Consider the following 72089-nt stretch of genomic DNA (forward strand, 5'->3'; position numbering starts at 1 on the left):
TAGGGGAGTGTGTTGGAGGGAGTGTGTTGGGGGGAGTGTGTTGGGGGGAGTGTGTTGGAGGGAGTGTTTTGGAGGGAGTGTGTTGGGGGGAGTGTTTTGAAGGGAGTGTGTTGGGGGGAGTGTGTTGGGGGGAGTGTGTTGGAGAGAGTGTGTTGGAGGGAGTGTGTTGGAGGGAGTGTGTTGGAGGGAGTGTGTTGGGGGGAGTGTTTTGGAGGGAGTGTGTTGGGGGGAGTGTGTTGGAGGGAGTGTGTTGGAGGGAGTGTGTTGGGGGGAGTGTGTTGGGGGGAGTGTGTTAGAGGGAGTGTGTTGGAGGGAGTGTGTTTGGGGGAGTGTGTTGGGGGGATCGTGTTGGAGGGAGTGTGTTGGAGGGAGTGTGTTGGAGGGAGTGTGTTGGGGGGAGTGTGTTGGGGGGAGTGTGTTGGGGGGAGGGTGTTGGGGGGAGTGTGTTGGAGGGAGTGTGTTGGGGGAGTGTGTTTGGGGGAGTGTGTTGGAGGGAGTGTGTTGGGGGGAGTGTGTTGGGGGGAGTGTGTTGGAGGGAGTGTGTTGGAGGGAGTGTGTTGGTGGGAGTGTGTTGGAGGGAGTGTGTTGGGGGAGTGTGTTGGAGGAAATGTGTTGGGGGGAGTGTGTTGGAGGGAGTGTGTTGGAGGGAGTGTGTTGGAGGGAGTGTGTTGGGGGGAGCGTGTTGGAGGGAGTGTGTTGGGGGGAGTGTGTTGGAGGGAGTGTGTTGGAGGGAGTGTGTTGGAGGGAGTGTGCTGGAGGGAGTCTGTTGGGGGAGTGTGTTGGAGGGAATGTTTTGACCGGGAATGTGTTGGAGGAAGTGTGTTGGAGAAAGTGTGTTGGAGGGAGTGTGTTGGAGGGAGTGTGTTGGAGGGAGTGTGTTGGAGGGAGTGTGTTGGTGGGAGTGTGTTGGAGGGAGTGTGTTGGGGGAGTGTGTTGGAGGAAATGTGTTGGGGGGGAGTGTGTTGGAGGGAGTGTGTTGGAGGGAGTGTGTTGGAGGAGGTGTTGGGGAGCGTGTTGGAGGGAGTGTGTTGGGGGGAGTGTGTTGGAGGGAGTGTGTTGGAGGGAGTGTGTTGGAGGGAGTGTGCTGGAGGGAGTCTGTTGGGGGAGTGTGTTGGAGGGAATGTTTTGACCGGGAATGTGTTGGAGGAAGTGTGTTGGAGAAAGTGTGTTGGAGGGAGTGTGTTGGAGGGAGTGTGTTGGAGGGAGTGTGTTGGGGGGAGTGTGTTGGGGGGAGTGTGTTGGAGGGAGTGTTTTGGGGGGAGTGTGTTGGGGGGGTGTGTTGGAGGGAGTGTGTTGGAGGGAGTGTGTTGGAGGGAGTGTGTTGGAGGGAGTGTTTTGGGGGGAGTGTGTTGGGGGGAGTGTGTTGGGGGGAGTGTGTTGGAGGGAGTGTGTTGGAGGGAGTGCGTTGGGGGGAGTGTGTTGGGGGGAGTGTGTTGGAGGGAGTGTGTTGGAGGGAGTGTGTTGGGGGTGTGGGGGAGTGTGTTGGGGGGAGTGTGTTGGAGGGAGTGTGTTGGAGGGAGTGTGTTGGAGGGAGTGTGTTGGGGGGAGTGTGTTGGGGGGAGTGTGTTGGGGGGAGTGTGTTGGGGGGAGTGTGTTGGAGGGAGTGTGTTGGGGGGAGTGTGTTTGGGGGAGTGTGTTGGAGGGAGTGTGTTGGGGGGAGTGTGTTGGGGGGAGTGTGTTGGAGGGAGTGTTTTGGAGGGAGTGTGTTGGGGGGAGTGTTTTGAAGGGAGTGTGTTGGGGGGAGTGTGTTGGGGGGAGTGTGTTGGAGGGAGTGTGTTGGAGGGAGTGTGTTGGAGGGAGTGTGTTGGGGGGAGTGTGTTGGGGGGAGTGTTTTGGAGGGATTGTGTTGGGGGGAGTGTGTTGGAGGGAGTGTGTTGGAGGGAGTGTGTTGGGGGGAGTGTGTTGGGGGGAGTGTGTTAGAGGGAGTGTGTTGGAGGGAGTGTGTTTGGGGGAGTGTGTTGGGGGGATCGTGTTGGAGGGAGTGTGTTGGAGGGAGTGTGTTGGAGGGAGTGTGTTGGGGGGAGTGTGTTGGGGGGAGTGTGTTGGGGGGAGTGTGTTGGGGGGAGTGTGTTGGAGGGAGTGTGTTGGGGGAGTGTGTTTGGAGGAGTGTGTTGGAGGGAGTGTGTTGGGGGGAGTGTGTTGGGGGGAGTGTGTTGGAGGGAGTGTGTTGGAGGGAGTGTGTTGGTGGGAGTGTGTTGGAGGGAGTGTGTTGGGGGAGTGTGTTGGAGGAAATGTGTTGGGGGGAGTGTGTTGGAGGGAGTGTGTTGGAGGGAGTGTGTTGGAGGGAGTGTGTTGGGGGGAGCGTGTTGGAGGGAGTGTGTTGAGGGGAGTGTGTTGGAGGGAGTGTGTTGGAGGGAGTGTGTTGGAGGGAGTGTGCTGGAGGGAGTCTGTTGGGGGAGTGTGTTGGAGGGAATGTTTTGACCGGGAATGTGTTGGAGGAAGTGTGTTGGAGAAAGTGTGTTGGAGGGAGTGTGTTGGAGGGAGTGTGTTGGAGGGAGTGTGTTGGGGGGAGTGTGTTGGGGGGAGTGTGTTGGAGGGACTGTTTTGGGGGGAGTGTGTTGGGGGGGTGTGTTGGAGGGAGTTTGTTGGATGGAGTGTGTTGGATGGAGTGTGTTGGGGGGAGTGTGTTGGGGGAATGTGTTGGGGGGAGTGTGTTGGAGGGAGTGTGTTGGGGGGAGTGTGTTGGAGGGTGTGTGATGGAGGGAGTGTGTTGGGGGGAGTGTGTTGGAGGGAATGTGTTGGAGGGAGTGTGTTGGAGGGAGTGTGTTGGAGGGAGTGTGTTGGGGGGAGTATGTTGGAGGGAGTGTGTTGGAGGGAGTGTGTTGGGGGGAGTGTGTTGGGGGGAGTGTGTTGGAGGGACTGTTTTGGGGGGAGTGTGTTGGGGGGGTGTGTTGGAGGGAGTTTGTTGGATGGAGTGTGTTGGATTGAGTGTGTTGGGGGGAGTGTGTTGGGGGGAATGTGTTGGGGGGAGTGTGTTGGAGGGAGTGTGTTGGGGGGAGTGTGTTGGAGGGTGTGTGATGGAGGGAGTGTGTTGGGGGGAGTGTGTTGGAGGGAATGTGTTGGAGGGAGTGTGTTGGAGGGAGTGTGTTGGAGGGAGTGTGTTGGGGGGAGTATGTTGGAGGGAGTGTGTTGGATGGAGTGTGTTGGGGGGAGTGTGTTAGGGGGAGTGTGTTGGAGGGAGTGTGTTGGAGGGAGTGTGTTGGAGGGAGTGTGTTGGGGGGAGTGTGTTGGAGGGAGTGTGTTGGAGGGAATGTGTTGGATGGAGTGTGTTGGATGGAGTTTGCTCCGTGTTTATCCCCACGGTCGTTCTGCCCTCGTGCGCTTTGTTTCCGTTCGCTTGCGTACAGCGACATCCGTGCGTGAGTGAGAGAGTGACGGAGTCGTCTTCGGCTCGAGTTCTCGACTCTCCTCCTGCTTTTGGGCACCGCGCAACCTGAGCCGAGAGCCCCCCCCCTCTCCCCCGCCTCTCCCCCACTGCTCTCCGTGCCCAACGCCATTTTCGCGTCGTTACCACGCGCGATCCCCGGCAATGATCGGCCTCGCAGCCGCCGCCGCGCGTGCCGCAGAGAATGAACACTGCGCCTCGCCGGGACAATGCGCCGCCTCACCATCGCCTCTCCGCGCTCACCGCTTTCAGGATCCCTTCCGCGACGATAGAAACACCTCACCACCCTCCAACCCTCCCCTACCCCGTGCCCCCGTGGCCCCCGTGGCCTCGTGGCTCCCTGCCAGTGAGCCGTGTCCCGCGTGCGGCCGAGCGAGGCCCCCCCGGACGTGAACGCGACCCGCGACGCGCAATTAGGGCCCCCGGCCGAGTCGCTGAAAGCAGCACTTAGCGTGGCCCCCTCCCTCCCCTCGCCTCCCCCCCTCCCTTCCTCCCCGGTGCCGCGCTCCTTTTGTTCTCGGCACCGAACGCGCGGCGGGCGGGCGGGGCCGCGAGGGTAAACACCGCGCGCAACGCGGCGGCCGTGGCGGCCCGCGAGAGCGAGTGGACCTGCGGAGACACGGAGCGCTCGTCCGCGCCTATTGTGAGGCACGCGTGCTCAGGATGGAGGCCAGGTTTCCCGGAGTGGTAAATCAGAGGTCGGCGATCTGAATCGTGGTGGTGGTGATGGTGCCGATGAGACTCTCTCTCTGTGTAAGAGCGGTCCGTGGAGGGTCAGGGGGTCGCGACTGCGCACCGGCCGAGCGATTTAAAAGAAGAAAACGAAATGGAGGTTTTGGTGGTGTTAACGGCAGAGGTGGCCGTGGTGACCTCCCGACCTGCGATTCTGAAACAAAGTTGCGCGGGTTCGCTGTCGACGCCGCGCCCGATCGAGGAGACCCCCCACCTCACCACCCACCCCGCACAAACTCGCGGTGTCGCGGGCACGAAACGCGCTGCTGCTGGCGGTCCGCTGGGTTCCCCACGTGACCATGCGCGATGCTAAACGTCTCAAAATGCGATAACTTTTTGTTTGTCGGAGCCTGAGACCCCCCGACACCGGCGGAATCCACGCAGAGCGCGCGGGGTGCAGGCCTGACCGTGACTCCCAATTGCAAGAAGCCACGGACTGCTCTCAATGCAATGACTTTCACGTCTTTCGTCTTCTCGTGTCGTCTATGTGCCAGGGCACACAGCTCAACGACGCGCCTAGACGCTGAGGACCAGCCAGTCGTTGTTTGGGTTGCGTCTTCGTGAAACAATCGATATCTTTACACCCCTATTTGGGGGGGGGGCACTGATAGCCCACTGAGTCTCACGGGAGAGGAAGGCCGGACATACGGCGAGTGTGTTCGTGACCCCGTCTGTGCGGGCTTCCCAGTGATAGTCCCGCGGATGCGGGGGCTTTCTCCCGGCGCCCTGGTTCCCTCCCATGCGGAGTCCCGTTCACTCATAAATGGGGAATTGCCCTTAAACATCCCAAAGTCGGATCATCCTGAAAGAGTCTTGAGGCTCTGTGAGGATTTCCCATAGACAAATGCAGGGCTCCGTTATTGTTGTGATTCTAGACATAAGCATTTCAATATAGAAGAGAGACAGAAAAAAACCCGATGTAATTGAACTAAAAACACAAATGTCTCATGCAGCAGCAGCAGCAGCAGCGGCAGAATTACACACACACAGGGGTGCAAAGCTAGCGGCGAGTCTACGCGGCCAGATTCACATCTAGAAGCGGTGGAAAGACGTCGCGTTTCACCCAGAATTGTACGAGATGAAACCTTCTCCAGTATCGCGTGGATGTTGGCCAAAACTGTCCTCCTTGCTCGGTGCCCGCGATTCTGTTCCCGTCACACACCGCGCCAGTCGCTCATTTGAGGCAGAGTTGACCGAGAGGAGGTCCAGGAGCGGTCCAACATCATCGTCACGGATGACGGCTGCGAGATGGAATCGAAGCACTCGGATTTTTCGGGTTCGTAGCGCAGTGCGCTAACCACGGACCTCTCTCACACACGGATGCAAAGACAAAGATCCCCCGTAAGCGTGTAACAGACTGTAGGGGCAAGTGATGTTAGCGAACACCTATGAAGGCCGGCACAGCACACGACGGGCTGGGTGGCCAACACCACGCCCGGCCGCCTTTGTCTCTCTAGTGGCGATGTTTACACGCATACACGCAGCAGGTACAGACAGGCACACACACGCAGCAGACACACACACACGCAGCAGACACACAGACACACACCGTCACGTTGTCGACCGAGACCGCACACGAGGCGTCCTCTCACAGCACGGCCGATTGCACATCGCGTAAACACCGCTCGTTTGTTTACATCTGTCATCGGCGTCATCGTCATCGACATCATCATCATCATCACATTCGCGTCGTCATTCCAGTTCTCACAAGCGAATGCCTAAATAAATACACCTACAAATAATAATGACAACACGAGCAGACGTTAAACAGATAAACTTACACGCGCGTGTGTGTGTATATCTATATTTACACATTGCCAAGATCCAAACGCGCCCTAAACGGGATATTAAATATTAGACTCCTGCACAAGCACAAAGAAGATATATCGATTGACAGTGACCATCAAAATCGCGATACGCGTGAACGCTCAGCTCATCTCGCAGTCCACGCGGCCGCGTTTAGAGAACCGCGTGACCTGTGCGCGCAGAGTACACTACACATATGTGTGTGTGCGTGTGTTAGCACTTGCCCCAACAATCTGTTAGGGCTATGTAGGGTACCTTTATATGTGTTTGTGTTTATAAGCAGATGGGAGCGGTAGTGTAGTGGTTAGCGCGTTGCGCTACGAACCCGGCGACGCGTGTTCGATTCCCGCTCAAGACCAGTTGTTATTATTATTTTAACCGGTCCTGGGCCTCGACTCAGCCTTAAAATAATTACCCGATGGAGAGCGTAATGAACATCGACACAGGGAAACACCACAACCCCCTCGTGTGTCGCGCTGGTCTTCATAGGTGCTCGCAAACCAACAGTGCGATGAGGCTAAACCGTGGACCTTTGTCTTCTCATGAGCAGACACGCGCACATCGGTTCAATGTGAAGATGTACACTTTCAATTACAGAGACGCAACCCGGACGGATACCGGATTGCTGCTCGAATCTCGCCCGGGGTCAAATCGCGACAGTACCGCATATTGTTTAAAGTATACATACTATATATATACTCTATGTATACAGTGAACTGCTCGCGCGTGTGTTTCGTTTGTTCCTTGTGATTGTCGTGGCGCGGCACACATGGAGTGAACATCATTTGATGCAGTGGCGTAAATCTATTCTCGTAAACTCATTTAGCCACACTTCCCGTGGCAGGGCCCTCGCGAAATCCGTCGCAGTGTCGAGACTCAGTAAGCGGAGGAGGTGTTGCTATTATCGCGCTCACACATCCATCGCTTTCATTGATTTACGCAGCGGGCATTCTTCCTCTTCGTGTCACGGTCGCTGAGCGCAGGGCCCAAGCACGCCGAGCGGCCAGCTACAAAGAGCACCATTCAAGTTGCAATCGGTACGAGTTTAATACTCGTCTCATATTGAGCAGCGTTCTTGTTGTCAGAGCGGAGGGTAATAGAGACGCGGAAAGAGATGTAGGTGACCTGCAGTGTGATTATTAAGTGAGTGGGTGAGTGAGTATTGTTGTGAGCTTTTTCTAAATTTGAAGTTTTCGTGACTGCAATGATCCATACTCTTTGGTTCTTTCGGTAAAGTCACGTAAGTGAAAATAAAATAAAACATGAAAACAACTAAATTAACCCATCTCTTTGGCAAACTTCAATGATTGTTTTCGCTGTGGTGGTCCCCACCTGATGAAGGACGCTTGTGTTGCGCCAGAAACGTCGTGATTAAATTTAGTTGTTTTCATTGTTTTTATTGTTGTGACCTGCAGTGTGGTGAGTGAGAGGGTGAGTGAGTGTCGTTGTGACCTGAAGTGTTGTGAGTGGGTGGGTGAGTGAGTGTTCTTGTGATCTGCATGGTGGTGAGTTAGTGTTTTTGTGAGCTGCAGTGTGGTTAGTGGGTGAGTGAGTGAGTGTTGTTGTGACCTGCAGTGTGGTGAGTGAGACGGTGAGTGAGTGTGTTGTTGTGACCTGCAGTGTGGTGAGTGGGTGAGTGAGTGTTCTTGTGACCTGCAGTGTGGTGAGTAGATGCAGTGGACGAGTCGCGGTTAATGTCCTTGTTCATGTCATTTCAATTCTCTGTTCAATATGATTCATAACCAATTTGACAAGAGGGAAGTAATGTTGCAATTCGTTTACAAAACACATCAGGTATGTAACGACGTCTTGAGCCACTGCACCTGAATCGCGTTGTTTTGTAAGGAGCACTGCGCCGTGGCGCATCGCGGTCACTGTTCAGCGCAAAGCGCAAATCGCCATCAGACTGCAGAGTCCAACACACCCAGCTGCTGATGAAGTCCAACACTCCCGGCTCGTGATGGAGTCCAACACTCCCGGCTCCTGATGGAGTCCAACACTCCCGGCTCGTGATGGAGTCCACCAATCTCGGCTCCTGGTGGAGTCGAACACTCCCGGCTCGTGATGGAGTCCAACACTCCCGACCCCTGATGGAATCCAACACTCCCGGCTCGTGATGGAGTCCAACACTCCCGACCCCTGATGGAGTCCAACACTCCCGGCTCCTGGTGGAATCCAACACTCCCGACTCCTGATGGAGTCCAACACTCCCGACTCCTGATGGAGTCCAACACACCCAGCTGCTGATGGAGTCCAACACTATACTCTTTGGTTCTTTCGGTAAAGTCACGTAGGTATAAAAATAAAAAATCACCACGTTTCGATCGCAACACAAGCAATCATCATCAGGTGAGAAAATCACAGCAATATATTTTTTTTGCTGACGTGGGAGAGAGATACGGTGGTAAGAGGTTAAATAGGTAAGAGAAGGGGAGGAGCAAGGGAGGGGGGTAGGGGGAGGGAAGCGTTGCGTGGACGCTAGGAGAGGGAGACGTGAAGCTAGGACGGGGGTTATTGGGCGCGGCTGGGAGTGGGGTGCTGACAGTACCAATAAAGGCAACAACCCCCATGCAGCAGCAATGCCAAACGCTAGGGATGTAGTTAACTCGGCAAAATAGACTAGTGCCCAGTAAATATAGTGGAACAACCATAAAGTATTTAAGATTTTACCTGGTTAATATCATCCTTCCAATGCTTGCTTAATTTGTATCCATCTTCTCGGTTAAAGTTATGTCTATGTTTATATATCTGGATGGCTTCATGAACAAACCTTTGATAGTAGCCCGAAGGTTTGCAGAGCACCTTGGTCTCGGAAAAAGACAATATTATGAAATCCCACAGCGTTATAGCAATGGTCAGCCACGGCAGAGGTATTAGTTCTACCGTGTTTCAGATCTGCCTTGTGCTCGCGAACACAGTCCAAGATATGATGTTTCGTTTCCCCAATGTAACAATCACCACAAGTGCAACTTAGTTTGTAGACTCCCGGATATTGCATGTCAGGAATGACATCCTTCACAGATGGGATTAGATTGCGGATTTTGTCTACTGTATTGAATCGGACCTGGATCTTGTGTTTGTTTAAGATATTAGCAATCTTTTTGGTAACGCCTGCTATGTATGCTAACATGATAGTTTTGATCGGCGTCTCAGGGGGTTGTTTATCCATGGTTTGAGAAATTATTTTGCGGAAAATGCCTTCCGAATATCCATTCATCTTAAGGGGCCTGGTGTATGTGTTCCAGTTCACTGGCTAGGTGGTGTTGGTCATAAATGCAGTGGGCCCTATGGTATAGTGTTTTGATGAGGGCATTCTTCTGTGCCGGATGGTGGTGGGAATCAGGTTTCAGATAGGAATCTGTGTGGGTGGCTTTCCTGTAGACAGTGTCCCAAAGAGCCGTCAGGCTTCTTCTCAAACAAAACATCCAGGGAATGGTAGCTTACCATCCTTCTCCACTTCCATGGTGAATTTGATGGATGGGCGTATGGGATTAATGTGGTTGAGAAATTGGTTCAATGCTGGTAGACCATGTGGCCAAATGACGAATATGTCATTCACATATCTCCTCCACAAGGAAGGACGTAGGGTGGATGTCTGGATGGCATCTGTTTCAAATTTCTCCATGAAAAAAATCGCTATCACTGGTGATACGGAGGAACCCATGGGGGTACCTTCATTTTGTTTGTAGAAAATACCATTCCAGGTGAAGTAAGTGTTGGTAAGGCAGTGCCTAACCAGAGTAGGAACATCAGGGTTCAGTCCATGTTGGACTAAATTTTCAATTATTGCTAAGGTCTCAGGCACTGGAATCTTGGTGAACAGAGAAACCACATCAAAGCTGACGATAAGATCATCTGGGGACAGTGAAATGCCTTTGATTATAGAGACCAAGTGAGCTGAATTATGTACTGCTGAGGTGGTCTTGCCAGTGAATGGAAGCAAGGTATCAGACGGAAAACGGGTTAGCTTGTAGGTAGGTGAGTTGATAGTGGAAACGATGGGCCGAAGTGGAGTGCCTTCTTTGTGGATCTTAGGAAGACCATAGAATCTGGGTGGTCTAGATGCAGAAAGTTTTAGGGAGAGCCGTTTGACTAGTTCGATAAGAGAAGTCGAACTGGTAATGATAGTATTGTTTTTGTTGTCAGGCTGTTAGTAGAATCTTTGTTGATTTTGGTGTAGCTGCCATCATTAAAAAGGTCCTGGATCTTGTTGTATGTGGTTTTATCCATGATGACAGCGGCATTGCCCTTGTCAGCCGAGAGGATGACTATATCATCCTTCTTTTTCAATTTTGCGAGTTCAGAGAGCTCGTCGTTAGACTGTTCCGCCTCACGGCAGGTATTTTGCTCCACGGCAAGAGTGGTTGTGTGTGTAAATAGGAATTTCCTGTTTTGAGGTTGAGTCACATGACCAGGAAGTAACGATTTAAGATTCCCTCTCAACCGCGCGGGTGTCAGCCATTTCACAGTACAAAATGGAGGCATAAATAACGTCTCGGTGACCACAGGTGCATCTGTTCATTTGGGGACTTTAAGAAGCATTGTCTGTACGTTCGTTTATGTTCTTATAATACTGGAAATGCGGTTATAATGTTAGAATGACCGTTATAATGCTGTAAATGCGTTTATAATGCTGTTAAATTGTTATGATAAATATGAGGCCTAGTTAACAACGAAGCCTGCCACTTGCCTTATTGTAAATGTGACTTGTAATTAAATAAGCCGAGTCAGACTCGTACCCATGTAACCTTATTGCGATCTTCAGAGCAAGGATGATGAACTATCTCATCCACAATTCAGTATTATGTAGTGCTGTACATTTAGGCTGCAGCATGTTGATCACACGATGTGCCCTTACTTAACACAGTAGCTTATTCTCTTCTATAGCTATTCAGTACTAATGTAGGTGCCTGGTCCATCCAGGATATATTGTTGAGTTTCATGTTATATAAGACAATGTTATGATGCTGTAGTGTTCCTTCATTCTATTGATATTACCAAGTAATAACAGATGCTGTATTTGTGATGTGTTTTTCCATCAGTTTTACCTCGTTCAATTAATTAAATACGTTTGGAGTCGGATGTTCACTCTGGCTCGGAAGGTTTATTGAATGCGAGGTTATCTACTCGGATAGCGGTGCAATGCAGCATACAGCGAGGCCGAGACAGTAAAAAGACATTCTTCTAGAAGCTCTCAACCAGCCAGCTCCTCAAACTTTGAGCTCTCAAGCCACCAGCTATTCAGCTAGTCTACATTACATTTGTGTTGCAAGCATCGCAGCATGGAAAGCCACAGTTCAGCAGGGAGAGATGCTGAAGCAAGTGATTTAAGCAATCCAGTACCTCCCATCCTGCCTTGGAAAGCTATGATGCTGAGAAGCAAGACCTTGATGCCAGCATACAAATGGCATGGGACCAGGTTGAAGCAGACATATCTGAAGCTCAAAGCGCCTCAGACACAGTGGCCTCAAATCAGCGGGCCATCCAGCGAGTGAAGGTTAGCAGTTCAAGCTACAAGCTGCTGGCAAATAAATGCATCTCCCTCCTGATGAAGGTGAAAACAAATGAGGGCATCGAGGGAGTCTTTGAACTGCTCGATGATAATGTGAAGGCGGTGATACAAGACTCAATGGACCGTGTGGAGGGCTTAACAGAGACACGATCTCAGCACTCTGTCTCATTCAAGTCCACCACAAGATCTAAAGGTTCAGCACACTCAAAGACATCATCTACTAGTATGGCAGCAGCTCAGGCACGTGCAGCAGCAGAAGCAGCAAACACCCGTATCGCCTACATGGTTCAAGAGGAAGCCATGTTAATTGAAAAGGCCCGCATACAAGAAAAATCAAGCATAGCAATTGCTGCTGCACAGAGGAAAGCAGAGCTTGAAGAACAAGAGAGTACATTAGTGGCTACTGCCGCACGGAGGAAAGCAGAGCTTGAAGAGCAAGAGAGTATATTAGTGGTTACTGCCACACGGAAGAACACTGAGCTGGATGCTAAGCTAAGTACCCTACAGCTCAAAAAAGAAGCAGCTGATGCAAGGGCCCAAGCAGAGGTGCTCGATGCAGCAGCCAATCTGGATAAGGAAGATAATTGGAGTGAGTTTGGCACTCAGATGCCTGTCAAGGACCGTGATAAACTCACCAGAAAAATTATTTTGGACTGGTCTGGACAATGCACCAATGCTCCTCCACCAAACGATACTGAACAAAGGGTGGACGTTGAGGCATCGCCATCTCCATATCGAGTGAACATGAATGCTGTATACGGGAATGGTGGAAATGCATATCCTGCCCTGGCAGTTAGTCGAGGGGTCAGATGTGGATGCACCAAGTCAGACCCACATTCCAGACAGTCACATAAAGGGATCAAACCAACATGATCGAAACCTTTTGGGCCCACAATCCAACGCCATCGCGAATGACGGCATGCAAGGAAATGCAGCCAATAATGGCACCTGACAAGCGCCAGTATGGACACACCCTGGATCAGCAGGCTTAGGGGACTTTGCTAGGTACCTGGCTCACCGCGAACTAATCAACACAGTACTCGTTAAGTTTGATGACCACTCTGAGAACTATCGAGCCTGGAGCTCTACCTTCAGGAATGCAATCAGAAATGCAGACATCTCTGCAAGTGAAGAACTAGACCTGTTGGTGAAATAGTTAGGAAACGAATCTACAGAGTACGCAAAGAGGATCCGCTCGGCAAACATAGACGACCCTGCCTCAAGCCTGCATGCGGTGTGGGAGAGGCTCGAGGAGTGCTATGGTAGCCCAGAAACCATTGAGAAGGCTCTCTTCAAGAAGTTGCAAAACTTTCTAAAAATCTCTGGTTGAGAGAATACAAGGTTGCGAGAGCTTGGAGATCTTTTGATGGAGCTTGAATCAGCCCAGGCTGACTCCTACTTACCAGGTCTCATTTTCTTGAATACCTACCATGGCGTGAACCCCATCGTAGAGAAATTGCCATTTGACGTGCAGGAAAAATGGAGAACAGCGGGTTCAATATATAAATCAGAGCATCAGGTTGCATTCCCCCCATTCTCGTTTTTCTCAAAGTTTATCCGCAACCTGGCTAGGACCAGAAATGGCACGAGTTTCATGTTTGGCACCACGGGCATCTCAAGTCCAGATCTCCTAAAAATGGAAAGGGCAATGGCGAAACGAGGAACAGCGAGAGTGCCAATTTCCGTACACAAGACTGAGGTCTCTCCAACGACATTCGCAGACTCTGTCCAGGCAACCATCACAAAGAAGAAGATAGAGGATCCAGAAAAGCAATGCCCATTGCACTGATAAACCTCACTCCCTCCAGAAATGTCGTGAGTTCAGGAGGAAGCCATTGAAAAGTGGAAGAACATGCTGAAAGACTTTGGAGTGTGCTTCAAATGCTGTGCGTCTACAAACCACCTTGCAAGGAATTGCAAGACAGATATCAAGAGTGAGGAATGTGGCAGCGACAAACACGCAACCGTTATGCACACATTTTACTGCAAACCCAGTGGCACTAAGGCTTCCGATCCCGAAGCAGAGCATGGCGGGGAGCAAAGTTAGACCACCGCATCCACTTCGTCAATCACAACCAAATGCACAGAAGTCTGTGGAGAAGGCTTCAAAGGAAAATCTTGCTCAAAGATATGCCTCGTCCGAGTGTATCCCAAAGGACATCCTGAAATGGCAGTAAGGATGTACGCCATAATGGACGACCAGAGCAACAAGTCTTTGACAAGGTCAGAGTTCTTTGATCAGCTAAGCGTATGTGGGAATTCCTTTCCATACACGCTCAAAACATGCTCAGGACTGATGGAGACAGTGAGAAGAAGAGCGAGTGGCCTCATGTTGGAAACCATGGATAGCACCATGAAGCTAGTCCTTCCTACGGTGATAGAGTGCAATGAGAAACCGGACGACAGGAGTGAGATTCTAGATTTGAAGTTTTCGTGACTGCAAGGATCCATACTCTTTGGTTCTTTCGGTGAAGTCACGTAGGTGAAAATAAAAATAATAATTAAAATAACTAAATCACGATGTTTCGGGCGCAACACAAGTGTCCGTCATCAGGTGGGGGACAACCATAGCGAAAACTATCGCTGAAGTATGCCAAAGAGATGGCTGTGACAAGGGATTATATCGCTGAGGAGGGGGGGGGGGAGGGGAGGAACCAGGGTGAGTATGGGGGCGGGGCGTGGGCTGGAGGAGAGCGGCAAGGGTGGTCCTAACGCTCAACCTAAAGGGCGACCTAAAGCTGTGACACATTGTGGGGGGGGGGGGGGAGAACTCTGCAGGTTCGAAACACTGCACGGCAAATTTCCAAGTGATGGGAGTGAGCAGGGCTGGGAGCAAAAAACTGGAGATGCGGATATGTATATATAAACCAAGTTAGACCTTAGCTGCCTTTTAGTTTATATTCATAGCAACAGGGTGGAATGCATCAGGAGATCGACGTAGTCGGAGCAATGGAATTACGTTCCAACTGAGCAGAATCCAGCAGATCTCGCAACTAGGTCCGTCCCGTGCATCCCTGCTGAAGCAAACCATCTGGTTGACGGGTCCAGCGTTCCTCTTACAATGTGACGGTGGCCCATGTACTACCAAAGAGACCTTTGGACTCATAGAGCCCGAGTCAGACAAGGAGATTCGTCTTCAAGTGACAACTTTCGTAACAAATGTGCGACCAAGAAGTCCACTGAGTCCACACCATTTTGAACATTTCTCGAAATGGACGACGCTCGTGCGAGCGATAGCACATCTAATGCATATCGCAGACTGCTTCCATCGCCCGATGAGAGGCACCACTGGTAGCTGCAATGGGTGGCATTACTGCACAGTGCCACGCACTGAAGATGAGCTTTCCAGAACAAGTAAATTAATATTCCGCTGTGTGCAACATGCTGCTTATGCAAGTGAGATCAAGGCCATCAACAAGGGAGAAGACCTTCCTAGGGTCAGCACCCTCAGGAAATTAAACCCCAGGATGGACAAAGACGGCTTGCTCAGGATCAGTGGTCGACTATGGAATGCAAAATTAGATGAGGGTGAACGAAACCCCCTCATAATCCCAAGCCAGAGCTACATCGCAATTTTACTTGTGTGCTACTACCACCAAGGTCGGCACTTCACAGAAGGAGCAATCCGATCTGCAGGGGTGTGGATCGTTGGAGCAAAGAGGTGTATCGCCAGCACAAACCACAAGTGTATCAGGTGTCGCAAGCTACGTGGAAAACAGGAAGAACAGAAAATGGCAGACCTCCCAGCCGATCGACTCAGTGTGGAACCTCCCTTCACCTCTGTAGGGATAGACGTGTTCGGACCATGGACAGTCATCTCCCGCCACACCAGAGGAGTGCTCACGAACAGCAAACATTGGGCAGTGCTGTTCACCTGTATGAGTACACGAGCAGTGCACATCGAAGTCATCGAGTCCATGGACTCTTCAAGTTTTATAAATGCACTCCGGAGATTCTTCGCCAACAGAGGGCCAGCCAAGCAACTCCATTCTGATTGTGGAACCAATTTCACCGGAGCATGTAAAGAGCTTAAGATCAATACAGAAAATGTTAACGATTATTCTGTAGGAAAATACCTTAGTGACCAAGGCTGCACATATATCTTCAATTCTCCTCACTCTTCGCATATGGGTGGAGCCTGGGAACGCATGATCGTGATTGCTCGACGCATTCTCGACTCCATGCTGTGTGATGTCGGGTCCACACGGCTCTCTCACGAGGTCTTGACCACTCTAATGGCCGAGGTCTCAGATATAATTAACTCAAGACCCCTGATCCCCGTCTCAACCGACCCGGAGTCACCATTCATCTTGACTCCTGCTACACTTCTTACCCAGAAGAAAGATGTGCTCACAGCACCCACCGAGGAGGTCAGCACTGCAGACGTCTACAGACGTTAATGGAGACAAGTGCAGAGCTTCGCCAACACGTTCTGGTGTCGCTGGCAAAACGAGAACCTTTTGACACTTCAAGTGCGCAGCAAGTGGCAGTCGAACAGACCAGACATTCAAGAAGGTGACCTTGTCCTACTGAAAAACAACCAAGTCAAACGGAATGAGTGGCCAATGGGCCGCATCCTCAAGACGATTCCCAGTGACGATGGAAAAGTTCAAAAGGTCGAGGTTATTATTGCGAAGCAAGGTGTCGCAAGAACTTTTGTCAGGCCCATAGTTGAGACAGTACTACTTCTCTCTCGCAGAGATACGGACAAATAAGTTGACCCGTTGAAGTTTGTTATACATTTGTTTATGAGATAGAAAATAAATGGTGGTATCTCTTAGATACCAGACAGGGAGTGTTCTGCCTCACGGCAAGTGTTTTGCTCCACAGCAGGAGTGGGGGTGTGTGTAAACAAGAATTTCCTGTTTTGAGGTTGATTTTGGTCACATGACCAGGAAGTTACAATTTAAGATTCCCTCTCAACCACGCGGGTGTCAGCCATTACACAGTACAAAATGGAGGCACAAATAACGTCTCGGTGACCACAGGTGCATCTGTTCATTGTGGGACTTTAAGAAGCATTGTCTGTAAATTCGTTAATGTTCTTATAATACTGGAAATGCTGTTATAATGTTAGAATGACCGTTATAATGCTGTAAATGCCTTTATAATGCTGTTAAATTGTTATGATAAATATGAGGCCTAGTTAACAACGAAGCCTGCCACTTGCCTTATTGTAAATGTTACTTGTAATTGAATAAGTCGAGTCAAACTCGTACCCATGTAACCTTATTGCGATCTTGAGAGCAAGGATGACGAAATATCTCATCCACAGTTCAATATTATGTGTAGTGCTGGACATTTAGGCTGCAGCATAGTGATCACACGATGTGCCCTTACTTAACACAGTAGCTTATTCTCTTGTATAGCTATTTAGTACTAATGTGGATGCCTGGTCTATCCTGGATCTACTGTTGAGTTTCATGTTTTCTAAGACAATGTTATGATGCTGTAGTGTTCAATCATTGTATTGATATTACCATGTATTAACAGATGCTGTATTTGTGCTGTGTTTTTCCATCAGTTTTACCTCGTTTAGTTCATGAATTTGTTTGGAGTCGGATGTTGACCCTGGCTCTGAAGGCTTATTGAATGCGAGGTTATCTACTCGGATAGTGGTGAAACGCAGCGCACAGCGAGGCCGAGACAGTTACTAATGGTTTCTTTTTTTGCATTTTTAAGGATGGTGGCAATTTCAGCTCTAGCAAAGTCTGTCGGGATGTGTCCCAAGCCTTTGAGGGCTACGTCGACCTGGGAGATTATATCATCCACTGGGATATGTTTAGGGGTGACTGCGAAATTCAACCCCTTAGCTAGTTCCGATTTTGGGCTGTCAGAGATTGGGATGTTACTCTGATTGATGCCAATCTTATTAAGATCTAACTTTTTAACGTGTGAATCAGGCTTCTTTTTTGACAGCAGGTTGAATTTAGCGATCATGTTAGCTTCACATTTGGTTGACATTGAATTAGCAGAGGAGACTGTCTTGTTATCTACATGGTCCCAATCAGAAGTGGATATTTTATCTGTTAATATTAGGTGTGATTGTAAGAGAGTCTTGTCTAAACTATCAAGTTCAAATCAGAGCAATCTTATTCTCTCTGATATTAGTGATAGGCTGGCTTTAAACAAGATCCGTTTAGCGTTAGGAGAAGTGACAGCAGCAGATGTGAGTGTAAATGCGATAGGTATTACATTGTTATCGCGGCATCTCTTGAGGAAGGTTAGCGACTCGATTAGCTGCGCCTTGTTGTCCCATTGTCTGTTAAAAGCTCTAACCGATATGTGGAAACCCTCCCCGTAGAGGTGGTTCAATCTAGATTTGAAGTTTTCGTGACTGCAGGGATCCATACTCTTTGGTTCTTTCGGTAAAGTCACATAGGTATAAAAATGAAAACAATTAAATCAAGACGTTTCGATTGCAACACAAGCAATCATCATCAACGGGGAAAACCACAGCAATAATTTTTAGTACCACATGGACTGAACCCTGATGTCCCTACACTGGTTAGGCACTGCCTTACCAACACTTACTTCACCTGCAATGGTACTTTCTGCAAACAAAATGAAGGTACCCCCATGGGTTCCCCCTTATCACCAGTGATAGCGAATGTTTTCATGGCGAAATTTGAAACAGATACCATCCAGACATCCACCCTACGTCCTTCCTTGTGGAAGAGATATGTGGATGACATTTTCGTCATTTGGCCACATGGTCTACCCGCATTGAACCAATTTCTCAACCACATTAATTCCATACACCCCTCTATCAAATTCACCATGGAAGTGGAAAAGGATGGTAAGCTACGATTCCTTGATGTTTTATTTGAGAAGAAGCCTGATGGCTCTTTGGGATACTGTCTACAGGAAAGCCACCCACACAGATTCCTATCTGAAACCTGATTCCCACCACCATCCGGCACAAAAGAATTCCCTCATCAAAACACTATACCATAGGGCCCACTGAATTTCTGACAAACACCACCTAGCCAGTGAACTGGAATACGTACACCAGGCCCTCAAGATGAATGGAAATTCGGACGGCATTATCCGCAAAGCAATTTCTCCAACCATGGAGAAACAACCCCCTGAGACGCCGATCAAAACTATTATGTTACCATACATAGCAGGCGTTACCAAAAGATTGCCAAAATCTTAAACAAACACAAGATCCAGGTCAGATTCAATACAGTACACAAAATCCGTGATCTAATCCCATCTGTGAGGGATGTCATTCCTGACATGCAATATCCGGGAGTCTACAAACTAAGTTGCACTTGTGGTGATTGTTATATTGGGGAAACGAAACGTCATATCTCGGACCGTGTTCGCGAGCACAAGGCAGATCTTAAAAACGGTAGAACTAATACCTCTGCCGTGGCTGACCATTGCTATAACGCTGTGGGCTCTCATGATATTGTTTTTTTTCCGAGAACAAGATGCTCTCCAAACCTTTTGGCTACAATCAAAGGTTTATTCATGAAGCCATCCAGATATATAAACATAGACATAACTTCAACCGAGAAGATGGATACAAAGTAAGCAATCATTGGAAGGATGTTATTAACCAGGTCAAATCTGAAATACTTCATCGTTGTTCCACCATATTTACCGAACACTAGTCTATTTTGCCAGGTTATCTACATCCCTAGAGTTTGGCATTGCTGCTGCATGGGGGTTGTTGCCTTTATTGGTACTGTTGTTGCTTTGTTGTAGCGTCCTACCCCCCCCCTCCCCCCCGTTCATCACGAGCACTTTCAGCACCCCACTCCCAGCCCCGCCCACTGCCCACCCCCCCCCGTCCTAGCTTCACGTCTCCCTCTCCTAGCGTGCACGCAACGCTTCCCTCCCCCTACCCCCCTCCCTTGCTCCTCCCCCCTCTCTTACCTATGTAACCTCTCACCACGGCATCTCTCTCCCACTTCAGCAAAACAATTCTTGCTGTGGTGTTCCCACCTGATGATGATTGCTTGTGTTGCGATCGAAACGTCGTGATTTCATTTATATTATTTTTATACCTACGTGACTTTACCGAAAGAACCAAAGAGTATGGATCCCTGCAGTCACGAAAACTTCAAATCTAAGTCCAACACTCCCGGCTCCTGATGGGGTCCAACACTCCCGGCTCCTGATGGGGTCCCACACTCCCGCCTCCTGATGGAGTCCAACACTCCCGGCTCCTGGTGGAGTCCAACACTCCCAGCTGATGACGGAGTCACTGCACGACCCAGCAAGAGACCCGTGGTGTGCCCTGCGTGGACGGGGGAGAGCATTGGGGTGGGGGCGGGACCTCAACCTGTCCGCACGACTGCTCACTTTGCTGTTCACGAGAAATTCGGCCGCGCTCCGCAACCCTCCTAATGTGTCACGGAGCTGCTCTCGTGACGCCTCGCCCCCCACCCCACCCCCCACCCCCGCGCGCATCTTCTTGTCCCCCACGATGTGCCCCCCCTCCCCATTCACCCCTCTCCCTCTCTGTACCATCGCACCCCCCTCCCCCCCTCATCACTTATTCATGGCGACTCATCATCGCCGGCGCTGCGGTGACGGGCGGACAAAGGCCCTGGCGTGGGGGTTAAGCGCGGGGGTCATGTAGCACCCCGCCCGGAGCGCGCTTGCCGCCGAGGTGAGCCGAGGGGTGACAGGGGTCTTGGCGGGGTTCCCTCGCGAGGCCAGCGGTGAGTCGTGGCGTCGGGGCCGGCGAGACGGCAGTGATGCTCGCAATGTCTTGGTGGGGTCGGGTCGCTTGGTGAGTCGCGCCGAAATCTGGTGGCGCTTCACAGTTATTCGTCGTGGTGAGCGGTGGTGAGGAGTAATGAGAGGGTTTGTGAGACGCGGTCGAGTCTTGGACCGGCGTTTGCAGCATCGCACAGATGGGGCATCATCAAAGGGGGGAATTTGCCTCGGGCCTCAATGCAGAAGAGGAGCCCACGGCGGACCAGTTGCGTCTCCTAATGAATGAGGGGACTCCACGTGGCATTCTGCCCCGGGCCACCAAGAGCCTCCGGGCGGCCCCGGGCGTTGTAAGGCCCGGTGAGGTGGCGGCGGAGCACGCAACGCGTTCCCATGCAAGGCGCAGGAGCCAGAGGCTCGAGACAGAATCATCGGAACCCTTTCCATCAGAAGCATCGGCAATGCGGTTTCGCGTCACGCCACCCTGACACCCACTAGGGATTCGTTTCGAACGCTGATGGCGATAATTAATCAGGATAATTACTGCGCAATGAACACCGGGTGACAATCGGGATCGTTTCTCGGACACGGCTAAGGTAGGTGGCGAGTGATATATGAACCTGTCCTGGGCTCACCTTTCACCAACCCGCACTGACCAGCGTGGTGAAGTATGGACAATTAACCCCCATAACCGACAAGGCATGATGAGGCTTTCAGTGTCGGATTAATGTAGATGTGTACATTGATATCAATGTAGATGTGTACATTGATATCAATATAGATGTGTACATTGATATCAATGTAGATGTCTACATTGATATCAATGTAGATGTGTACATTGATATCAATGTAGATGTGTACATTGATATCAATGTAGATGTGTACATTGATATAAATGTAGATGTGTACATTGATATCAATGTAGATGTGTACATTGATATCAATGTAGATGTGTACATTGATATCAATGTAGATGTCTACATTGATATCAATGTAGATGTGTACACTGATATCAATGTAGATGTGTACATTGATATCAATGAGCACGGCAGGGTGACGGCGCAGTTGTAATAATCGCACATCACAGCATGAATGTATCAGCTCAAGTCCCAACTCGGGCGTACAATTTGTATGCGCTCCCCTTGTCTCCATGGGTTCTCCGGTTTCGCGGCATAGATGACCAACACAAATGTAGCCGGTGTGGGCCGAACTTCCTGTACAATTAGCGAACAATCACTCAATTGGGATGAAACTCAGCAGCAGCAGCAGCAGCAACATCGCCCTCTACCGCGAAAACCTGGCAGGATCCTCGTGAAAGAAGAGGCTTGAGACTCGGTGAGGCTTCGCTCGCGAACGAGCGGAAACGAGAACGAAAATAAAACTCGTCCACTCGGGCGCGCCTTCCGATGGACGGGCATGAGTGGTGAGGCAGCAACGTGCAGGAGAGGGGCAGTCGAGACATTGAGAACGAAATATGAAACATTGACACCAAACGGGGCGAGTTTGCGCCTCACATATAAAATATCGACTCGACACGAGCAAAGCATTGGGCGACTGTGCGAGCGCGTTGCGACCCGGACGATCACATCAACGCGCGTGTGTGTCACCCTTTGCGCTGTGAAGTCCCAGGCTCCTCGCAAGCGCGTGGCTATGGATTCAGCACCCCCCCCCCCTCCTCCCCACGGGGCGCGCGCTCCTTCTCGGGACCCAGCGCGAAGATCAAGCGGCACAATGCCCCACACCACGCACTCACACTGGAAACACTAAATAACTAAATATATGGGCCGACGTCATGGCTGGGGGGAGCCAATGGAGGGCGCCGGGTGATGGATGACGGCTGCCCGCGCCTCAAAACCGCGGCCCCGCTCTGCGCTCGCCTGGGACTCTTCCTCGCCACCACTCCTCCCGACCACTCTTCTCGGCCTCTCGGCCCTATGACCCCCCTACTCCAGGGCCTTCGGGAGCGCGCTGTGGCAGCCACGGGCCCGTGACCCCCACCTCCTCTTCCTCCTCCCAGTGGGAGGGTGCGATGCCTTGCCGTGAGCTCCGCGTGGAGCCAACCTCTTAGGAGCTGCCCGAGGGAGGCTCTCGACTCTCGGGAAGCTGCGGGGCGGAGGTGCCCCTCTCGCTGGGCTCTCCGCTCCCCGCTCTCGGCTCGCCGCTCGCTCCCGAGGATTCGCGCCGCGCGATGTCCTCGAAGATGGCCTCGCAGGGCAGCGCTCTGACGCCCTTCTCCATCCAGGACATCCTCACTCGCAAGGACGACGCGCGCGGGCCCGGACCCAGCGACAGGGTGCACGCCATGCTGGCGGGCAGGGCGTTCATGCAGCACCTGCAGGACGGTGGCGGCGCCGGGGCAGGCGGGATCGGGCTGGCGCCTCCCGCGGGGCGCTGCCTCGCCCAGCAGCAGCAGCAGCGGCGGGGGCAGCAGCAGCAGCTGCCGCCGCCGCTGCTGCTGCTGCCCCCGGCGAGGGGCGCGCGCCGCTCCCCGCTCGGGCTCCCCGCAATCGCCGCGCCGCTGCGCTCCCCCTGCGGCTTCGCGCGGCTCAGCCCCTCGGCGGACGGAGGAGAGCGAGGGACGCGGGGGGCTCAGCTCCCCCGAGAGCCACGACGGGGACGAGAGAGCGCGCGCGGGCAGCGGCTGCAGCGCGAGCTGCATCGCAGAGGACATCGCGGCGGCGGCGGCCGCCGAGTTCTGCGACAGCGGTAAGACTGCCGGGAGCCGGCTGCCGTGACGGCGACGTGAGTGTGTCTGTGTGTATTTTACCGGGGAATGTGCGTACGTGTGTGGGGAGCGGTGGTGCAGCGGTTAGCGCGCTGCGCTACGAACCTGGCGACCAGAGTTCGATTCCTCACTCACGGCCAACATCAGTGATGATTATCGGAACCGGTCCTGGGCCTCCCCTAGGTCGACTCAGCCTCAAATGAGTAGCTGGTGCGGTGTGCAGTAAACATCGCCACTGGGGAGACAAAGGCGGCCAGGCGTGGTGCTGGCCACCCACCCCTCGTGTACCGTTCTGGCCTTCATAGGTGCTCGCGAACAGCACTTACCCCAACAGTCTGTTCAGGCTATACGGGGGATCTTTGTCTTTGTGTATGCCTGTGTGTCGGCCGGGCGTGGTTCTAGCCACGCCACAACATCCTTGCCCCAACAGTATGTCAAGGCTATACGGAGGGGTTCTTTGTTACTGTGTGCCTGCGTGTGTATATGCTGGCGTGTACATGTGTCAGTGTGAGTATAAATGTCTTCCTGTGTTCGTTCCTGTGTATGTGTATGGTGGGGTGTGCATGCACATGTGCGGCGATGGGTGTGAGTGTGTCAATGATTGTCGTGGAGTGTGCGTGCTTTAATGTAGGTGTATGGGTCCACAGGTGCTACTCGCTAACAGCACTTGCCCCAACAGTCTGTCAAGCCTATACGGGGGATCTTTGTGTTTGTGCGAGTGTGCGTGTTCACGGATGCGTGCCGGTGTGTGCGCACTTCAGTGCGCGTGAATGGGTGTTGTATGTTTAGCTTGCGTGTCTACGTGTGTCTTGTTGAACCTCTTTCGCACCGTACGTAGCCAACGGTGCTTTTAGAAGGTGCGGGGAAAGGACAACAAACTAAACACAAACAGCAGTTCGGAAGCAATGAGTACACTGTGCATGTATACGGGGAGTGCTAGCTAGGAACCCGACCACCTGAGTTCGATTCCCGCTCACGACCAATAACAGCCTGAAATGAATATATACAAATATATACAAATGCGTAAATGTGGGTTAAACAAAGTAGAATCGTCGACGCGGGTTATTCGGTCCCGATAATTCGTGCAATGGGTCGGTAGAATGAGTCGCGGGCGTTGGCTGAGACTTTCTAAATCTGTTCCGATTAAGATTTTCCGCTTCATTCAAAACGAAAACCGGAGTAGAGAGTGGCACAAACGCAGTCAGATCATCAATGACATTTACGCCACCTGGGTATCTGTATGTAAGTGTGTGTGTGTGTGAGTTTACGTGAATGACGATGTGTGTGTATGTGCACGCAAATTAAAATACCGTTCCTTTGCACTCCTATGGTGTTTTGTATTGTTTGGCGATTCCTCCAGTATAATACACATTCTGACAAGTACATGTATGTGTGTGCGTGTTTGAGTACCGTCCACTATGTGTGTACTGGCCGTGAGCGAGCGGGAATCGAACTCGAGCCGCCGGCTTCGTAGCGCAGTGCGCGAAGCACCACCACAGCGCTTCATAGGTGCTCGCTAAGGGCACTTACCCCAACAGTCTATAGAGGCCATACGGTGATCTGTGCATTTGTATGTGTGAGTATGTATATGAGGATATATGTATATGTTTATACGAATACGTGTGTCTATGAGCGTTGTGTGTGTGACGGCGGTAGTGTAGTGCTTAGCGCACTGCGTTACGAACCCGCTAACAGCACTTGCCCCAGCAGTCTGTGTAGGCTACACGGGGGTGTTTGTCTTTGTGTGAGTATCGCATTGTGCACTCGGAACGAGGCAACCTGATTCGACTCCTGCCCACGGCGAACATCAGTGGCGAGTGTGATCTGTCCTGATCCTGGACCCCCCCCCCCTAAGTCGGCTCATCCATAAATTAGTACTTCATGCGGTGTGTACAGAGCAGAATTAGGAGACAAAGGCGGTCGGGCGTGGCGCTATAACAACACTTTGTCCAACATTCGATGTATATATCGATTATATATAGGCTGTATATGGTGGGGTGGTCATGATCTCTTCTCACGTGAGTAATTGTGTTCGTGGGTATAAGTTATGTATGCGAGTACACATGTGTAAGTGTTTACGTATATTTACGAATGACAATATTTGTGCGTGTGTATTGCATCGGCATATATGCGTTTAAATAACGTGAGTAGATGCGTATATGGAGGGCAGTGGTTAGCGCATCGCGCTACGAACCCGGTGACACGAGTTCGATTCCCGCTCACGACCAATAACAGTGGCGTATATTTGAACAGCTCTTGAGCCTCCTCTAGGTCGACTCGGCCTTAAATTTGTGCCTGGTGCGGCGTTCAAACGTAAAAATTGAAAGTCGGGGGGGGGGGGGGGGGGGTGATGGCCACCCACCCCCTCGCGTGCCCTCCTGGCCTGTACAAGCGCTCGCTCACAACACTTGCCTCCAACCGTCTCCCGAGCCTATACGGGGGATCTTTGTCTTTGCATATTTGAGCGAGACCTACACCGCGGAAAACACTCACGGTCGCGTTAACGCTATTGCGGATCGCGTGGTTGACAGTCGGTAATGAGCGTAGGTCCCCTTGCAGTCATCTAGCATTACCAGCATTGTTCGAGCGAGACGTGCATTATTTATCCTTCAATTAGATCAATCACGTGGAAATTGCGTCTTTAAAAAAATACATCGTTGCGGAGGAGTTGGGTGGCGTCGGCGTCACGCTTGACGCGTCCGGCCAGCGCCTAAGTGGACTCGGGTGGAGGCCCCGCCGTCAAGTCGCCGTGGCGAGCGATGTCCCCGCTGCGGCAGTGTCCCCGCGGCGTTGTGTTCGGGCGCGTTGTTACTGCGCCGCCACGATCACCACTGGAGGCGCGACACTTTACTCAAGTCTGGCTCTTTGTAACAACGAGTGTCGCTGTCTGCAAAACACTCCCCTAATTACGACTCGTCTCTCCCTTGAGAGCACGAGCTCCTCTGTTAAGGCACAATGCTCTGGCTCCTCTACCAAGGATCAATGCACTGGCTCCTCTGTTAAAAGTCGTTGTCCCGGCTCCGCTGTGCGCGTCCCTGCAGAGCGACTCTGCGGCTCCATGGACGAGGACGACGACGCCGGCCCCGCCTCCGGGGACAGACTCAGCCCGGGCGCGGAGCCGCCGCTGGCTGAGGGGGCCGCCGTGGTGCTGGGGGGCAGCGCGGGCACGCGGCCCCCCGCGGATATGCCGCTGCTCACGCCGCAAGCGAAGCCGCGCAAGAAGCGCTCCCGCGCCGCCTTCTCGCACGCGCAGGTGTTCGAGTTGGAGCGGCGCTTCAACCAGCAGCGCTACCTGTCGGGCCCCGAGCGGGCCGACCTGGCCGCGGCGCTCAAGCTCACGGAGACGCAGGTGAAGATCTGGTTCCAGAACCGACGCTACAAGACCAAGCGGCGGCAGCTGGGCCTGGGGCCCGCGGGCGCGGCCGAGCTTCACGCCGGAGGAGGTGGTGGAGGTGGTGGAGGTGCCGGTGGAGGAGGCGGTAGCGCCAAGAAGGTGGCGGTGAAGGTGCTGGTGCGAGACGACCAGAGGCTGCAGCAGCAGCAGCACCACCAGCACCACCAGCACCACTACGGCGCGGCGGAGACTCTCGCCTTCCCGCCCTCGCTGGCGCTCTACCAGACTCTGCGTTACTTCCCCGCGCCGTACGCGCTGCAGCCCGCGTGGCCGGCCTCCCTTCTGCAGCCCGCGCTCTTGCGCCGTCAGCCGTCGCCGTGAAGCGCGACGCCGCCTCGGCGCAATCGCGGACACCTCCCGGTCACTGGCGTCGAAAGAAACAAAAAACATCGTGAGCGCTCGCGGGCGTGAGCCACCCTGAATCCCCGAGTCCTCCCCCCCCCCTTCCTCCCCGCACTGCTCAGAGCGGAGGTTTGTCGCGGTTGCTGATGGACGCTGGGACTCGGTGTTGAGATTCTGCTCGGAACGGCAGCCTCGCTCCAGGTGCGTGCTTCGTGTTCTGGTGTTGCGGGTAATGCGCTGACTCATCGCGTCTCCGGTGTCCTCAAATAAACAATTAAACGAGCGGACAATACGCCTCCTACCCATAGTCGTCCCACAACATCACGAAATAGAGCATCTCTCTTACGCATTCCTGAAGCCACGCGGCCCAGTGCTGGGCGGCGTGCATCATGTCACGGGGGTTCAATTGGAACAAACGCCGGGATCGACGTCGACATTTGGTGTCTCACCAGCAGTCAAACTTGCTTTAACCAATGCTGCTGAATTCAAAACAATGTCCAATCCTTAATCAACCTCGTGCTGGATGAAGGCCTCTCCCACCCCGCCTGCTGTGTCGGACACGGGTGGTTGTTTGACCATACTTCGCCACGCTGGTCAGTGTGCTTTTGTCTAGAACCGGCGCTGATATCGCTCACCGTGGACCAGAACCGGACTCAGGGGTGCAGGTTCACAGCGCAGCGCGCTATCTCCTGCACCGCCGCAAATACCGTTCGCTGAGATAACAAACAACGCTCTCCGGATATCCATGCAAACGGATACAGCACTGTATACACATACACGCATCTTTTTTTTTAAGTCTCCCGTCCAAGATCAGGGCAACACATAGACGCGTTGAGCGTGCACGCGGATGACGGTGAGACGGCTCAGGATCCCTGTCTGTCGGAAACCGACGAGGCGGCGAGCGCGATGGGGATGCGCAGCGGGGCTCGCGGACTCGGCAAACTCTCGCGGCGCTGCGGCCGCAGCGCGACCGCGCGTCTCACGCGCCGTGCTCTGTAGGACGCGGACTTCACCCGCGCTCGTGTGTACATATTTGATTCGTGCTTAAATCGAAAAGCACGTTATGGTATATATATAAAAAAACTGTAATATATACGTAATGTGTATAGGGCGCCGGTAGGAATAACGGCGAGGTTCCGAACATTTCCACATCGCGTCAGCCACGTCGCCGCGCTTTGCAGCAGTCTCGTTCTGTGCTGCAGCACGGGGGCTGTGTGTGGCCTGCATCAGTGTGTGGCCTGCATCAGTGTGTGGCCTGCATCAGTGTGTGGCCTGCATCAGTGTGTGGCCTGCATCAGTGTGTGGCCTGCATCAGTGTGTGGCCTGCATCAGTGTGTGGCCTGCATCAGTGTGTGGCCTGCATCAGTGTGTGGCCTGCATCAGTGTGTGGCCTGCATCGGTGAGTGGCCTGAATCAGTGAGTGGCCTGAATCAGTGAGTGGCCTGAATCAGTGAGTGATCTGTATCGATGATTGGCCTGAATCAGTGAGTGGCCTGAATCAGTGAGTGATCTGAATCGATGGTTGACCTGAATCGGTGATTGACCTGTATTGGTGATTGACCTGAATCGGTGATTGACCTGAATCGGTGATTGACCTGAATCGGTGATTGACCTGTATTGGTGATTGACCTGAATCGGTGATTGACCTGAATCGGTGATTGACCTGTATTGGTGATTGACCTGTATTGGTGATTGACCTGAATCGGTGATTGACCTGAATCGGTGATTGACCTGAATCGGTGATTGACCTGAATCGGTGATTGACCTGTATTGGTGATTGACCTGAATCGGTGATTGACCTGAATCGGTGATTGACCTGTATTGGTGATTGACCTGTATTGGTGATTGACCTGAATCGGTGATTGACCTGAATCGGTGATTGACCTGTATTGGTGATTGACCTGTATTGGTGATTGACCTGAATCGGTGATTGACCTGTATTGGTGATTGACCTGTATTGGTGATTGACCTGAATCGGTGATTGACCTGTATTGGTGATTGACCTGTATTGGTGATTGACCTGTATTGGTGATTGACCTGTATTGGTACGAGACGTCCACATCGACGTGGGCCGCATCGGTGCGGAATCTGCGTCGCGTGCGTTCATCTCCCTCTCTCCCCCCATCGCACCTCCCATTCCTCTTCCCCCGCGTGATCCTGACCCAAACGTTTGTTCCAACTCCGGGTTTCTTACTCTGTGTTGTTGTTGTTTTGTTACTGCCGCCCTCCGCAGGACGCGTCCCATTAAATTATTATTATTACCATGAACACGCGAGGCGATCCCCTCCCGTCGCGTGCGTCTGAGTTCTTGACCCCCCCCCCCGTCCCACCCGGACACAGCCCCGCCTGGTCACACGCCGGTCCACCCCGCCACGCGTACACGTCTTACGTATAATACCTGCTGCAGGAGGCAGCCGCCTGAAACGTCGGTAGTTCAGTGCGCTTTGCCATCGACGGAAAAATGTAATCTCGTTGTATTACTCGCTCTGATTCGGTGTAAAATGACAGGTTGGATGATTTAGCTCAAGAGCCAGTGCCAACGATATCTTACATACGATATCTTATATACGATATCTTATATACGATATCTTATATACGATATCTTATATACGATATCTTAAATACGATATTTTATACGCGGCGCGTCGCCAGTGGAATGCTAATTGGAGGTTGAACGCTGCCGGTTACCCGCAGCGTATTGGGCGATGGAGAGTTGATGGCACGCGCTGCGTGTATGGGAGTTGCTTCAGTCAGTGTGATAATTACTTCATGCGGGGTGCGTGAATGACTGCAGTCAGGGTTTGTGAATGACTACGGTCCGGGCGTGTGGATTATTGTAATCCGGGTTTCGTTCATGATTCCGCGTGTGTGTGCGAATGGCTGCAGCTAGGGCGAGTAAATGAATGCAGCCAGAGAAGGTCCTCGCAGTGGGGAACTAAACACGACAAAGCACGAGGAGGCGAGGCAATTCAACCCCAGATGCGTCTCGCTGTACGCACGCGCTCGCGGGTGAGTGTGGTAGTGTGTGTGTGAGTGAGTGTGTGAGTGTGTTAGTGTGTGAGTGTGTTAGTGTGAGTGTGGTAGTGTGTTAGTGTGTGAGTGTGTTAGTGTGAGTGTGGTAGTGTGTGTATGAGTGAGTGTGTGAGCGTGTGAGTGAGTGTGTGAGTGTGTTAGTGTGTGAGTGTGTTAGTGTGAGTGTGTTAGTGTGTGAGTGAGTGTGTGAGCGTGTGAGTGAGTGTGTGAGTGTGTTAGTGTGTGAGTGTGTTAGTGTGGGTGTGTTAGTGTGTGTGTGTGTGTGTGCGAGTGTGTGAGTGAGTGTGTGAGCGTGTGAGTGAGTGAGTGTGTGAGTGTGTGAGTGTGTTAGTGTGAGTGTGTTAGTGTGTGAGTGTGTTAGTGTGGGAGTGGGAGTATTTGAGTGTGTCAGTGTGTGTGAGTGTGTTAGTGTGTGAGTGAGTGTGTCAGTGTGTGTGAGTGTGTCAGTGTGTGTGAGTGTGTCAGTGTGTGTGAGTGTGTCAGTGTGTGTGAGTGTGTTAGTGTGGGAGTGTGTCAGTGTGTGTGAGTGTGTCAGTGTGTGAGTGTGTCAGTGTGTGAGTGTGTCAGTGTGTGTGAGTGTGTCAGTGTGTGTGAGTGTGTCAGTGTGTGTGAGTGTGTCAGTGTGTGTGAGTGTGTAGTGTGTGTGAGTGTGTCAGTGTGTGTGAGTGTGTCAGTGTGTGAGTGTGTCAGTGTGTGTGAGTGTGTCAGTGTGTGTGAGTGTGTCAGTGTGTGTGAGTGTGTCAGTGTGTGTGAGTGTGTCAGTGTGTGTGAGTGTGTCAGTGTGTGTGAGTGTGTCAGTGTGTGTGAGTGTGTCAGTGTGTGTGAGTGTGTCAGTGTGTGTGAGTGTGTCAGTGTGTGTGAGTGTGTCAGTGTGTGTGAGTGTGTCAGTGTGTGTGAGTGTGTCAGTGTGTGTGAGTGTGTCAGTGTGTGTGAGTGTGTCAGTGTGTGTGAGTGTGTCAGTGTGTGTGAGTGTGTCAGTGTGTGTGAGTGTGTCAGTGTGTGTGAGTGTGTCAGTGTGTGTGAGTGTGTCAGTGTGTGTGAGTGTGTCAGTGTGTGTGAGTGTGTCAGTGTGTGTGAGTGTGTCAGTGTGTGTGAGTGTGTCAGTGTGTGTGAGTGTGTCAGTGTGTGTGAGTGTGTCAGTGTGTGTGAGTGTGTCAGTGTGTGTGAGTGTGTCAGTGTGTGTGAGTGTGTCAGTGTGTGTGAGTGTGTCAGTGTGTGTGAGTGTGTCAGTGTGTGTGAGTGTGTCAGTGGTGTGTGAGTGTGTCAGTGTGTGTGAGTGTGTCAGTGTGTGTGAGTGTGTCAGTGTGTGTGAGTGTTGTCAGTGTGTGTGAGTGTGTCAGTGTGTGTGAGTGTGTCAGTGTGTGTGAGTGTGTCAGTGTGTGTGAGTGTGTCAGTGTGTGTGAGTGTGTCAGTGTGTGTGAGTGTGTCAGTGTGTGTGAGTGTGTCAGTGTGTGTGAGTGTGTCAGTGTGGTGTGAGTGTGTCAGTGTGTGTGAGTGTGTCAGTGTGTGTGAGTGTGTCAGTGTGTGTGAGTGTGTCAGTGTGTGTGAGTGTGTCAGTGTGTGTGAGTGTGTCAGTGTGTGTGAGTGTGTCAGTGTGTGTGAGTGTGTCAGTGTGTGTGAGTGTGTCAGTGTGTGTGAGTGTGTCAGTGTGTGTGAGTGTGTCAGTGTGTGTGAGTGTGTCAGTGTGTGTGAGTGTGTCAGTGTGTGTGAGTGTGTCAGTGTGTGTGAGTGTGTCAGTGTGTGTGAGTGTGTCAGTGTGTGTGAGTGTGTCAGTGTGTGTGAGTGTGTCAGTGTGTGTGAGTGTGTCAGTGTGTGTGAGTGTGTCAGTGTGTGTGAGTGTGTCAGTGTGTGTGAGTGTGTCAGTGTGTGTGAGTGTGTCAGTGTGTGTGAGTGTGTCAGTGTGTGTGAGTGTGTCAGTGTGTGTGAGTGTGTCAGTGTGTGTGAGTGTGTCAGTGTGTGTGAGTGTGTCAGTGTGTGTGAGTGTGTCAGTGTGTGTGAGTGTGTCAGTGTGTGTGAGTGTGTCAGTGTGTGTGAGTGTGTCAGTGTGTGTGAGTGTGTCAGTGTGTGTGAGTGTGTCAGTGTGTGTGAGTGTGTCAGTGTGTGTGAGTGTGTCAGTGTGTGTGAGTGTGTCAGTGTGTGTGAGTGTGTCAGTGTGTGTGAGTGTGTCAGTGTGTGTGAGTGTGTCAGTGTGTGTGAGTGTGTCAGTGTGTGTGAGTGTGTCAGTGTGTGTGAGTGTGTCAGTGTGTGTGAGTGTGTCTCTGGTTATTCACGGAATTAGTAACGACCCTCTTCCCAGCGCTCGGAGATTGGTCGATGAAAGGGACTTTCGGGAGCCATGCCGAAGGCCGTAAATCCCAGCTCGGCGTGATTGTATTCCTCCCGCACGTGGGACTCATTAAATCCGAGTGTACACACTTCATGAATTAGCGCTGCCTAATGTCCGCATGGCACCGCGCGACTTCCCCGGTAAACCAAGGCTCGCCCCCCCCCACCTCAACCAAGGCTCGCCCCCCACCTCAACCAAGGCTCGCCCCCCCCCACCTCAACCAAGGCTCGCCCCCCCCCCACCTCAACCAAGGGGAAGACCCTGGAGGTCGCTGCAGCGCGTCGCCTGATCTGGCGGAGGGGAGCAGATGCTGGCGAGGTGTGGCGGTGGTCGTGGTGGTGTTGGCGAGGTCTGGCCGTGCGTTGTGGTGGTGGTGGTGGTGGTGTTGGCGAGGTCTAGCCGTGCGTTGTGGTGGTGTTGGCGAAGTCTGGCCGTGCGTTGTGGTGGTGGTGGTGTTGGCGAGGTCTGGCCGTGCGTTGTGGTGGTGGTGTTGGCGAGGTCTAGCCGTGCGTTGTGGTGGTGGTGGTGGTGGTGTTGGCGAAGTCTGGCCGTGCGTTGTGGTGGTGTTGGCGAGGTCTAGCCGTGCGTTGTGGTGGTGGTGGTGGTGGTGTTGGCGAAGTCTGGCCGTGCGTTGTGGTGGTGTTGGCGAGGTCTGGCCGTGCGTTGTGGTGGTGGTGGTGTTGGCGAGGTCTAGCCGTGCGTTGTGGTGGTGTTGGCGAGGTCTAGCCGTGCGTTGTGGTGGTGGTGGTGGTCGTGGTGGTGTTGGCGAGGTCTGGCCGTGCGTTGTGGTGGTGGTGGTGGTCGTGGTGGTGTTGGCGAGGTCTGGCCGTGCGTTGTGGAGTAGGTGGTGGTGGTCGTGGTGGTGTTGGCGAAGTCTGGCCGTGCGTTGTGGTGGTGGTGGTGGCATCAGCGGCTTTGGCCGCAATGACGTCTTTATTGATGCTGTCCGTATTAACGTGGTCACCAGGAACGGTCCACGCGTTTCATGATTCAGCTCAGGATCTTTACGCCGTCATTCCGCGGTGGGTGGGGGGAGCTCTTATCTTGTAGCTGCACACCTCGGCTGGGTGTCTCGGGCTCTATCGGACACGAGCGCGAAGCGTCATGAATGTGGACGCCATAGATACGGTGCGAAAGAGGTTTAATATACATACGTACACACACGTATATGTGCGCACACAGACACTGGATAGATTATATTAATATACTCATCTGATGTGCCATTGAGACCAGAGGCTGTTTTGGCTGCCGTAAAACAAATCTACGTGCAGACAAAACACAATTACAAGATTTGTAAAATACTTTCACGAAAAACCCATTAAGCAGTACATGTTATATATAAAATTGTTACTGATTTTACCCAGATAAGCCACAATGAATCCGAAGACTATTTTCGCAGGAGAGTCCTGCATTGGAATGATTGGCCACCACCACTTACATTGCATATTTATGCAATATCATTATAATTATATTGCATATTTATGCTATATCATTATAATTATGCACATGCAAATTCACTGAACGCGAAGGCGTTTTATGAATACATGGCTCGGATTCAGATTTCTGATAGAGCGAAGACACGGGCCCAGATCCTTCCACAGCAACAGGTCAACTCGTGCTCCCGTCTGTGGGCAGCCTCATCCGAGTCCATCCGTACTCGAGTCCCGAGTTCCCCAACCTGATGAAGCTCGCGGCACTTTTAGCGTAAACGTCGTCCCGCATTGGTGTTGGACTCAGTGGTGGGAAATCCGAAGCCCCCGGTGATCAATGGGAGCTCTATCGGTTAGAATTTGAAAAAATGTATCGTCTTGTTACAAGCAGTAAGAATGTCCGTGTAACCGTGATAATCTCGTCGGGTCGTGGATGGGGTTAGTGACAATAATTTTGACATTTGAAATAAATCTATCACGACGTGTGACCTAACCCAAAACAATGAAATACAATTTCGAGATTTCCAAATCGCGACTCGTTCCGTAAATTAAACTTAACGGAGATGGCGATGGTTAAATACCTCAGATTAGCACGTTTGGCTACGTACGGTGCGAAAGAAGTTCAACGTACAAAGACGTGGCGCAGACGCACGAGGTGCCACGTGCTCGTGGACCCACGTCACAGCGCGCAGTTGACTTCGCGACGTGACGTCACTGTTGAAGCGCCTCTCGCGCGCGGCCGGTATCGATGACCGCGGCTTCCGCTTGGGTTTGTTATCAACAGCATCCACAACGACGTGTGTGTGTGTGTGCTTACAGGGTAGCCCGAAAGTCAGGGCGCATAGGGTTTATATATTTATATTCACAAATCGCATAGGATGATTTAACTTATATTTACAAATGTTTAAAACTGACTTGGATTAGCGTTCATTCATGCATAAATTCTGTTTTTAAATTAATGTAGGACTTTTTTTTAATGATTACAAGTGCAATTTTTGAACATTCGTCAATTATGTTTCATCTCATTTCGTACATTGGTCGAGTTTCGTAAGCGACGGATTTGAGGTGACCCCACAGGAAGAAGAAACACAGGCAACAATAACAACAATGATAACAACAATAACAACAATGATAACAACAATAACAACAATGATAACAACAATAACAACAATGATAACAACAATAACAACAATGATAACAACAATAACAACAATGATAACAACAATAACAACAATGATAACAACAATAACAACAATGATAACAACAATAACAACAATGATAACAACAATAACAACAATAACAACAATGATAACAACAATAACAACAATGATAGCAACAATAACAATAACAACAATGATAACAACAATAACAACAATGATAACAACAATAACAACAATGATAACAACAATAACAACAATGATAACAATGATAACAATGATAACAATGATAACAATGATAACAACAATGATAACAACAATGATAACAACAATGATAACAACAATGATAACAACAATGATAACAACAATAACAACAATGATAACAATGATAACAATGATAACAACAATGATAACAACAATGATAACAACAATGATAACAACAATGATAACAACAATGATAACAACAATAACAACAATGATAACAATGATAACAATGATAACAATGATAACAACAATGATAACAACAATGATAACAACAATGATAACAACAATGATAACAACAATGATAACAACGATGATAACAATAATGATGATAATGATATCAATAATCTAGATATCAATAATGATGATATCCATAATAGAGGGATTTTAGCGTTAGATCGCGTAAATATAAATGTGTCATATTCTTGGTTTTATTATGTATTATTTCCCTTCTACGTGACTTTACCGAAAGAACCAAGAATATGAATCCCTGCAGTCACGAAAGCTTTACATCGAAATATAAATATGTCCTTAAACCCGCCGCCACCCGGCACAGCACATTAGTAAAGTTTATCACGCAAACAGAACGTGCCAATTCGTGACTAGTTCAGCACACCGCTTGTGTGTTGGAGAGTAAACCCACCACAACATTTACCGTTGTCAATATTGTGGGCGTGCTGAACTAGTAACGAATTGGCACGTTTTGTTAACGTGACAAACCTTACGAGTTGGTTGTGTCGGGGTTGGCGGGTTTAACGACACATTTAGATTTACGAGTTCTCACCCAAAACACCTCTATTATGGATAATATTGGTCGCGAAAGCCGACGTGCTAAACATTAATAATGATAGATACAATATTAACTTTAAGAATAAACAATTAAAACAATTTAATGTCATTGTTCAAATAAATGAAACAACCCTATATGCCCTGACTGTTGGGTCACTCTGTGTATATAGATGTACAATATATATTTAGAGTTTCGTGTCAAACTCGCATCTATTTTTCACGTCGAGGGTCTTCATGCAATGCGCAGTTCACCAGCAGTGGTTTCATCCGAGCCCGAGTCTGCTCACAGTGGCAATGAAAGTCTAAGCCACCCCAAGAGTTTGGCTTTGCCCAAGCAATACTGCTGAGCAGATGCACTTGTAGGAGGTTAGGTCGCGTTTAACATAGTTACATGGAAAGACAACGATGTGACGGAGGATAAATGTTGTGATATTCGAGTATTTATCTCACCCAGTCGAGGAGGGGGGTGGGGGGTAGATTCGAGACGAGAGCTGTACCATTGGCACGTGACGCCCATTCAGCTGGGCTCCTCTAAGTGGACTCAGCCCAAACACAGAACGTGACGCGGCGTCTGAATGCGATGGGAACTCAAGGCCGGCGCGCTGGCGAGATACCGGCCACAACATCGACCCCCCCCGCTCCTCCCACCCCGCATCCTTCGTTCCGTCCGACCTAACCAGGCGCTCGCGGACAGCACGAACCTCGACTACTCGGCTAGATCAGGGCTCTACGGTACATTCGCCCACTATTGAGTAGTGACATAGCCAACACTGTGGCGTACTGGATAGTATCAACAAGCCTCGGTTATTGCAACTCACTACTTTGCGCGACGTCTGGCAAACAAACGTTACCAAGCTGCAGGGTGTGCGCAGTTGTTGGGCACGTGCCGTGACCAGTACCGCAAGCGTTGACCGTGTCCGTTCAATGCTCGCCGAACTGCATTAGCGTTCGGTTGCCGAACGAAGACATTATCATGTCACACTCATCATACACAGAAAGTGCGTGCCACAAATGAACAACAATACCTCGCTGATCTCGTCAAGGAGCTTAGACCATCAAGCGAACCCCGGTCATCCTCGCGGTGGCTTTTGGCTGGCCAGTGGACAGAAACGGTCAAGGCATCGCGCGCTTTGCGATGCGCTTCTGCAGCCGTGTGGACCGCACTTCCTTCCGATATTAGGCAGCCGCTGGAGCTATACACTTTTAAAACTAGGCGGAACGTTCATGTATTTAGCACTGCTTTTAGTGTTCAGTTTGCTGTCCTGCCCCCGCACCCCCGAAGAGCACGGTGGGCTACACACACACACACATGGGTGAGCACGTGTCGATGTGTGAACGTGTCAGTGTCTGTGTGTGTATGCAGGTGTTTGTGTGCGCGTGTGTGTTTGCGTGCACGTGATCGGGGCATTGTATACCAACACCGGTGGGGATTATCTGAACCGGTCCTGGGACTCACACAGCCTCAACTGAGTAGCTGTTGCGGTGTATAAACATCAGCGCTGGGGAGACAAAGGGGGTCGGGCGTGGTTGTTGTGCCAGCACTTCCCCTAACGGTGTGTTAAAGACTATAACGGGGGGGATCTTTGTCTTTGCACGAGTATGTTTAGGCGGTTGTGTGTGTACGTGTACCTGTGTGTGTACGTGTGTCTGTGTGTGTACGTGTGTGTGCGGGCGTGGGTTGAGGGACGGCGCACAGGCGAATCCACACCCACTCACAGTCGCGAACACTCGCCCCGCATTCACGCAGAGATGCAGAATCAAACGCGCTATGACCAATAGAAACCGAACCAAATTCCGTCTCTCTAACACGTGACATAGAAAGATTCGTAATCTATCCGCCTCTCGGCTTTGCGGAGCAACGTCGTCACGCCGCGTGCGTGAAAGCGAGACAACTCTCGACCGGGTTTTGACCTTCTGGGTTTCATCAGCAGCCAGGCTCCATTTGAGGACAATCGTCAGGGTCGACCCGCTTCCCACCAACCCGGCGATTATGGCAACGCGCGCGAGAACGGCGCAGAGGGAGGGAGCTCCGTCTCCTCGTGGGGACAACAACGACGTCCCATGGAGCGGCGACTGTCGACCTCACAGGGCCCGAGCGTCATCGCTCTCAGCGCCTTCAAGATCCCTCCTCGACTCGCCCCTGCCTGGCTCTCCCCTCTCAACTCACTCTACTCCCCTCTACATACTCTCCTGCCTCTCCCCTATCATCTCACTCTGCTCCCCTCCACGCACTCTCCTGCCTCTCCCCTCTCATCTCACTCTACTCCCCTCCACGCACTCTCCTGCCTCTCCCCTCCCATCTCACTCTACTCCCATCCACGCACCCTCCTGCCTCTCCCCTCTCAACTCACTCTACTCCCCTCTACATACTCTCCTGCCTCTCCCCTCTCATCTCACTCTGCTCCCCTCCACGCACTCTCCTGCCTCTCCCCTCTCATCTCACTCTGCTCCCCTCCACGCACTCTCCTGCCTCTCCCCTCTCATCTCACTCGACTCCCCCTCCACGCACTCTCCTGCCTCTCCCCTCTCATCTCACTCTGCTCCCCTCCACGCACTCTCCTGCCTCTCCCCTCTCATCACACAGCCTGGTGTGTCGCTACACGGGAAGGTCTGCGCCCTGTTTTTTGGGAGGTGGGGGGAGGGAGGGGGGCGTCTCGCCTGTTCCGCTAAGTGTGCGCGCGGAGCTCGCGGTGATGGCGCGGAGCCGCATTCCGGAACAGAAGACCCCGATGCGGGTAGCGGGGCGCGGCGCGCTCGCTCGCGGCTCGCGCACCTCGACGTGCGGGAGAGTGCGCGTAGCGCGAGTTCGTTTGCCTGTGCGTGTGTGTCTGTGCGTGTGTGTCTGTGCGTGTGTGTCTGTGCGTGTGTGTCTGTGTGTGTGTCTGTGTATGTGTCTGTGCGTGTGTGTCTGTGCGTGTGTGTCTGTGCGTGTGTGTTTGTGCGTGTGTGTCTGTGCGTGTGTGTCTGTGCGTGTGTCTGTGTGTGCCTGTGCGTGTGTGTCTGTGCGTGTGTGTCTGTGCGTGTGTGTCTGTGCGTCTGTGTTTGTGCGTGTGTGTCTGTGCGTGTGTGTCTGTGTGTGTGTCTGTGTGTGTGTCTATGCGTGTGTGTCTATGCGTGTGTGTCTATGCGTGTGTGTCTGTGCGTGTGTGTCTGTGCGTGTGTGTCTGTGTGTGTGTCTATGCGTGTGTGTCTGTGCGTGTGTGTCTATGCGTGTGTGTCTATACGTGTGTGTCTATGCGTGTATGTCTGTGCGTGTGGGGGAGCGGTAGCGTAGTGACCTAACCTGGCGAAACCTTATTTTGATTCGCGCTCACTGCCAACATCATTGACGAATATCTGAACCAGTCCTGGCCCCTAGGTTAACTCAGCCTTAAAAAAATAGTAACCTGGCGCTGTGTGTAAACATCGCCATTGGGGAGACAAAGGCGGGCAAGCGTGATGTTGGCCACACAAGCCCCTCGTATGCCGTGCCGGCCCTTATAGGCGCTCGCTAACAGCACTTGCCCCGCAAGTCTGTTGAGGCTACACGGGGGATCTTTGTCTCGTGCGCGTGTGTGTGTAAGCGAGAGCGGTAATTTCCGTCCGTGTGTCATCGTCGTCCAGTGCCAGCGGCTGAGAGGTGCGGGCTCTGGGCGCTTCGTGCAGCAGGAGCATGAAGAGGAGAGTGCGAGGGAGAGAGCCGTGGCGGAGGAAGAGAGAGCGAGAGCTGGGGGGGAGGGCGCGTGCCCATCTGCCCCCCACCCCGCACCTCTCTCATCCCTCTCACAATGGAACCCCGAGAGCCACGGGTTTGGTTTTAAGCCGCGCGGCGATGTCGCTCTCGCTACGCTCCTCGCTCGGGACCCACTTCGCCTCGCATCAATGGGGTCTCGCCCTTCGCCCCCCCGCCCTTCGTTCCCCCGCCCTTCTCCCCCGCCCTTCGCCTCCCCCGCCCTTCGCCCCCCCGCCCTCCCCCCCCCGCCCTTCGTCCCCTCGCCCTAAGCCCCCCCTACCTTCGCCCCCCCCCGCCCTTCGCCCCCCCGCCCTTACTTCCCCTGCCCGTGCCGTGGCCCCCACGCCGTCGGGCCCTGACTGACGCCCTTGGTCCGGTATCGAACCGACGTCAGGAGCCTGCGTGGACAGTCGTGACGTCGTGTGCTTGAGTAGGCGACTGTGGGCAGGGGTGGCGCAGTGATTAGCGCACCGTGTGAAGAGCACGGCGATCCGAGGCTGATTTCCGACCACGGCTAACACCCTCCTCGCCTTTTCACCGACCCGCACCGGTCGGGGTGGTGAAGTATGGTCAAACAACCTCCAGGAGCGACACGGCGTCGCGAAGAGGCCTACGTCCGGCAGTGGATTCACAAAGATCTCGGAATTATTATTTCAATGTTTACTATTTTCAATGTTTTTAAGTGCCTGCATTGACAGTATACGTAAACTGTATGTATATACTGTACGTATCAAGTCGATGTATAATGTAAGTCATTAAACGCGCTGTAGCCTCACATGCTAATCGCACAGAATAATCACGAACGGTTGAGTTGATGTTTCCTGGTCGAGACTAAACGTAATATGTATATATATATACACACACACACATATATATAACTCTGCTGCATTTCCTTTGCATTTCATATTATCCGTCTATGTATTTTATGGAGTATATTATTTAAATGCAGTAAACTGATACAACAACGTGTATTCGGGAGCGTAAAGTGGCATTTGTCTATGTGACCGCTCGTCCGGATGTATTAAGTATTTTGCAATCAGTTCGTAATTATACAGCTGAGTCCGTGTATCCAGACTAGAATATTAAATGTACGCACCAGACTTTAGACATAGGTGTATATACAACAGCATCATAATGATCCACGATCAATCCACTGCCGGATGAAGTCTCGGGTGACATGATCAGTGCGTCCCGAACTCTGTTGCGCAATCACCGACCACCCAACTGGCGGCAGGCGAATTCAATCTCTACTTAGTCGCAGCTAATTACAGGTTTACACGAGTCGGTAAGGTTTTATGAACTAAGTTGAAGCATTATTTTAATTAGGCTCACTCGTACGTGAATGACGCAAATTAAGCATCGGGTGTCTACTTCACCGTTAGAAGTTTATCACTATTATTATTGTTTAACTCGTGTCTGTGTGTGCGTGTCTGTGTGTGCGTGTTTGTGTGTGGCTGTGTGTGCCACTGCAGCGGTACGCGCACTGCACTACGAACCCGGCCACCCGAGTTCGATTCCCGCTCACAGCCACCAACACCAGTGACGGTTATCTGAACCGGTCTTTGGCCTCCCCTAGGTCGACTCAGCCTCAAATGAGTACACGGTGCGGTGTGTTAAAACATCGGCACTGGGAAGACAAAGGCAGCAGGGCGTGGTGCTGAGCACCCACCTCCTCCTGTGTCGTGCCCGTCTTTGTAGGTGCTCGCAAGCCGAACTTCCCCCCAACAATATGTTAAGGTGATACTGGGGATCTTTGTATTGTTGTAAGCAGACGCGCACATCGGTTAAGCGTGAAGATGTTTACTCTCAATTACAGAGACGCAAACCGGACGCATGTCAGATTGCTGCTCGAATCTCGCCCGGGTCAAATCGCAAGAATCGCGACAGTACCACACGTACGTAGACAGTATATGTGTACTGTTCGCAGCGTGTGTATCGTATCTTACTTGTGTGTTCATGCAGTGGCACTCGTGGACTGAACACGAGCGTTGTGCTGGCCATTCACCCCATTACATTCCGAGCTTGCCTTCATAGGTGCTACACACGAACAGCACTTGCCCCAACAGTCTGTTAAGGATATACGATAGAGTTGTGTGTCTGTGTGTACGCACACACGCACCACGCATGTATTGCGCCACTGAACTTGAGATCGGAGGCACAGCAATAAAGAACAACGTGGATCGCGCAACTTAAATATATGGAGTGGTTTATGAATCAAGGTAATGTCTTCCCTTAGGGCAACACATTCGACATTTACCGCAGCTTTGCTTGGAGTAGGGATTATTATCGGCGCTGCTACTCGAGTGAAACGTACGCCGATTCGCGTAATAGCCCCGATGTTGTTGCACCCCGTTATGTTCCTATCATCCTGAGCACACTTCACGCACGTGCTACCCCACGGCAGCGCAGCGACACGAGGACGAGACGGAGTGAGACGGATGTGGCTGCGGGAGTACTTCCCGAAACGCCGATCCGGAATGTTCCGGCGGGAATGTTGACAACCTCGCCTAGTTTACAAGAGGCCGTGGGTTCGATCCCCACCTGACGCCTGTTGATTTGGAGTTTGCGTGTCTTTCTCCCCGTGATAACGTGGATTTTTATCGGGGTCCTTCGGTTTTTCCCTCCACATTTAGAATGAACATGCGGACATTTCTGCATGATGAGCCACTTCGTTGAGCTATCATTTGTGGCCAGGTCGCTTGTGAAGAAGAGCTGCATAGCTCAATGGTGCTTATTTGGTAAAATAGAAACTAGTTTAGTTTTAGTTCATAGGTCGAGTAGTGCATGTACACGCCGTGTACACTACACGTGTACACTGCACACGTGTGCAGTGTACACGTGTGCAGTGTACACTACACGTGTATAGTACACACGTGTACACTACACGTGTACACTGCACACGTGTGCAACGCGTGTCCAACGTCGAGAAGAATCTTCTTCTACTTTTTAAAAACCACTAAACACATTGTAGGTGTCAGCCCGTTATTTTGTATTACATATATATATACCGTATTCTTCGGATTATAAGACGCACTTCCGTAATTAATTTAAATAAAACAATTATGGGTGCGTATTTTAAATCCGCTGTGTGTACACCATATAACTATGCATATATTTTCACATGACATGTTTTGTATAAGTTTATTGACACCAGTAACACGTTTGGAGCGCGTCTTTCTTTCCGAAGCGTCTCATAATTCGGAGAACATGGTAATGACACAGTAACTGTTCGTTGTTGTTGTTGTTTTTACGAGCAAAAAAAACAACGAAGTGGCTACGCCAGGTAAATTCGAGGCATGAGCGTCGTTTACAAAAAAAAAAATATCTCTACCGAGGTTCCCGTAGGGGAATGAGGATGTCTGGAGGAAGTCGTTTCAGGTTTTACGAGGCACGGATCTCCCCTTTGCACTCCACCTCCTCCTTCTTCCCTGCCTCCCCCTTCTCCCTCCCCCACCTCCCTCTCCGGACACTTCTCAGGGTATGGAGCGAGGCGGCGCACAGCGCTGCCTGCACGCGATCTCCCGGAGTGCGCGCACATGCTACCTAATTCATTGAGGGTCTGGTGGGAGGGATGTCAACACTGTCAATTAAATACAAAACATCGGGAGCATTGTTTACATCTGGGCTGCAACTTGGCGACGGTTCGTCCGATTTTGGGGGTGAAAATTTGCCAATGTCTCTATGGCGAACGCGATGAACTTCAGATGTGCAGGTCGAAGTGCCGAAATAGCCCCCAAAGTGCAATACCACGGCCACCCTCCTGTCTTTCAACATAGTTCGCTACAAGAAGCAGTCTGTCCGGAGAGTCCGAGGCTTGGGCACTTTGCGCTATGTAGCATCAACAACGCACTGCGACTTTATAGGCTCAAAGCAGTATCTCTCACTTGTTGGTAAAAACAAAATACATTCCTCAATTACACTGCGTGGCCTTAAAGGATATATACAGGGTGCTTAAAATTTTTTTAACACTTATATGGGACTATCGTTTTAATGGAAAAAGAACGGATGATACACTTTAACATGATAACAAATGTAACGTTAATAGCTTCAAAAAGCCAGTCTCCACTTGTTCACCATCATTGTCAACACGTGCCTGGAATTTCTCCAGGTGGTCTCCAGAGCCCGGAGACACATTTCTTGGAAACTCTCAGAAGTGTTAAACTAATTTTGAAGCATCCTGCATACAATAGGCGACGTTTCGGACAAAGGCCTTTGTTCGTAGCACGCTCAACCTCACCAATTGATACCAGCTGACGTGGACGTGTTCAAGTGAATAGGTCAGAAATTAGATTTTTGATGATGATGATGATGTTGTTGTCCACAGCAGAGATCACAGCAGGTAAACACCAATCAATCTCGCCACCGCAGCGGACTCTCGTGACGTCACTACCTGCAAGCATCACTGTGACGTCACAAGAGCGCCATATATTCGCAATATTGAGCAAACTAGTAAATGTGAGCTGCTGCTGTTGTTGTTCTTTGTTTCCTGAATGGAGCTTCAAGCTTCCGCCGCAGCGACGTGTAAGCTGAAGGGAAGAGCCGCGCGCGCGTGCGTGAGTGTCCGTGTGTGCGGTATTCATGTCGCCCACTCAACGTTACAACAACAACAACTCGGCAGCACGAGAGTGGAGGCCCCTCGGTTCGCGCTGGCCGCTCGTGACGACGACGTCGTCGTTGGATGCACCGGAACGCGGCCCAGTGAGAGGCGTTCTCTCATTCGCAGCGCCCTCAAAGCTCCCGACCGCCGCAACTCGCGAATGCGGACAAACTCGGCTCTGATCTCAAAGCCTCGCAGCGGAACGTGAGCTCTCCCAACGAGAAATCAATGCGACTTTTTTTGCTTGCAAACTCTCTTTTTCGCTCTCTCTCTGTGTCTCTCTGCTCTGTAGGAGGGACATGCACTGAAACGTTGGCTTACTGGTATATTGTTCCGCTGGTAAAGCCATGAGTGTTGATGGGCGATGCGGTGAGCAGGCTTTCGAGTGTGTGCCTCCGCACCACTGCCCGGTGTTTGTGTTGTGACGCGGGCGGTCCTGAAGAGTGTCCAGCTCGTGCGGGCAGCGCCTGGCCGCCCAGCGCCCCTCCTCCTCACCACGCGGAGCCGATCCGAGGAGTCCACGACACCCCTGAGGTGCGCAAGCTCCTGCGAGACGCATCGCGCAACACGCTTTGCCGTGCCCGTCCTGGGCTGCCCGCCGGCCCAGCGCTGCCCTGCCCACCCAGCCTGCCCTGCCCACTGAACCTTAGCCATTGAACTCTGCCCATCCAGGCCTACCCACTCAGCCGTGCCCACCCAGCATTTGTTCACTTAGCCGTGCCCACCCAGCCGTGCCCCGCGCGAGTCGAGAGGCGTCTGCACGTGTGTTGTGTGTGTGTACACGTGTGTGCGTGTGCACGTGTGTGTACACGTGTGTGTATGTGCACACGTGTGTGTGTGTGCACACGTGTGTGTGTGTGTACACGTGTGTGTGTGGCCGCGCAGACTCTGGTTTGTTGCCACAAGTTTTGAGCGAATCGTGTTTTCACAGCGAGCTACTCGGGCTCCCCGTACTATAACTTACTGCAGGTTTATTTACTTAGTCGGGGTGGGGGTCGCGCCCGAGATAGGGGCCCCCCACGCCCCCCGCGAGCACCTCGTGGTGTTCGTGGCACGGCTCGTCCGAGCGGGACGCCCCGAACCCCGCGGACGCAGCGCGCAAGGGATGCCCGGCCCGGGTAGTGACGAATCGATCCGCTCGTGTGTGTGTGTACACGTGTGTGGGTGTACACGTGTGTGTGTGTGTGTGCAAGTGTGTGTGTGTGCACGTGTGTGTGTACACGTGTGTGTGTGTACACGTGTGTGTACACGTGTGTGTGTGTGCAATTGTGTGTGTGTACACGTGTGTGTGTGTACACGCGTGTGTGTGTACACGTGTGTGTGTGTGTACACGTGTGTGTGTGTGTACACGCGTGTGTGTGTACACGTGTTTGTGTGTACACGTGTGTGTACACGTGTGTGTGTGTACACGTGTGTGTGTGCGCGCGAACTGAGATCTCGGCACATTAAACACGTTTTAATGATTTAGTTTTATAAACGGAGCAGGTTTAATTATTTTCTTTACACATCTGCTCGGGGATCGACGGAGGGGCTCCGTCGCTGGAGGCGGCGCCGCTCTTACCCCGCGTCACGGAGCGCGAGGCCCGCGCCATTGGCGTAGGGGTAATGAGGGTGATGGGGGTAGGAGGGTGATGGGGGTAGGAGGGTGATGGGGGTAGGAAGGTGATGGGGGTAGTGAGGCTGATGGAGGTAGTGAGGGTGATGGGGGTAGGAGGGTGATGGGGGTAGGAGGGTGATGGGGGTAGGAAGGTGAGGGGGGTAGTGAGGCTGATGGAGGTAGTGAGGGTGATGGGGGTAGGAGAATGATGGGGCTAGGAGGGTGATGGGGGTAGGAGGATGATGGGGATAGGAGGGTGATGGAGGTAGTGAGGGTGATGGGGGTAGGAGGGTGATGGGGGTAGGAAGGTGATGGGGGTAGTGAGGGTGATGGGGGTAGTGAGGGTGAGGGGGTAGTGAGGGTGATGGGGGTAGTGAGGGTGATGGGGGTAGTGAGGGTGATGGGGGTAGGAGGGGGATGGGGGTAGGAGGGTGATGGGGGTAGTGAGGGTGAGGGGGTAGTGAGGGTGATGGGGGTAGGAGGGTGATGAGGGTAGTGAGGGTGAGGGGGTAGGAAGGTGATGGGGGTAGTGAGGGTGATGGGGGTATTGAGGGTGATGGGGGTAGTGAGGGTGATGGGGGTAGTGAGGGTGATGGGGGTAGTGAGGGTGATGGGGGTAGGAGGGTGATGGGGGTAGGAGGGTGATGGGGGTAGTGAGGGTGATGGGGGTAGTGAGGGTGAGGGGGGTAGTGAGGGTGATGGTGGTAGGAGGGTGATGGGGTAGTCAGGGTGATGGGGGTAGGAAGGTGATGGGGTAGTGAGGGTGATGGGGGTAGTGAGGGTGATGGGGGTAGGAGGGTGATGGGCGTAGTGAGGGTGATGGGGGTAGGAGGGTGATGGGGGTAGTGAGGGTGATGGGGGTAGTGAGGGTGATGGTGGTAGGAGGGCGAGGGGGGTAGGAGGGGAGGGTGGGCTACGGGGACACGCACCGCTCCGCCCGTGATGATGCCCCTGAATCTGCGATGTCGCCTCGATCGCGACTGAGAGATCCGGGCTCGGCTTATCGCCCCCCGCCCCCTCCTCTCTCGCCGCCTCTTGTTCTCACAGAATGCGCGGCATCCGCCTCGTCGTGGTTACTTTTCAAAACAGCAACGCCGCGCCCGCACTAAACACCACGGCGTCTCAAAGGAGAAGGGATCGTCGCGAAGGGGTGTGGGTGGTGGTCGTGGTTGGGGGTGGGGGGCGCGGGAGGTGGTGGGGGGTGGGGGGGCGCGTTAATGTCGCCGCGACTGCTGCCAGCGCCGCGTTCGCGTCGTCTCCTTTGTCCGCTTCTCGCGGAGCGAAACGGCGGCTTTCAAGTCCACGCAGCCCAAACACTGCGGCACCTGAGCGCAGGTGCGCACTCTACCCCCCACAGCCCCTCCCCCTTCTCCCCACTCCCCACTACCCCCCCCTCTCCAACACAACATGACCACCCGCCCCCCTTCTCCTCCTCCACGCACGTCGCGTCACAGCACTCTCTCCGCTCCTCAAAACACAAAACAACACACGACTGGAACACTCGCCATCCTCGTGAACGTCAATCACAGGATAAGTGGGGGGGGGGGGCACAGAGCGAGGCGTGAAGCCATCTCGGAGAGAGCAGGCGGAGACGCGCGGGGGGGGGGGTCACGTGGGCCACGTCAATCATCGCTCACACTCCATCAGTGGTCGACGTCGAACCAGGTGAGAAGCGCCTATTGAGGCGACAGCAGCGGCACTCTCCCTCTCTCACTTCTCTCTCTCTCTACGACTCTCTCTACGACTCTCTCGGTCGCGATCACAGGAACGCGGAGGAGGAGGTGGGAGGACCCGCATCGAGGTTACGCGCCGAGGCCCGAGTTCTCCCCGCGCGCGCTCCCTGCCCTCGAGCGCGGACAGACGCTGCTCGTGACGCGCCCTGGACGTGCCCAGAAGCCCTCGGGGCCCGCGTGCAGCGCTCGCCGTTACTTTTGTGTTTGTGTGCGGGCCTAGTGGGGAGCGGTGGTTGAGCGGTTAGCGCGCTGCGCTACGAACCCGGCACACCGAGTTCGATTCCCGCTCACGGCGAACACCGGTGACGATTGTTTGAACCGATCCTGGGCATTACCTAGGTCGACTCAGCCACAAATCAGTACATTGTTTGGTGTGTAAACATCGCCACTAGGGATACAAATGCAGTCGAGCGTGGTGCGGGCCTTCATAGGTGCTCGCTAACAGCACTTTCCCTAACAGTCTGTAAAGGTTATACGAAGGATCTTTGTCTTTGTATGTTTCTATGCGTTCCTGTACGCTTGGGAATGTGTTTATTTGTCTTTAGATTACTTTGTCCTCATTCTACCCGATATTCATCTCAACGTGCTAATAGGATTATAACGATTTCGGGCACAATAGCATGAAATTATAGTGGATATGCGTATCTTGCATCTTAGTGGTAGTGCCTTACGTCAATAATACCTACTCCAAGCCAGTCCTAGCAGACTTTGGAAAAATATCGAGTGAGAAATGTGCGCCCTTGGGTGCACTCGCAAACCACCCACCCACGCACAGCCACGCGTACTCGAGTGGCTGCGCGTGTACTCGGTCGGCACGGGTCTCGGGGTCTCGGGGTGTCGTGAGTACCCGGGTGGCGGCGTCCGCGCGGTGGGCGAAGCGAGCGCTTGGGTGGCGCGCGCTCTCCCGCCCGCACCTGTGGCGAGCTCGCGGCGGGGTGGGGGGTGAGGGGTGGGGGTGAGGGGGGGTTTGCTCCACGAGGGCGGGGGGAGGCAAGTGGCAGGGAAGCCCCCCCCCCGCCGCCCTAAACCACGTGGCAGGATGATGAACCGAGCCGATTAGCAGCTCATCTGGCTTTCCTCCTCCACTGCCCCCCCCCCCACACATCCCCCCCACCCCTCCAACTATCACTCGACGATGATGGGTGACCGTCCTCCCACCTCTTTCCGCGGTCCTCCCACCCCAAATTTGGGAGTTCAGCCCCCACCCTCATCCCTTTCACCGTTCGTCACTGAAACCCCACGCGGTGAACCGGCTCCCATCCAGACCCCCCCCTCCCCACTAGACCCCCCTCACCCCCGCCCCATCATCAGCGAGCTCACGCCGACTCAAGGTATGGAAATGCAATGAAAGAAAGCTAATTGTTTTCTTTTGTCTTTGCAAAGTGTTTTACTTTCTGACATTAATTATTGTTCCCATATTGCTCCCGTGATTATGTTTAATTCCACTTGCGCTGCACGTGTCACGCCACGAGATGAAAGGTGAAATCGAAGGTATCGCCGAGCAGTCGTGGGTCAACCCGCATAAGAAAACGGCCCTGCGGAAGTAGATTTCACAAAGCCACTGCTGAGATTCCTTCAAGGGACTTTGCCCACACGTCCCCCACCGATGAAGCGCATGTCGGTCAAAACCATTGCTCCTACATTCTCAACGCTTACTAAAACTAAACTTTTTAAAACACTTTTTCAGAGGCAACCTGGCCACAATTTATAACTCAACGAAGTGGATTATCACGTGGAAATGTATAGCAGCCAAATAATCTAAATCCAACATTTCTAAATGTGGAGAGAGAAAACCGGAGGACCCGGAAAAAAATCCACGCGACCACGGGAAAAACAGGCAAACTCGAAATATACAGGCGTCAGGGTCGAGATTGAACCCATGACCTCGTGTATACCAGGCGAGGGAGTTAACATCACTCCATTACGACTTATAATTTTGCCAAATAATATTTATTTTTATCGTGCTGAGTTACTTTGAAAGTCATTTATGACCCGGCTAAGACCACCCACTCGCTGCGCCTGAGACATCGGTTTAAACACGGGGGACGGCAGGGCTGAAACCTGGGTTCGAACCCAGGTATCAGCGGTGGCGGCTCGGTACACCCTGACCCATGAGCCACGTGATCACGACTATTTAATAGCGGCTCCTAACTACGCCGATTCATTGTCCAAATGGCGCGCTGCTGTTTGCTGCCGTTCATTAAACCCTAAGAGGTGTCTGCTGGCAATGAGCCTTCAACTTGCCGATACATGAAAGTCTACTGCTGCTACTCAGAGGCCAGGACTCGGTTCTGTGTTTCGAAATCGTGGTGTAGTACTCAGGCTCACGATTCTAACTTATGCTGGCAGTGGCTTCAGTTTAAAATTAGAACGTATGTTTCCCTTTCACAATCCACTGCTGGATATAAAGGCCTTCCCACACCGTGTCGGTCACGACCATACTTCACCACACTTGCTAGCGTGCGTTGGAGAAGTGTGGAGGGGTGAGAGGGGCAGAAGCGGTTCTGAGCTGTGGCCAGGAATTCAACTCAGCTCGCCGGGTTTTTTGGGTGTAGTGCGCTAACCCCAGCGCCACCGCTCCACCCCCAACAACACGTAAAAACGTGCACTGCTCGTGAATTAACTTCGCCGATTAGCACGGTTGGCTACGTACGGTGTGATAGGAGTTCAACATACATACAACATACATACAACATACATACAACATACACACACCCAAGCCATGCAGCTGTCCACGACAGTGCTCGCCTGAGCTGCGAGTTGGAAGCCTCTCCATTGATGGGCGGACACCTCACAGGTATGATCGTGACGTCACGCGGCTTCACAGGTGAATGCAGTGACGTCACTGTAGTGTATGCAGGAGCGCCTGATTGTAGCTATAATAATACAACAACAACAAAAACATGATTGCGATCTAAAATGCCGTTTCTTCGCCGACGAATTCTCCCTTAAACTTTTAAACTCGTGCTATCGTCCGGCTCGGAGCACCCAGCCTCGGCGCGCATCCACAGAGCCACAAGAGGCACGCGCGTCTCTGTGTGACGCGAAGTGGCGTGGTGCCTTCGAGCAGCCTTTGCCGTGTTCTCATGCTGGCTGGGCGCGTTTGTACTTAGATCTGTACGGGTTTCGGTGCGTGCGACTTCGTGCCGTATATGCGGCTCACCTATTTCTACCCCCCAAAAAATCGCTACATGCGGTTTGAATTCACTAAGATGCGTCTATGCGGTCAGACGTGGGCCAACATTGTGTCTACTGTGTGTATATTCTAGGTGTGTGTAATGTGTATACTGTGTATGCATACTGTGTGTGTAATGGGCACTATGTGTACTGCGGGGAGCGGTAGTGTAGCGGTTAGTGCACTGCACTACGAACCTGGTGACCCGAGTTCGATTCCTGCTCACGGCCAACACCAGTGACAAATATCAGAACCAGTCTTGGGCCTCCCCTAGGTCAACTCAGCCTCAAATGGGTACCTGATGCGGTGTGTAATCATCGCCACTGGGACGACAAGGGCGACCGAGCGTGGTGCTGGCCATCCACCCCCTTTTGTGCCGTTCCGGCCTTCATAGGTGCCCGTCAACAGCACTTGCCCCAACAGTCTGTTGAGGCTATAGGGGGATCTTTGTAGTTGTGTGTACTGTGTACGCTACTCAGCAGGTAGCTGTCTCCTCGTGCGCCCTTGTTAACGCATCTACTACCACCGCACAAAGCGACGGAAACATGCACCTCGTTGATGCACAAACTTTGCAATTCGGTACTTAACGTTGCGTTTACGGTATTTGACTTGTTACACGGATGTTAATCCCCGTTTCGCCTTTTGCCCGGCTATTTTACACGGGAGATCCGTGGTGCTCTGTGGGCAACAGCAGCAATAAGAAGACAAAGACACGGAGTACAGCATTGGTGAGAACCAGTAGAGCTGGCGTGGTGAAGGAACATCGCACAAACTAACAACCGAAAAGTTTACCGGCTCTCCACGGTTGTTTGTATCGTTTTATTTCGTGTGTGTTGGCTCGAAATAAATGAAGAAATGTGGAGTGGACACCTATTGATGATGATGATGACGCTGATGTTTGCCTGTAACCTGGGTCTCCATCGATAATGAACATTGATCGCCCAAGAGGTGTTTTCCTGAGCCACAGTGGCCATCAGCACACCCACGTGCTCAGGGCCCTACCGTTACTAATCCCATGTTAATTATAGACTATAAACACAAACTAACAAATATATAAATAATATTTTTTTAAACATCTTAATATGTGCTTACTATAAGATATATTGTTGCTACAGAGGGTGAATTAGATTAAATACACGGCCATGAATACAGCTGTCTACAAACATATTCGAATATATAAATACGTGTACGGGAATAGATAAATAGATGCAGAATAACAAACAGAAAGAAAAAAAAACACGCAGCAAAGTAAAGTCTGGGCAAAGTGAAAACCCCAGTCCACGCGCCCGACTCTCGCCGCACACTGGGGGCGTTCATGCGACGGAGTGCCCCACTCTGCACAAGGAGAGGGGGAGAGGGGGGAGTGGGGGGGCGGTTCCCTTCAACCCCCCTCTCTCTCTCTCGCCGGCCCACGACGTTGTCTGTCTTTTGCCACGAACGCGTTTTCACTCTCCCTCTCGGTCCGACCCCTGCGAGTCCCGAGGACGAAATGAGATCCGTTCGCTGTTTGTGTTTGTGGTCACTCTGTCACCCGCAGTCTCTCCGCCCCCCCCCCCGCGTCTCCCCACGTGGAATCTTGCACAGTCAGCGACACCCCCCCCCCCCAACTCTTCCCCCAACACTTCCTCCTCCCCTCTTCCTGGGGCTCGAGTGACTGTTACCTTCCGCGTGGTGGACGGAAGCGCCGTGGGGACCCCCAGCAGAGCCGGGGGCGAGGGGGGAGCGAGAGGCAGGGGGTGAGGGAGGGGTGGGTGAGATACACGTGGGCCGCGGAGAGAGGGAGGGAGAGAGAGAAAGAGTTGCGTTTCAGTTATGGGAGAGAGGCGCGCTGCTGTTCTCAGCTGTACAAATAGAGCGATATTTGTTGAAAGTGTGAGCGGAAGAGCCTCCTGGGACGGAGGACATCTCATCTGGGATGCTCATTAAACGCTCCGCTGCCGCGCGAAATCCCGAAAATGCCCTGCGCCCCAGGGCCCAGGGCCCAGGGCGAGTCGCGGGCCCTTTGCTTAAACATCGCGACCAAGCGGGCAACGCTGCCCGTGCCCATTGACCAACCATTCACCCGGAATTATTCTTCACACAAAATTCCTGCTGCCCTCATGGCGTCTTACGTAATCAAGCGCTGTCTCCAGATATGATTCACCCTGTCTCCCTGGCTTCCTTCGTCTCCGCACGGCTGCTGATGTAGCTGCAGAGCGTCGACTAGAATCTCACAGCCAGGTGGTCCGTGCCAGACGACCGCGTCAGGAGCAGCGGAGTGCATCGCCGCTGGGATGTCCCCTTCGGATGTGTGGATCGGGGCATTGCGTCGTTGTGCGTTGTACGGTCTGATCTGGATGACCACAGTCGCACGCTGGACAGTTTTTTTTATTTATTTTCCATTTGTGCATCAGGTATCCCGCATCTAGTGCCATGATTTGTGCGGATGCCGTTTAGGGTGTCCCATGGACTCCGTGGAAGATCGAATCCAGTCTCTCTATCGATGCGCAATTAAGAAGGTCCATTTCTCGAAACGTCGACAATCTATCATACACATGTACACACACGTGTTTCTGTTCAGGAATTGTCATTTACGTGAGTGTTGAGTTTATTTTAAAAGTCAGAGGCCACCGGAATTACCGCCGCTAACATCATAGTCCACGGACGGGACTAGAAACCAGTGCCGATGTCTCTTTATCTGGTCAATCAACGTGAATTCAAGAAAGACCAGACGCCCCCCCCCCAAACCCACTCAGATCTTCTCCAGCAGTTATCATTCGCACGTAAGCCGTGTGTCCCGCTCTCTGTCACGCGAGGTCGGATCTTCCTTTAGCAGGGAGGGGGGGTGGGCTCTGAAGTTACGGTCAGGCACGCCATTACAGCACATCTGCAGGCGATATCGTTGCGACGGCGCTGCCGTGCGTTTTCATTTGAACGAACGGCGTCCAAGAGGACGCGTAGCGAGGAAATGTAGCGATGAAATCAGTTCGGCTGCACGAGGGGCCAGGTGGATGACCACCAGGCAACATTGTGAGAGGCGCGTCTGTCGGGGTTGATTCACGCGCAGTGTCGACCAGGGCGGCTGCAGCGTCGGCTTCACCGTGGCTCTCGACCGACGAGGGCTGCTGCGTGATGTACCCTTGCTCCACGCTTCCTGCACCCTTGCTGAACTGTTGCTGCATCCTTGCTGAACTGTTGCCTGAACTGTTGCTGCACCCTTGCTGAACATGTGTTGCACTTCTGGTGCACCTTTGCTGTACTCTTACTACACTCCTGCTGCATTCTTGCTGCAAATTGCTGCACACTTCGCTGCACGCTCGCTGCGCCGAGTGCACGGCCCTCGAGCCCAGGACATACTGCCTTGGCGCGCATCTCCAGCTGGGGAGAGATGTGCACAGTTGGGAGATTCTTGGTTCGAGTTTTGTAGTTGTTGTAAATGCGTGTTCCAGCACCCGCGCGAGAGCCCGTGGACATGCGCTATCCGCTGCTGGCTGGCCTGCTCTAATCAGCCTGCTCTAATGATAGACAGTGTGCCCAGGAACGGAGGGGACGGTTGCTGGCTGAGCGCCCGGTTCGCACGCCCCCCCCCCCCCGACAGAATCCGGGACGGCACGGGGCCACCAGGCGCGCCGCTCACCGCTCCCTCGCATCGCCGCCCGCCCAGCCCGCCCCGTGCCATGTCAGGTGATGTCAAAGAATGCGTGTTTCTCTCATTCCTGGCCGAGAGAATGAGCTCTCGGGTTACCGCCGATAGAAACAAATCAGTGTAAATAACAGAGCGCGCTTCCGGAGCCCGCATGGCGCAGCGCGCGTCTCGCTCGGCTGCCGGCGACCGCCGCGGTGGAGGCGAGAGGCGACCCCGGGGTCAGGAGGTGAGAGGACCCAGTTAGCGATGACCTCGTGGCGGGCTGGGTGTGTGGACGAGCGTGTGGGGAGCGGCAGCGTGGCGAGTAGCGCGCCGCGCTGCGAACCTGGCCGCCCGAGTTCAATTCCCGCTCACGGCCAACACCAGCGACGATTGTCTGAACCGGTGCTGGGCCTCACCTAGGTCGACTCAGTCTCAAGGGAGTCCCTGGAGCAGTGTGTAAACATCGCCGCTAGGCACACAAAGGCGGCCGGGCGTGGTGATGGCCACCCACACCCTCTTCCACCGCGTCGGCCTTCATAGATGCTCGGTAACAGCACTTGCCCCAACAGCCTGTTGAGGCTATATGGGAAATAATTGTCTTTGTGTGTGGAGGCTCACGCCGAGCCGATGCAATAGAGGTCGGTGGTGGTGCGCGCACGTAATGCGGCGACTTTGGATGCAAGGTGGATCGCGTGGAGAGTTTTGAACTCCCAAAAAAACCCGCTGGGGTGTGCGGTGGCTCGGAGATGGTAGTCAGAGCGAGCGGGTTCATCGACCCATCTGTGTGGACTGGCCGAATGTGATCTCTCGTTGGGTGGGGGGGGGGGTCTCCAGGGGGCAGGGTGTTTTCCACACAAAATAAACGGGCAAAAAAATTGATCAAAGTATAAATCGGCCAAACGTCCCGATGCAGGATCCTCCTGGAAGGGAGACTAGAAGCTCAGCGAGACTTTGCTCGACACGTGAACTCAGGTTATGATTAAGAGTTGGCCTACATTGACACGCACACAGGTACAGCTATTCTGGCTGTACCTGTGTGCGTGTTTAAAAAAAGAGATCCCCCGTATAGCCTGTAACAGACTGTACGGGCAAGTGCTGTTAGCGAGCACCTATGAAGGCCGGCACGGTACACGGGGGGGTGGGTGGCCAATATCACGCCCGTCCGCCTTTGTCTCCCCACTGGCGATGTTTACACATCGCACCAGGTGCTCATTTGAGGCTGAATCGACCTAGGCGAGGCCCAGGACAGGTTCAGATAATCGTCACTGGTGTTGGCCGTGAGCAGGAATCGAACCCAGGTCGCCAGGTTCATAGCGCAGCGCGCGAACCGCTACACTACCGATACACTACCGCTCCCCCCATATATACACACACATGTTGTATCGCATGAGCAGAAAACACAGCAACACAATCCTCCAAACGTCGCCAAGACCACACGAGCGAACTAAGGCAAGAGATCTCACCCGACTCTCGCGTCTCATACAACTCGTTGCGCTGCGCGTGTGCTCTCAACCCACGGATTTTACCGCGCGTGGAACAGTGACCGCGTGGTCTGCACCGCGCTAGACACGAACGGCGACACAATGCGAAATCATTTACCGAGGAAAAGCCTCAATGAGCCTCGAGACGCTCTGTCAGGAGGGTGCTGCTCCACCGGGTTGCCTGGCCACGAATGCCTCGAGCGGTGCGAGTTCGACTCCGCGTGGGAGGAGGGGACCGGAGACAGGCCGGAGACAGGCCGCACCGCGCTGCTGGACACGAGGGGGTGGGGGGGGACACTCGGCACTGCCGCCTCTCGCGGCCACAGCGCGCACCCTGCAAGCCCCGGGGGGCGGTGCTCGCCCATCCAGGCACGAGTCACGCCTCAACCTGCTTAGCTTCCCAGATCCGACGAGATCGGGCGCATGCAGGTTGAGTGGGGCATTGCTGTGGTAGGTGTCACATAGGGTAGGTGACACACACGTGGTGGGTGACACACAGGGTAGGTGTCACACACACGTGGTGGGTGACACACACACGTGGTGGGTGACACACGTGGTAGGTGACACACGTGGTGGGTGACACACGTGGTATGTGTCACACGTGGTATGTGTCACACAGGGTGGGGGGTGTTCATGAATGAATGGAGCGAGCTGAGATGGAGGAGTTCGCCACTCTCCGAGCGCCCCCTCGCAACTTTTTCCCGTCACGTCCCGGGCTGCGCCGTGGGCGGGCGGCACCCGCGGCTCCCTCCACCCCCTCCCCTCCTGGCTGCCCCCTTCCCTCCGCACGCTCCACATGAAAGCGTGGTCTCGGTATCTTCCCTCTCCATCTCGGCAATAACAACCCCGCCATCACCTGGCCGCGCCGCCTCGTGAACGCCGCCCCTGTTCGCTCCACAGGCCCCCTTTCTGTGCGGAAAATCTCGACCGCACGACTCCACCACAGCCTTATGTTTGTAACCGTAGCTCGTTTAGACCGCCGAACAAACGCACGGTTATTGACACTTTTTAAAAGGGGCCGCTGTGACCCATTTCACGGTGCCGACGACAAAATGAGGTTGACAGCGAAAATATTGGTTTTGGTGCCTTTGATCCTCGATAAATCCTCAAGAGCGACCTCGCAGGGGCAACAGCGGCGCGCCTGTTGCGGAGCAGGGCCCGTGGGGGCCGAGGGTCACGGCGGCCCCCTCACGGCGACGAGGTGCACGAGGGTGGAGGCGTCGAGGAGGAGCGTGGAACCGACCATTGATTCGTAATGTGCCGAACCGGCCCGAATCTCGACGTGACGCCAACCTCCGTCGTGAATCTCCAGTCGAGAGCGATCGCCCGAACCAATCACGCGGACCCTAGCGCGTGCCTACAACTCTCGCACGGATGCCACCCAGGTCTTCGTTGTAACCCTGGAGCGTCCGCCCTGCACAAATACCCGAACCTTGACCATCGCACCTAACCCCGAGCTGTAAGGTTCTTATCCTACACCCGCCGATATTAACTTTGCACCTCTCACACCTCGCGCTAACAGCAACCTGGGCGACACGGACACTCCCTCCCGAACTCTAACCTCCAGCCTCAACCCGAACCCGCTAACCCTGACGCCGCCCTTCACACTCAACTCAGGACCCTAACCGTAGCCTCAATCCAGAACCCCTACTACCATATCTCCCTATAAGTATAACCCTCACCATAGCCCCTTAGACACTAACCTAGCCATGACTAACCCATATCAATTTAAAGTGAAGAGCTGCACGGATCCATTCGCCTTCAGTCCCGTGCGCGTGTGTAGCCGAGAGCCTGTTCTAACCCGTGACACCCACCGCCACGTACCGTTCCCATCAACACTGCACAACAACAACGTTGTAGGGCAGTGTTAATATTATATATACTGTAGTATATGTATAGTAGTGTATATATATTAGGCTGACGTTCCAAGCAACGGCCCTTCTTCAGAGCGCCGCTTGCCCCTCTGAGGCCCCTGCTGCTGCTGCGTGAGGCGACTCGGGGCTCCACTCGGAGTGGCGGAGCGTCAGTGGGTCGGACTTCGTTAAACGCTAAGGCTAATTGTGATCATCGTCGGCGGCAGCAGCCATGATTGTCCACTGCTGGATGAAGGCCTCCCCAAAGCCACACGTCTCGAGGCCCCTCGACGCCACGAGATCCATCCGGCTGCTGCTCGCGAGTCGATCTTCTCGTCGCGCAATGGCAGCGGGTCCATCCGTAGACGACGACGATGTCCTCGGTGGCTATCACACTCAACATGTATCGTTCTACGTCAATTAATAGATACATAACAAACACACAACAAGGGTTCGCCACCTGCTTTGCCAGTGAGACGTCGGATAGCGGGGTATGGCTGGGGACCACGGTCCGCTAGATGCCCCCCCCCCGCACCCCCCGTGGACTCACCACGCGGGACTTCCTGCAGCCCGCGGCGCGGTGACGAATGTGGAAGGGCGATCACAGACACCCCGCTGTGACCGCTTACATTAACCGCTGCAATACTGATGGATGGAAGCCGTCGCCGACCATCGCGGGGAGGCACCGGCTCCCAATGAGAGCAGCAGCAGCAGCGGTAACAAAAACACGCGCATTCCCCTCTCTGGCGCTCTCGGTGTGACCGGAGCGTGAGCGCGAGCGACCAATTCACTTGACGCATCGTCCGCCGACGGCAAATGTTTCCCACGGGATTTCATCGCCCGGGGTCTAGGGTCGCGGTGCTTCCCAAAACCCCAGTCGATACCCGCGTGCCAAGGGGTCCGGGTCGCCCCCTACCCCCACCGCACCGGAGTCGAGGCGAGCTGGGAACCATTTGGCTTTGGCTAAGACCGCTCCGTCAGCGCTCGCTCGCTCGGCGCGCTGTTTCCGCGGCCGCGATGATGAGGAATCGGCACGGGGAGAGGGGCGAGGCGTGAGCGGCGACATCTCGCGGCCTCGCGGCTGCGTGGCCCTGCCGAGTCGTGACTGCTCCCCACGCCGCGGGCAAGGCGAACACGATGTTGATGATGACGAGAAACACGCATGGTAATGTGATGGTGGTGGTCATAGTGGGAGTGTGATGATGATGACGGTGGTTGTGTTGTGATGATGGTCATGATGATGATGGAGGTGGTGGTGTGATGATGTTGATGATGATGTTGATGATGATCAAGGCCATGGTGGTGGTGGTTACGTGGTGGTTGCTGGTGGTTCGTGATGACAATGATGGCGATGGCGGCGATGCTGCATCCACGCGCTGAGAGAAGACAGCACGCGGTGTTGGCAGTGGCTGACAGCGATGAAGGGGAGGAGTTTACAATGAGATGAGGGCGATACTGGGTGAGTGATGATGGATCCACCCGCACCCACTCACTCCCATGTCACCCACCCTCTCACCAACCCACCCACTCACCCCCATGTCACCCACCTTCTCACCAACCCACCTACTCATCCCCATGTCACCCACCCTCTCACCAACCCACCCACTCACTCCCATGTCACCCACCCTCTCACCAACCCACCTACTCATCCCCATGTCACCCACCCTCTCACCAACCCACCTACTCATCCCAAAAGAATCTCCTAACACACATCACCCACCCACTCACCCCCATATCACCCACCCACCAATATACTCACCCCCCATAGCACCCACAAACTTACCCACGGATCACCCACCCACTCACCCCCAGAGCACCACTCACCCCCGTGTCACCCACCCACTCACCCCCGTGTCACCCACCCTCCCACCCGTTCACCAATTTGGCCTCAATTTGCCGAAACATTCGTTATGCGGCGACGGAAAACAGACCAGGCCACGAAGTTTATCGCCGCCTTGACAATGATGCATGTCACCCTCTCACCCGACCCCCCGCCTCGCCCGGCATCCTCCCCCCTCCTCCCTCCCACAGCCAGCGCGCGCTCATAACCTCGTACGTGCGTACAGAGTGAATACATACATTAATACATGCGTGTGTGAAGAGTGAATACGTGCATTGATACACGCGTGTGTACAGAGTGAATACATACATTGATACACGCGTGTGTGCAGAGTGAATACATACATTGATACACGCGTGTGTGCAGAGTGAATACATACATTGATACATGCGTGTGTACAGAGTGAATACATACATTGATACACGCGTGTGTGCAGAGTGAATACATACATTGATACATGCGTGTGTACAGAGTTAATACATACATTGATACACGCGTGTGTGCAGAGTTAATACATACATTGATACACGCGTGTGTGCAGAGTGAATACATATATTGATACATGCGTGTGTGCAGAGTGAATACATACATTAATACACGCGTGTGTACAGAATGAATACATACATTGATACACGCGTGTGTACAGCGTGAATACATACATTGATACACGCGTGTGTACAGAGTGAATACATACATTGATACACGCGTGTGTACAGAATGAATACATACATTGATACACGCGTGTGTACAGAGTGAATACATACATTGATACACGCGTGTGTACAGAGTGAATACATACATTGATACACGCGTGTGTGCAGAGTGAATACATACATTGATACACGCGTGTGTGCAGAGTGAATACATACATTGATACACGCGTGTGTGCAGAGTGAATACATACATTGATACACGCGTGTGTACAGAGTGAATACATACATTGATACACGCGTGTGTACAGAGTGAATACATACATTGATACACGCGTGTGTACAGAGTGAATACATACATTGATACACGCGTGTGTGCAGAGTGAATACATACATTGATACACGCGTGTGTACAGAGTGAATACATACATTGATACACGCGTGTGTACAGAGTGAATACATACATTGATACACGCGTGTGTACAGAGTGAATACATACATTGATACACGCGTGTGTGCAGAGTGAATACATACATTGATACACGCGTGTGTACAGAGTGAATACATACATTGATACACGCGTGTGCACAGAGTGAATACATACATTGATACACGCGTGTGTACAGAGTGAATACATACATTGATACACGCGTGTGCACAGAGTGAATACATACATTGATACACGCGTGTGTACAGAGTGAATACATACATTGATACACGCGTGTGTGCAGAGTGAATACATACATTGATACACGCGTGTGTGCAGAGTGAATACATACATTGATACACGCGTGTGTGCAGAGTGAATACATACATTGATACACGCGTGTGTACAGAGTGAATACATACATTGATACACGCGTGTGTACAGAGTGAATACATACATTGATACACGCGTGTGTACAGAGTGAATACATACATTGATACACGCGTGTGTGCAGAGTGAATACATACATTGATACACGCGTGTGTACAGAGTGAATACATACATTGATACACGCGTGTGTACAGAGTGAATACATACATTGATACACGCGTGTGTGCAGAGTGAATACATACATTGATACACGCGTGTGTACAGAGTGAATACATACATTGATACACGCGTGTGCACAGAGTGAATACATACATTGATACACGCGTGTGTACAGAGTGAATACATACATTGATACACGCGTGTGCACAGAGTGAATACATACATTGATACACACGTGTGTACAGAGTGAATACATACATTGATACACGCGTGTGTGCAGAGTGAATACATACATTGATACACGCGTGTGTGCAGAGTGAATACATACATTGATACACGCGTGTGTGCAGAGTGAATACATACATTGATACACGCGTGTGTACAGAGTGAATACATACATTGATACACGCGTGTGTGCAGAGTGAATACATACATTGATACACGCGTGTGTACAGAGTGAATACATACATTGATACACGCGTGTGTGCAGAGTGAATACATACATTGATACACGCGTGTGCACAGAGTGAATACATACATTGATACACGCGTGTGTACAGAGTGAATACATACATTGATACACGCGTGTGTGCAGAGTGAATACATACATTGATACACGCGTGTGTGCAGAGTGAATACATACATTGATACACGCGTGTGTGCAGAGTGAATACATACATTGATACACGCGTGTGCACAGAGTGAATACATACATTGATACACGCGTGTGTACAGAGTGAATACATACATTGATACACGCGTGTGTGCAGAGTGAATACATACATTGATACACGCGTGTGCACAGAGTGAATACATACATTGATACACGCGTGTGTACAGAGTGAATACATACATTGATACACGCGTGTGTGCAGAGTGAATACATACATTGATACACGCGTGTGTGCAGAGTGAATACATACATTGATACACGCGTGTGTACAGAGTGAATACATACATTGATACACGCGTGTGTACAGAGTGAATACATACATTGATACACGCGTGTGTGCAGAGTGAATACATACATTGATACACGCGTGTGTGCAGAGTGAATACATACATTGATACACGCGTGTGTACAGAGTGAATACATACATTGATACACGCGTGTGTGCAGAGTGAATACATACATTGATACACGCGTGTGTACAGAGTGAATACATACATTGATACACGCGTGTGTGCAGAGTGAATACATACATTGATACACGCGTGTGCACAGAGTGAATACATACATTGATACACGCGTGTGTACAGAGTGAATACATACATTGATACACGCGTGTGTGCAGAGTGAATACATACATTGATACACGCGTGTGTGCAGAGTGAATACATACATTGATACACACGTGTGTACAGAGTGAATACATACATTGATACACGCGTGTGTGCAGAGTGAATACATACATTGATACACGCGTGTGTACAGAGTGAATACATACATTGATACACGCGTGTGTGCAGAGTGAATACATACATTGATACACGCGTGTGTGCAGAGTGAATACATACATTGATACACACGTGTGTACAGAGTGAATACATACATTGATACACGCGTGTGTGCAGAGTGAATACATACATTGATACACGCGTGTGTACAGAGTGAATACATACATTGATACACGCGTGTGTACAGAGTGAATACATACATTGATACACGCGTGTGTGCAGAGTGAATACATACATTGATACACGCGTGTGTACAGAGTGAATACATACATTGATACACGCGTGTGTACAGAGTGAATACATACATTGATACACGCGTGTGTGCAGAGTGAATACATACATTGATACACGCGTGTGTACAGAGTGAATACATACATTGATACACGCGTGTGTGCAGAGTGAATACATACATTGATACACGCGTGTGTGCAGAGTGAATACATACATTGATACACGCGTGTGTGCAGAGTGAATACATACATTGATACACGCGTGTGTGCAGAGTGAATACATACATTGATACACGCGTGTGTGCAGAGTGAATACATACATTGATACACGCGTGTGTGCAGAGTGAATACATACATTGATACACGCGTGTGTGCAGAGTGAATACATACATTGATACACGCGTGTGTGCAGAGTGAATACATACATTGATACACGCGTGTGTGCAGAGTGAATACATACATTGATACACGCGTGTGTGCAGAGTGAATACATACATTGATACACGCGTGTGTGCAGAGTGAATACATACATTGATACACGCGTGTGTACAGAGTGAATACATACATTGATACACGCGTGTGTGCAGAGTGAATACATACATTGATACACGCGTGTGTACAGAGTGAATACATACATTGATACACGCGTGTGTTCGCCGTTCGACACTTCAGCTGGGACCGTGCGGACAGCTGTTCCTGCAATTGCTTGAACGCGCTACATCCGTCTCGTCGTATTTTGTCTTCATGATTTTGAGTTGGTGTGAAGAAATATAGGGTACAGTGATATAGGATTATTATGAGCATCCATAGTTGTAGTGCCTTACGCCGATAATCTCGACTCCAAGGCAGCCTCGTAGCGCTCCAGTTGATATGTGTGTATGTTGAACTTCTTTCGCACCGTATGTAGCCAACCGTGCTAATCGGAGGTGCGGGGGTAAGACAACAAACTAAACACAAAACGATGTTATCACGAAATGGGTTTTCCATCGAGATCATTTAAAAGTGCATAGCTCCAGTGGCTTCCTAATATCGGAAGGAAGAGCGTTCCAGACGGCCGCAGAAGCACGTATGGAGTGAGGGATGAAGCCACGTACACACAGACAACAGGGTGATTCAACAACAAACATATACGCAGGTTAAAGCCCGTTACTGAGAGAAAAATAATGCATAGACGTATTCTATGGTTATTTCGGTAAAGTCACGTAGATAGAAAAAATAATACCAATAGAATAATAAAAATGAAAATAAAGTGAATAAAAAATATCACGACGTTTCGATCGCAACATCTTCATTTTTAGTATTTTATTGTTATACATGTTTCTATCTACATGACTTTACCAAAAAACCCATAGAATCTGAATTCCTGCTGTCACGAAAGTTTTAAGTCAAAATTTAATGCATAGACGTTTTAGCCCATTGGCCTTCTTAATGAAATGTGCTAACACAAACTAAAAACTAAACTATAAACTAATTAATTTTACCAGGACAGGCCCACTGAGCTATGCATCTCTTTTTCTGAAGCGACAGGCCACAAATGACAGCTCAACGAAGTGGCTTGTCACGTGGAAATGTAGAGCAGCCAAATACTCTGAACGCGTGATGTCGATTCTAAATGTGGAAGGAAAATCCCGACAACCCGGAAAAGCATCCACGCAATCACGAGGAGAGAGGCACACAAACTCTAAAGATTCAGCAGGCGCCAAGAGTCGGAATGGAACGCACGACCTCTTCAATACCAGTCGAGGTAGTTAACATCTCGCCACCGCGGCGCTGTCATCAATTTTAAATTTAATTTTCAGATAGATGATTGCAATGCGTTAACGTGTCCTGACTTTTGAGCCACCCTGTATGTGTGTGTATAGATATACTGCGTGTGTGTGTGTGGTGTGGTGTGTGAGTAAAGCTCGATGCCGAGGTGCGAGCCCGGATCGTTGACATTGAGGGGCGCGTGGAGCGGGGAGCACGTGGCCGCGCGAGGCGTCGCTGCGGGTGGCTCGTGGCGCGGCGCGTCGCTGCCAAGGGGTGGCGCGCCTTGGTCGAGCCTCGCCATTGAGTGGCAGCCGAAGGATGGAATTATGTGAATACACTTATATTTGTTTTTCTATATATATACAGGATTACCCTAAAGTCGTGTACTTTGACACTGCCATTAAAACGTTACAATTGTCTATTCTTCAAGTTAATATTTTATCTCTTATCGTTATTAACATCTATTCTAGATTTGAAGCTTTCGTGACTGCAAGGATTCAAATGCTTATGTTTTGTCGGTAAAGTCACATAGGTAAAAAAATTACAATTAATCAAAGTAAAATAAAAAATAAAATAAAAATCACGACGTTTCGGAGGCAACACACGCTTCCGTCTTCAGGTGGAAGCGTCACAGCACGACTGCTGCAAGTACGAAAGCTTGTGTTGCCTCCGAAAACGTCATGATTTTTATTTTATTTTATTTGTATTTTACTTTTATTAATTTTAATTTTTTACCTACGTGGCTTTACCGAAAAACCTAAGAATATTAACATCTATTTTTCTTCCTCTTCTTCCTCCTTGTTTTTCAGATCGCATTTAAAAATGGGAAGAACAAGAATGCCCGAATGAATTGAGGCAACACACAATTGATGACCGTTCAAAGATTACACGTGTAATTATTTTTTTATTTAAAAAAATGGTATTCCACATCCTCCCTCACATCATACATCGCAACATCCTGACTTTCTGGACGCCATTGCCAGGGGCATCGACGGTATCAGGCAAACTGGACTCATCGGAGCAGGTGTGGGGGGACACACGTGTAATCTTACCAAAACAATCCTTAATACATTTCAAAATACTATGAATTTATAATGCATGAATGTTAATGGTCATCAGTTTGAACATTTGTTCAAGTTAATGAAATCATCCTGTGTGATTTGTTAAAATAAATATAATAACCCTATGTGTCCTGACTTTTGAAATACCCTGTAAGCATGACATGCGTGTGTATAAATGTATACGTGTATCGTGGGGAGCGGCAGTGTAGCGTTTAGCGCACTGCGCTACGAACCCGGCAAGCCGAGTGCGATTCCCGTTCACGGCCAACACCAGTGACGATTATCTGAACCGGTTCTGGCTCTCCCCTAGGTCGACTGAGCCTCAACCTGAATGCGCTGTGTAAACATCGCCACTAGGGAGGCAAAGGCGGCCGGTCGCGGTGTTAACCACCCACCCCCTCGTGTGCCGTGCTCGCTAACAGCACTTGCCCTAACAGTCTGTCAAGGACACACGAGGGATCGTTGTCTTGGTCCGTGTATTCTGGGGGGCAAGAGCGGAGTGCTTCGCACAACCTCCGCGCTCCGAACCCAACAGCCCGAGCTCGAGTCCAGGTCACGGCCCTCATCAGTGACGATTATCTGCTGCGGTACATCCCTTAGGTCGACTCCGCCTTAAATTAATACACGTCGCAGTGTGTAAACGTCAGCACTGGATGGAGCGGCTAAACCACGCGAACCGGGCGCCGTGCCGACCTCCATAGGTGCTCGCTAATAACCGCAGATGCCTCACCAAGTGTGCCAAGGCGACGCGGGGGGATCGTTGTCTGTGTGTGTGAGTGTGTGTACACGATGGGCGATAAGGCGCCCTGACAGCCCCGGGGGGGGGGGGGGCGCTGAGGAAGCCCAGGCCGCCGCTGCTCGCGACTTGAGAGTCGCTCCGCAGGAAAGGCGCCGCGTAAACATCGATCGCTCATTCCGGGAGGCGCACACAGCAGCAGCGACAACAGCAGCAGCAGCGACAACAGCAGCAGCAGCAAGTGCGGCATGGCCACGACACCAGGACGGACCAGCGCGGGCCGCACGCGCGAAGGGCTCTCCTTCTCGTCTGTGCCAAGTCTGCGCTTGGCCCTCGACTCCGCCTGGGGAGTTCATCTGGCCACCGGCTCCCTCTGAAATAATAAAAAAAGAACTTGGATTGACTTCGCAGTCAAGGTTCCTCCTGCCATTGAGACTCGCCGCATGAAGTTCGTGCGCAATGGTGTTTAGTCATGATTCCTACAGCGATGATGATGATGATGATATAAACTACATCCCTGGCATTGTCTTGGTCCCGGGATCCGCGAGCGCCGTAGCCCTGGGTGAGGAAGACCGAGTGAGCAGAGCGAGTGAGCCAGGGGCATGGTGAGCCAGGGGCATGGTGAGCAGGACCGGGTGAGGCGGACGGGGTGATGGGATGAGGAGGGCCGCGAACGCTGCGACTCTCCAGACTGTTTGAAAGACGCTGTCGACTGATTAATCGAAAGAGGAAGTGATGAGCGCGCAGGTACACAGAGCTCTCTGTCAAGAGCACAGCTGTTTATTTTAATGGCCTTGTGTCGAGCGGAAGCTCTGAGCGCAAACATAACCATTTATCTGTGGGGTGCGGGTTGCAGGGTGCGGGTTACGGGGTGCACGGCACGGGTTGCGGGTTGCAGGGTGCGGAGTGCGCTTTGCAGGGTGCGGAGTGCGTGATGCGAGGTCGCGGGGTTCGCTTGGCGGGGCAGTTTGTGCGCTCTCTGAGCCCCTCTCACTCCTCGTGTTTAGCGAACACGCGGAGAGAGAACGCTCATGAGAATGCAATCATAATCACAACATAATTATAACAAAAACAACAACAGCCGGTCGGAGTGACGCGTACATATCGAATGAACGTTTAAATGTAATTATATTTGCGCGAATGTGCGCTGCGAATTTATACATTAAGTTATCAATTCAATATTGATTTGAAGCTTTCGTGACCGCAGGAATCCATACTCTTTAGTTCTTTCGGTAAAGTCACGTAGGTAGAAAAATAATAGACCACGACGTTTCGATCGCAACACAAGCAACCGTCATCAGGTGGGACAACCACAGCAAGAAACAACTGCTGAAGTAGGCGAGAGATTTGCCGTGGCACGAGGTTATATAGTAGTGTATCGTGTAGTGTAGAGTGTAGTGTATAGTGTAGTGTGTAGTGTATAGTGTGTAGTGTATAGTGTAGTGTGTAGTGTAGTGTATAGTAGTGTATAGTGTAGTGTGTAGTGTAGTGTATAGTAGGCCTCGGCAGTAGGGGGGGGGAGAGAGAAGTGGGGGGGAGGAGGCGGGGCAGAAAGTGGACCCCGCAGCAGAATCTCTATGCACAGAGAGAGAGAGAGACACACAGAGAGTCGGAAATAACAGCTGACATAGGCAGGTAGGATGGAAACATCACTGTCAGTTAAGACTTTACCTGGTTAATAACGTCCTTCCAATGATTACTCAGTTTGTACCCATCCTCTCGGTTGAAGTTGTGTCCGTGTTTATATATCTGGATGGCTTCATGAACAAATCTCTGATAATCGCCGGTGGGTTGCCGAGTACCTTCGTCTTGGAAAGTCAATTTCGTGTGAGCCACTCACCACCGCGTTAGAACAATGATCAGCAACGGCAGAGGTATTGGTCCTACCGTGTTTCAGATCTGCCTTGTGTTCACGAACGCGGTCCGAGACATGTTGCTTAGTTTCCCCAATGTAACTACTGCCGCAGCCACAACTCAGTTTGTAGACACCCGGGTATTACATGTCAGGAATCACATCCTTTACAGATGAGATAAAATCACGGATTTTGTGTGCTGTGTTGAAAAGAATCTGGAACTTGTGTTTGTTTAAGAATTTGGAAATCTTGTAGACAAAGTGTCCCAAACATCCAGGAATGGTAGCTTGCCATCCTTTTCCACTTTCATGATGAATTTGATGGCTGGGTGTATGGCATTGATGTGGTTGAGAAATTGGTTCAGTTTTGGCAGGCCATGTGACCATATGACGAACGTGTCATATACGTATCTCTTCCATAAGGAAAGACGTAGGATGGATGTCTGGATGGCATCTGTCTCAAATTTCTCCATTAAACATTCGCTTACCACTGGCGATAAGGGAGAACCCATTGGGGTACCCTCATTTTGTTTGTAGAATGTACCATTCCAGGTGAAGTATGTGTTGGTAAGGCAGTGTCTTACCAAAGTTGGTACATCTGATTTCAGTCCCTGTTGGGCCAAGTCTTCAATGATGGCAATGGTGCCAGGTACAGGTACCTGACACCAGCTACTAGACGGCACACGTGAACCACGAAGCTAAGGTGGAGATACGAGTCGACGGGAGCCTGGAGGCAACGCGCCGGACCTCTGGACTCGGGGAAGCATTGAGGAGTCGCCCCCCCCCCGCCCCCCGCTCCCCTTCCCGTGCGGTGAGACTCACGCCGCTGCTGCTGCCCCACAGAGGGATTGTCCAACAGCCGGCACCAGCTAGTTACTGATGCCTCCCCCCCCCCCCCCCCGGGGGGGCGAGGTCCGTCCGACGGAGAAGTGGCCGCCCTTCTCTAACCATCTACTTATCCGCGTGCATTAAACCATCAATTTGATCGTCGTCATGATCTGACGCGCAAACGCCACGCTCGCGTTCGGTCGACGGCAAGATTCGCCAATCGGTGAGGGGTAAACTGCTGCTGCTGCTGCTCGGCAAGCCAGTCCATCAGGGGAGCCGTCCTCGTTAAGTTCGGGGGGCGGGGAGAGTGGGACTGGACACGTGGAAAGAATCATTCTGACGCTATTTAAAAGTATTCCGCATGCAATTTTCACAGACACCACGCCGATACGGTGCGTGTTGACACTGTTCGTGGTGTGGCGCGGCTTCGCTGGTATTGGTGAGCTGGGCGGCGAGTTTGGTAGCGAGTGATTATTATTTTGGGGGTTTCGCGGTTTCGCGATAACCGCGTGTCCTCAGACGGACTCGATTGGGTCACGGCAATAAGTGGCCTAGAGACACCCTCAATATAATCCAACGCGCGCTGCTTCTCGTTACTGTCAATAAAATCAACGACTCCTGGCTTTCCCCCGAAGCAAATGAATGCGGTCGCTGCTGTTGGGTGACGCTGCCTTCTGTTTCCAGCGAGAGGGACGGACACCTTTGCCCGCTCGTTGAATTTAAATTCCGCGGTGGGGGGGGGGGGGGTAGGTGGGAAGGGGGGGGGGGCCGGGCCCCCGCAGGTGGAGCCGAGGAACCGCGACTTGATCCCCGGCTGCTGGGAGCGCGCCCAGGGAGCGGTCAGGACGCGAACTCTCCCACGCCCCCGGTGGGTTGAGCAGGGCCGGACGCGTGGACACGGAGCCGCGTGCGCGGCACTCCGCCTCCAAGTGAGCCACAGGAACACGGGGACAGAGCGAACACCCTAGTCAGCCACGTGAAGTACACGGAGACACGCAGACGGGTGGCGCTTCATTCTGAAGACACCGAGTCGCAACATCGATTTCAGGAACGGACACAGAACCACGTCTGGACGCACCAGAACAGATCTAGACGCACGGAGAGACGCACGCACCACACGCGAGCACGTGGAGACACAGCCACGCACACATGTGCTTCACGTCCACACATGCACCCCCCCCCCCACATACCCCCACACAACCCCCCCCCCCCCACACACACACACTTGCACAGCCGCTCGCCACACGCGGCGCTAGCAGCCGGAACGCGGCATCGCTGCGACACCGGGGAGCGGGGCGGAAGGCCGCGCTGCTGTTGTAACAGCTTGCGATCCGTCCGGGCAGCTGCTGATGGATCGGGAGAAGGTGTGCGGCTAGGGGCGGCACCAAGGGAGGCCAACTCAGAGGGCCCTTTCTTAAAGCCGTGCCCGCTGCGCCATCCGAGTGATGGCAGCGACCTCTTGAGTGTTTGGTCACGGACTCTTGTGGGCTGCCAGATTCTAGAGTGTTTGGTCACGGACTCAGCGGGCGACTTGCACTGCTCCCCGTGCGAGCAGTGCAAGGATTACTCCGTCCATGGCGAATGTCATTACCGCCACGTGTGAAACGTGGGTGCTGTTTATCATTCGTCGGGAGAAGAATACATTTTATACAAATATCAGGATCCACGCGCGGCGATGTTAAACAGTGGACGGATGAGGGATTGTAAATTACAGCTCTCACAAGCAGGTCTCGCAGGCTGCTGACCGCGCCCGCTAGTCCGCTCGTTCCACGCGAGGCCGGGGAATTCCGGCCCACCCAGGAGCCGCTGGCGGCTCAATCCGGGGTCGGGTAAACAGGGGCAGCTCCGCAGGGACCGACGGCGGCGGCTACCGGGATGCGAGAGCGACACCACGAACGCCACCCAATCGAGGGGGACACAGATCCCCCGTGCAGCATCGAAAAGACTCTCGGGGCGAGCGATGTTAGCGAGGAGCATCTTTATATTTTATTTACGCGATCTAACCCAAGCAAACTTCTGTTATGGATATTGGTCGCGAAAGCCTGGGTGTTCAACTGAGGGGCACCAGCCGCCTTTGTCTCCCTCGTGGCAATATTCACACATCGCACCAGGTGCTTATTCAAGGCTGAGTCGACCTTGAGCAGGCCCAGGATCGGTTCAACCACCAACCACCCAACTACAAACATGCATAATGCAGATGTAACACACACAACCACAGAACAATGCAACCACAGAACCGCACGCTACTTTACGCACTTGCACACACACGTTTACACAACGACACATTTACACACGATCGTAACAAAGATGCCCTATGCATTTGAAGACACTTTAACTGCAAGGGCAGTTAGTGAGTACCTATTAGGGTCGGCACTTCACACGATGGGGGTGGGTGGCCAGCACCACCCCCGACCGCTTTTGCCTCTCTCGTGGCGATGTCTCTCCGCTGCAGAGCGGGCACTCACGCACAGCTGAGTCGACCTCGGCGAGGTCCAGGACAGGTTCAGATAAACATTGACCACTTGTCATATCCTTGACCGGGAATGGGACTCGGAATAGAAGGTTGATAGCGCAATCGGCTCGCTCTTTTACTGCCACTATAACCTGAACAGAACTCGATGCCCGCAACCACGCGAACTCTGCACGCACGCGCACAACCCCAGCACCGGAGTCCCCCCGTGGGCTCTGCGCGTTGACTCACAAACCCTTCCTCGCATCCTCACATCGCCCCCCACGACCCCGGGCTGAGTCGCCGAGAGCCGCATTCCACGCGGGCGCCTCTCTAGCAGCTCCCAAGCCGAGACCCCCCCCTCCCCCCCCCCCCGAGATCGTCACAGGGGGTCACGTGATCGTCACAGGGGTCACGAGATAATCACAGGGGTCACGTGATCGTCACAGGGGTCACGAGATCATCACAGGGGTCACGTGATCGTCACAGGGGGTCACGAGATCGTCACAGGGGGTCACGTGATCGTCACAGGGGGTCACGTGATCGTCACAGTGAGTCACGAGATCGTCACAGGGGTCACGAGATCGTCACAAGGGGTCACCAGATCGTCACAGGGGGTCACGAGATCGTCACAGGGGGTCACGAGATCGTCACAGGGGTCACGAGATCGTCACTGGGGGTCACGTGATCGTCACAGGGGTCACGAGATCGTCACAGGGAGTCACGAGATCGTCACAGGGGGTCACCAGATCGTCACAGGAGGTCACCAGATCGTCACAGGGGGTCACCAGATCGTCACAGGGGGTCACCAGATCGTCACAGGGGGTCACCAGATCGTCACAGGGGGTCACCAGATCGTCACAGGGGGTCACCAGATCGTCACAGGGGGTCACGTTCGCAGCGTTGGACGCCGCCACGGACTGCAATGACCGCGCGCCCA

At 52.4% G+C, this 72089-nt stretch overlaps 1 protein-coding gene and 1 long non-coding RNA gene across 2 annotated transcripts; both read left to right on the forward strand.

Annotated features, from left to right (window-relative positions):
- Positions 1 to 22013: 22013 nt before the first annotated feature.
- On the forward strand, positions 22014 to 27825 carry LOC133343227 (homeobox protein Nkx-3.2-like). The gene is given in 3 exon segments (XM_061552665.1): positions 22014 to 22674; positions 22676 to 22814; positions 25875 to 27825. Coding segments are annotated over 3 exon segments (1191 nt in total). The 5' UTR covers positions 22014 to 22296; the 3' UTR covers positions 26549 to 27825.
- A 35420-nt stretch (positions 27826 to 63245) lies between these two features.
- Positions 63246 to 65224, forward strand: LOC133343228 (uncharacterized). Its single transcript, XR_009755229.1, has 3 exons — positions 63246 to 64218; positions 64378 to 64551; positions 65033 to 65224. It is a non-coding gene; the product is annotated as an uncharacterized LOC133343228 (long non-coding RNA).
- Positions 65225 to 72089: the final 6865 nt, after the last annotated feature.

Source organism: Lethenteron reissneri, chromosome 17 (assembly GCF_015708825.2).
Source record: "Lethenteron reissneri isolate LAM-NWPU_2019-01 chromosome 17, ASM1570882v1, whole genome shotgun sequence".
Taxonomy (NCBI): Eukaryota; Metazoa; Chordata; class Hyperoartia; order Petromyzontiformes; family Petromyzontidae; genus Lethenteron; species Lethenteron reissneri.